Source organism: Primulina eburnea, chromosome 15, assembly GCF_022965805.1.
Source record: "Primulina eburnea isolate SZY01 chromosome 15, ASM2296580v1, whole genome shotgun sequence".
Taxonomy (NCBI): Eukaryota; Viridiplantae; Streptophyta; class Magnoliopsida; order Lamiales; family Gesneriaceae; genus Primulina; species Primulina eburnea.
Genome location: NC_133115.1, coordinates 25,873,090 through 25,945,178, shown reverse-complemented (window position 1 = coordinate 25,945,178; position 72,089 = coordinate 25,873,090). Strand labels below are relative to the sequence as shown.

At 38.7% G+C, this 72,089-nt stretch overlaps 1 protein-coding gene across 8 annotated transcripts; it reads right to left on the bottom strand.

Annotated features, from left to right (window-relative positions):
• Positions 1 to 27,969: 27,969 nt before the first annotated feature.
• LOC140813510 (uncharacterized) lies at positions 27,970 to 55,093 on the bottom strand. Of its 8 annotated transcripts, none has more exons than XM_073172009.1 (33): positions 54,869 to 55,093; positions 48,633 to 48,776; positions 48,454 to 48,555; positions 47,333 to 47,437; positions 45,774 to 45,905; positions 45,591 to 45,686; positions 45,413 to 45,511; positions 45,233 to 45,328; positions 45,053 to 45,148; positions 44,873 to 44,968; positions 44,693 to 44,788; positions 44,522 to 44,617; positions 44,141 to 44,287; positions 43,033 to 43,146; positions 42,849 to 42,944; positions 42,574 to 42,720; positions 39,807 to 39,932; positions 39,626 to 39,721; positions 39,246 to 39,392; positions 38,961 to 39,074; positions 38,788 to 38,883; positions 38,466 to 38,612; positions 32,859 to 32,975; positions 32,676 to 32,771; positions 32,341 to 32,487; positions 31,766 to 31,882; positions 31,580 to 31,675; positions 31,271 to 31,417; positions 30,712 to 30,828; positions 30,538 to 30,633; positions 30,205 to 30,351; positions 29,497 to 29,578; positions 27,970 to 29,397 (listed from the first exon to the last, which is right to left on the bottom strand). In XM_073172009.1, the coding sequence occupies exons 1-33, from the start codon at positions 54,947 to 54,949 to the stop codon at positions 28,307 to 28,309; spliced, it is 4,722 nt and encodes a 1,573-aa protein (XP_073028110.1). In that variant the 5' UTR covers positions 54,950 to 55,093; the 3' UTR covers positions 27,970 to 28,306. The 8 variants fall into 8 exon arrangements, with proteins under 8 accessions (XP_073028110.1, XP_073028111.1, XP_073028113.1 ...); XM_073172010.1 differs by having other exon boundaries at positions 39,807 to 39,917; XM_073172012.1 differs by lacking the exon at positions 42,574 to 42,720 and having other exon boundaries at positions 39,807 to 39,917.
• Between the last annotated feature and the right edge of the window lie 16,996 nt (positions 55,094 to 72,089).

Genomic DNA, 72,089 nt, shown 5'->3' with positions numbered 1-72,089 from the left:
CTGGGATTTGTTCTCACCGGAGTTTCCGGCTGTTGTTATGTCTGTATGTGTGCATAACAACAGGTGGGGCAGGATCTGGGTCACGACAGAGATGAGATCGAAATAGCGTGCTGACTTCGGGCGCAGAAGATCACTAGTGGTTTCATATTAGGCTTGTACTACTTGTAGATTGTAGTTTGTATTAAACACTAGTTTGTATGAATGTACTAGAACAAGACATGTATTTATGTTTGTTGAAATAAAATATAGAACTATCTTGTGCTTGAGTTATATGCATTTGAATTAATGTTAAAAAGCAAAATTTTGACCCGCATTTTTGAATAAAGATCCGATTAATCCCGAAAAGAACTGAGTTAGAGTCCGGGTCCCCACAACAGGTGGTATCAGAGCTGTAGGTTCTGTATACTGAGATAGATTAGAATGAGCGGGGAAGATCGAGTCATCTTCCTAGCTTTTGATATGCTAGCATGATTTATTGCTTTCCTTATTACACGTTGTGTTGTTATCTGAGTTGATTTACAGCATGTATTCGCAAAGACTGAATCAGAACCGATTCTTGATCAGAGGTATATGATCAGAGGAGGGCTGAGACAGATTATATAGATTGTGTATTAATCTGTTTGATATTTAGATATGCCGCCTCGACGAGTACCGCAACCAGCAGCAGGTCGGGCACCAGAACAGGGCAGTACGTCCAGTGATCCGATGGACGTGACTGCTAAACCAATGGAGACTTTGCTTAAACGGTTTCAGTTTTTCCGACCACCGACACTGAAAGGCACAGAAAATGCAGTCGAGTGTGAGAGTTGGCTAGAGGATATCGAGATGCTATTCGAATCCCTTGAGTACACTGATGACCGACGAGTGAAATTAGTTGGGCACCAACTGCAAGATGTGGCCAAGAACTGGTGGATTACTGTGAAGAGAGCATTGGAGCACCGTGGTACACAGATTACTTGGAATGTGTTCAAGACTGAGTTTTATCAGCGATTCTTCCCTGTGTCTTACCGAAAAGATAAGGGTGCCGAGTTCGCCAATTTGAGGCAAGGACAACTGAACATAGAAGAATATGTTGCCAAGTTCTCGTCATTGCTCCGATTTGCTCCTCATGTTGCCAGGAATGAAGAGGCCCTTGCGGATAAGTTTATAAATGGCTTGAATCCAGAAATCTTCACCTTGGTGAATACCGGTAGGCCTAACAACTTTACTGATGCGTTGAACCGTGCCAAGGGAGCGGAAGCTGGATTACTTAGGCAACGAAGCATTCCTTACGTTGCTCCGACTCCTACACCGCCATTACCTTCAGTTCAACCCCCTCTTCGATTTGAGAGCGGTGGTAGCAGTAGCGGGAGGAAAGATCAGCTGAAAGCCAAGGGCAAACAATTCAAGAAATCAGGGAGCAGTTCGTCGAGCTCCAGTGGGTCACGACAGAGAGGTCCTGGCCAGAGTACCGACTATACAGGTGTGTATTGCAGTTCTTGTGGAGGTAGGCATGCCACTGAGTAGTGTCAGGGTGTGACAGGTCGCTGTAACATCTGTAGACTGCAGGGACACTTTGCCAGAGTTTGTCCCCAGAGAGGTGCACAACGATCCAAGAGTGCAGGGCCATCTGCATCAGTGCCTCAATGTAATGCCCGGAAATGTTAAAAATGTGAAGGGTACAATGTTGGAACAGATTCAGTGGCGCCCGAGCGGTAGAAAAGTCCCGCCCGAGCGCCATTGTTCAACAATGTTATGCTTTGGACAGAGCCTTCCGCGCCCGAGCGGTACATTTTGACCGCTCGAGCGCCAAAGTGTCATTCGAAAAGTGTTGGACAGAGACTGTCGCGCCCGAGCGGTACATTCTTACCGCCCGAGCGCCGCCTGAAATGTGTAAAATTTTAAAGAAGACACGTATGAGATTACATGCAATATATATAATGTGTTGTCTTCAATTTCCTTCATTCAGACAACAAGAACCGAGAGCAAGCTTATTCCCTCAAGCTTTCCATGATAGAATTAGTATTGTGAATGATTTAATTATCCGAATTGTATTCCGAGTCCGGATTTGTGATCCTTGCAACAAGAGCTAGCTAAGGATGTAAGTATTGTTCAATTCCAGCATGCTTCGAAATATATGTGTTGGAAAAATTATGATTTTGTTGTAAATATGTGTTCTTGATATATAGAGCATCGTATATTCGTTGTCAGATTGATTTTCGGACACAGTATGCTATTGTTTCGATTTTCAGCATGTATTATTGAAGAGTATATCGATTTCCAGAGTTGGAGAGGAATATGTCATAGATATGATGATGTTGATGAGATTTTGGTATTGATATGTGAGTTGTGAATTGGCTGGTATCGAAGAATTACGTCGTTATGCCATCGATTTATATCGAGATTTCTTATTGATTGGATTATGTGTTGCTTTGAGTTGGGAATTGATGTTGTATGTCTACATTGCCATTTCAGATTTGTATTGGTTATTGTGAACTCGAGACTTCGACTACGACCCCGACGATTCGACAAGAAAGGTATAATTCATGTGGTCACGGGATTGCACAACTCGTTTCAGATTTGATACGAGTTTCCCTAAATCACATACTAGACTGTTATTATTACATTTGATTATGTAATGTCTTGTTTATTGATTTATATTCGAGTCCTGAGATAGGAGATATTGGCAGATCGGCCAAAACTAGACGTTTCGGTGTATCGTCGCATAATAGTAGATTTGCTCTATGTGTAGACCCTCGATACAGAGTTGACCGAAGTCTAGGAATAAGACGTACCGTTACCCCGAGTGGCTGGGTAGGTGACAGACCGTCTTATTCACACCGGGATCCCTAGATTAGAAATGAATCGAGTCAAGAACTAGATGTGAATACAGATTTGTATTCCTTTGCATGTTTTAGATTTTAATTCATGTTATTCGATTTATGCTATGCTTTTGTACATGATTTATTACATTGCATGCATACATGTTTTATACTGGGATTTGTTCTCACCGGAGTTATCCGGCTGTTGTCTTGTCTGTATGTGTGCTTGACAACAGGTGGGGCAGGTACAGGGTCACGACGATGAAGAGAGTTTTTAGCGTGGAGATCTCGGGTGTAGAAGAAACTACTACTTCTTGTACTAGACTTGTACTTGGATTTGAACACTAGTTGTATGTTGGTACCAAACAGATCTTGTATGTACCTTATGTTTGTTAGAATAATACCGATCATGTTATGTTTAATTTACATTTGATTTAATGTAAAAGCGGAAAAAAAAAAATTGACCCGTAATTTATTATAAAGATCCGATTAATCCCAGATAGATTCGAATTAGAACCCGGGTCCCCACAACAGGTGGTATCAGAGCTGTAGGTTCTGTAGACTGAGATAGAATAGAATGAGCGGGGTAGATCGAGTCATCTTCCTTGCTTTTGATGTGATAGCATGATTTATTGCTTTCCCTATTATATGTTGTATTGTATCTGAATTGATTTACAGCATATACTTGTCAAGCCTGAATCAGAACCTATTCTCGATCAGAGTCTATGATCAGAGGAGGGCTGAGACAGATGATATTGATTGTTTACTAATCAGTTTGATAATCAGATTTATGCCGCCTAGACGTATACCACAGCCAGAGCAGGGTAGCACATCAGGTGCACAGATGGATGTTACCGCTACGCCGATGGAGACCTTATTGAAGAGATTTCAGTCTTTCCATCCGCCTACCCTGAAGGGTACAGAGAGTGCAGTAGAGTGCGAGAGCTGGCTTGATGATATCGAGATGTTATTTGAGTCTTTGGCATATACTGATGAGCGACGTGTGAAACTGATAGGGCATCAGATGCAAGAGGTTGCAAAGAGCTGGTGGTTGACTACGAAGAGAGCCTTGGAGCACCGAGGCATTGACATTACGTGGAAAGTTTTCAAAGACGAGTTCTATCAGCGCTTCTTTCCCGTTTCCTACCGAAAGGATAAAGGAGCTGAATTTGCAAATCTGAGGCAGGGACAGTGGAACATCGAGGAGTATGTGGCTAAATTTTCTGCGTTGCTTCGATTTGCACCGCATGTGGCAGGGAACGACGAGGCAGTGGCCGATCAGTTCATCAACGGGCTGAACCCAGATGTCTTTACTTTGGTAAACACTGGACGGCCTAATACTTTTTCAGAGGCACTGAACAGAGCTAAGGGAGCAGAGGCTGGCTTGATGAGGCAGCGAGGGGCTTCCTACGGTGTTCAGGGGCAGAGACCGCCACAGCCTACCGCCGTTCAGTTTCCACCACCTCCTCCTCGTTTTGACAGTGGAGCTAGTGGTAGTGGCAAGAAGGAATTTTTGAAGGCTAAGGGCAAGCAATTTAAGAAATCCGGGAGCAGTTCATCGAGTTCGAGTGGATCTCGACAGAGAGGTCAGGGGTCAGATTATAGTGGCGTGTATTGCAGCTCGTGTGGAGGACGACATGCCACGGAGCAGTGTCAAGGAGTTATGGGACGTTGCAACATCTGTAGGCAACAGGGACACTTCGCCAGAGTTTGTCCCCAGAAAAGTGCACAACGATTCCAGAGTACAGGGTCATCAGCACCAGTGCCACAGATGGAGAGACAGGCATCCTCTGTACACTCCTTCTAGTCACCGTCTACACAGACCCAGCAGAGACCAGGAGGTAGTCAGACCGTAAGTCAGCCTCCCAGACAGCAGGCACGTGTTTTTGCCCTGACAGAGGAGCAGGCGCAGGAGGCGCCAGATGACGTTATTGCAGGTAATTGTTTCCTTTGTGGTTATCCTGCATATGTGTTGATAGACACAGGGGCATCTCATACATTCATATCTGAACATTTTGCATTGAGACATTCATTGCCTGTTGAGTCGATGTCTACGGTCGTGTCTATAGCTTCTCCGTTGGGAAGTGGTTTGATATCTGTGACTACTGTTAGACACTGTATGCTTCAGTTTGAGGGGCATGAGATTGATCTTGATTGTGTCGTACTTGGTTTAGCTGATTTTGATTGTATAGTTGGTATAGATATGTTAACCAAGTACATGGCCACTGTAGATTGTTTCCACAAGATTGTCAGATTCAGACCCGACATGACAGATGAGTGGAAATTCTACCGCAAGGGTTATAGATCTCGGATTCCCTTAGTATCTGCTCTGACTATGAGTAGATTGCTTCAGAGAGGAGCAGAGGGCTTTCTCGTATATTCAGTAGATCTACTGAAGTCGAGCCCAACATTGGTAGATCTGCCAGTGGTTTGCGAGTTTGCAGATGTTTTTCCTGATGAGATACCGGGGTTGCCTCCAGTTCGAGAGGTTGATTTCAGCATAGATCTTGTGCCAGGTAGTGTTCCTATTTCGAGAGCTCCGTATAGGATGGCACCGATAGAGCTGAAAGAGTTGAAAGCACAGTTGGAAGATCTTCTGTCCAAGGGATATATCAGACCCAGTGTATCTCCTTGGGGTGCTCCAGTGCTTTTCGTTAGAAAGAAAGATGGTTCGATGCGACTGTGTATTGATTACAGACAATTGAACAAGGCAACAGTGAAGAACAAGTATCCTTTGCCGCGCATCGATGATTTATTTGATCAGTTACAGGGATATTCTGTATACTCGAAGATTGATTTGAGATCAGGGTATCATCAGCTCAGAGTTAGAGATGTTGATGTTCCGAAGACTGCATTTCGGACCAGGTATGGGCACTACGAGTTTATCGTTATGCCTTTTGGTTTAACGAATGCACCAGCGGTTTTTATGAGTTTGATGAACCGTATTTTTCAGAGATATTTAGATGATTTTGTGATTGTGTTCATTGATGATATTTTGGTGTATTCGAAGATTCTGATTGAGCATGCAGAGCATCTGAGAATTGTATTGAAGACTTTGAGAAAAGAGCAATTGTATGCTAAACTGTCCAAGTGCGAATTTTGGTTGCGACAAGTTGTCTTCTTGGGTCACATTATATCTGGAGATGGTATTGCGGTAGATCCAAGTAAAGTTGAGGCTGTGATCAGTTGGCCGAGACCGACTTCTGTGCCTGAGATACGCAGTTTCATGGGTCTAGCCGGGTATTATCGTCGTTTTATCCGAGATTTCTCCAGTATAGCGAAGCCTATCACCCAGTTGACACAGAAGAACATGCCATTTGTATGGTCCGAAGATTGTGAAGCCAGTTTTGTAGAGCTGAAGAAGAGGCTGACTAGTGCGCCTGTCTTGACGATTCCTTCAGGTACAGGTGAGTTCGTTGTATATTGTGACGCATCTCATAGAGGGCTAGGATGTGTTCTTATGCAGCGAGGGCACGTGATAGCATACGCCTCTAGACAGCTGAAGCCGCACGAGACTCGTTATCCGATTCATGACCTTGAGTTGGCAGCGATCATTTTTGCACTCAAGATTTGGCGCCATTATCTGTATGGCGAGAAATTTGAGATCTATTCCGATCATAAAAGCCTGAAGTATCTCTTTTCTCAGTCAGAGTTGAACATGAGGCAGCGACGATGGCTTGATCTGCTGAAAGATTTTGATTGCGAGATCAAGTACTATCCAGGAAAGTCGAATGTAGCGGCAGACGCTTTGAGTCGAAAGGTATGTGCTCTTTCCTTGTTGACTGTAGGTGTATCGAATTTAGTAGAAGATTGTTGCTTGTCTGGATTGACATTTGATACAGAGAGTAGACCGTTGCGACTTGCTGCAGTTCAGATTGAGCCAGACTTGATTATATGGATCAAAGAGGCGCAAAGAACTGATCCGAGTGTTCAGAGATCGATTGATATGGTCAGAGCTGGTCATATATCAGAGTATCAGGTTAGAGATTCGGTTCTGTATGTGAATAACCGCTTAGTAGTGCCAGAGATTTCAGATTTGAGACGACAGATCATGTCAGAGGCACACTGTAGTCGGTTTAGCATTCATCCTGGTGGCAGGAAGATGTACAATGACTTGAATACGCAATTCTGGTGGAAGCAGATGAAGACAGATATTGCAGAATTTGTGTCTAAATGTTTGAATTGCCAGCAGATGAAGGCAGAAAGAAAGAAGCCCGGAGGTTTACTTCAGAGTTTGTCTGTTCCTGAGTGGAAATGGGATCACATTTCCATGGATTTCGTGACGAAGTTACCTCGATCTTCGCGGGGCTGTGACGCGATTTGGGTTGTGATAGACAGATTGACCAAATCAGCGTGCTTTATTCCGTACAGAATGACCTATCGACACGATCAGATGGCAGAATTGTATGTCAGAGAGGTCGTCAGATTGCACGGTGTGCCGAAGTCGATCGTATCAGATCGTGATCCACGATTCACTTCTCACTTTTGGCACAGTCTGCAGCAGGCCTTGGGTACGACTTTACACCTAAGCACTGCTTATCATCCTCAGACGGACGGACAGTCAGAGCGGACTATCCAGACTTTAGAGGACATGCTGAGAGCTGTAGTACTAGACTTTGGTACTAGCTGGCAAGATTCATTGCCGTTGTGTGAGTTTTCATACAACAACAACTATCAGACTAGCATTGAGATGGCACCGTTCGAAGCCTTATACGGAAAGAAGTGCAGATCTCCGTTGTACTGGGATGATATCTCTGAGGTACCAGAGTTGGGGCCTGATATGATTCGTGAGATGACTGAGAAAGTGAAGATCATTCAGAAGAGAATGAAGACGGCACAGGATAGGCAAGCGAAGTACGCCAATATCAGACGCAGACCGTTGGTATTTGAGTAGGGAGACAGAGTATTTTTGAAGATTTCACCTTTCAGAGGCGTTGTCAGATTTGGCAAGCGAGGAAAGTTGTCTCCTAGATACGTCGGTCCGTATGAAATTTTTGAGAAGATTGGCGATCGAGCTTACAGACTTGCTCTTCCTCCTTCAATGTCCGGTATACATGACGTTTTTCATGTATCAATGTTGCGCAAATATATGCCAGATTATTCTCATGTCATTCAACCTGACGAAGCCGAGCTAGATCAGACTCTGAGCTATATTGAAAGACCGATACAGATTCTCGATCGGAAAGAGAAACAACTTAGAACCAAGACCATTTCGCTTGTGAAGGTTCAATGGAGTCGGCATGGCATCGAGGAAGCAACTTGGGAGACAGAGTCTGATATGAGACAGAGATATCCTGAGTTATTCACATGATGTAAGTATTTATTCAGCTTTTGTTTACACTGCTGCTTATATACGCCCTGAGTTGATGCTTGCAAGTTCGATGACGAACTTATATCTAAGAGGGGGAGAAATGTAATGCCCGGAAATGTTAAAAATGTGAAGGGTACAATGTTGGAACAGATTCAGTGGCGCCCGAGCGGTAGAAAAGTCCCGCCCGAGCGCCATTGTTCAACAATGTTATGCTTTGGACAGAACCTTCCGCGCCCGAGCGGTACATTTTGACCGCTCGAGCGCCAAAGTGTCATTCGAAAAGTGTTGGACAGAGACTGTCGCGCCCGAGCGGTACATTCTTACCGCCCGAGCGCCGCCTGAAATGTGTAAAATTTTAAAGAAGACACGTATGAGATTACATGCAATATATATAATGTGTTGTCTTCACTTTCCTTCATTCAGACAACAAGAACCGAGAGCAAGCTTATTCCCTCAAGCTTTCCATGATAGAATTAGTATTGTGAATGATTTAATTATCCGAATTGTATTCCGAGTCCGGATTTGTGATCCTTGCAACAAGAGCTAGCTAAGGATGTAAGTATTGTTCAATTCCAGCATGCTTCGAAATATATGTGTTGGAAAAATTATGATTTTGTTGTAAATATGTGTTCTTGATATATAGAGCATCGTATATTCGTTGTCAGATTGATTTTCGGACACAGTATGCTATTGTTTCGATTTTCAGCATGTATTATTGAAGAGTATATCGATTTCCAGAGTTGGAGAGGATTATGTCATAGATATGATGATGTTGATGAGATTTTGGTATTGATATGTGAGTTGTGAATTGGCTGGTATCGAAGAATTACGTCGTTATGCCATCGATTTATATCGAGATTTCTTATTGATTGGATTATGTGTTGCTTTGAGTTGGGAATTGATGTTGTATGTCTACATTGCCATTTCAGATTTGTATTGGTTATTGTGAACTCGAGACTTCGACTACGACACCGACGATTCGACAAGAAAGGTATAATTCATGTGGTCACGGGATTGCACAACTCGATTCAGATTTGATACGAGTTTCCCTAAATCACATACTAGACTGTTATTATTACATTTGATTATGTAATGTCTTGTTTATTGATTTATATTCGAGTCCTGAGATAGGAGATATTGGCAGATCGGCCAAAACTAGACGTTTCGGTGTATCGTCGCATAATAGTAGATTTGCTCTATGTGTAGACCCTCGATACAGAGTTGACCGAAGTCTAGGAATAAGACGTACCGTTACCCCGAGTGGCTGGGTAGGTGACAGACCGTCTTATTCACACCGGGATCCCTAGATTAGAAATGAATCGAGTCAAGAACTAGATGTGAATACAGATTTGTATTCCTTTGCATGTTTTAGATTTTAATTCATGTTATTCGATTTATGCTATGCTTTTGTACATGATTTATTACATTGCATGCATACATGTTTTATACTGGGATTTGTTCTCACCGGAGTTATCCGGCTGTTGTCTTGTCTGTATGTGTGCTTGACAACAGGTGGGGCAGGTACAGGGTCACGACGATGAAGAGAGAGTTTTTAGCGTGGAGATCTCGGGTGTAGAAGAAACTACTACTTCTTGTACTAGACTTGTACTTGGATTTGAACACTAGTTGTATGTTGGTACCAAACAGATCTTGTATGTACCTTATGTTTGTTAGAATAATACCGATCATGTTATGTTTAATTTACGTTTGATTTAATGTAAAAACGGAAAAAAAAAAAATTGACCCGTAAATTATTATAAAGATCCGATTAATCCCAGATAGATTCGAATTAGAACCCGGGTCCCCACACTCAGATTGAGAGACATACATCTGTACATTCATTCCAGCCACCATCTGCACAGTCCCAGCAGAGACCAGGAGGTAGTTAGACAGTGAGCCAACCTCCGAGACAGCAGGCTCGAGTGTTCGCGCTGACAGAGGAACAGGCACATGATGCGCCAGACGATATGATTGCAGGTAACTGTTTTCTTTGCGGTTATCCTGCATATGTGTTGATAGACACATGTGCATCCCATACATTCATTTCTGAGCATTTTGCATTGACACATGCATTGGCTGTAGAGTCATTGTCTACTGTAGTGTCTATTTCTTCTCCGTTGGGAAGTGGTCTGATATCTGTGACTTCAGTTAGACATTGCATACTACAGTTTGAGGGGCATGAGATTGATTTAGACTGTGTTGTACTTGGCCTATCTGATTTTGATTGTATAGTGGGTATTGATATGTTAACCAAGTACAGAGCCACCGTAGACTGTTTTCACAAGATTGTCAGATTCAGACCGGAAATGACAGAAGAATGGAAATTCTAAGGTAAGGGTTCCAGATCTCGGATTCCCTTGGTATCTGCTCTGACTATGAATAGATTGTTGCAGAAAGGAGCAGAGGGGTTCCTTGTCTATTCTGTGGATCTACAGAAATCAAGCCCGACATTGGCAGATTTGCCAGTAGTACGGGAGTTTGCAGATGTATTTCCTGACGAGATTCCAGGGTTACCTCTAGTTCGAGAGGTAGATTTTAGTGTTGATCTCATTCCAGGTACCGTTCCTATTTCGAGAGCCCCGTATAGGATGGCGCCGATAGAGTTAAAAGAATTGAAAGCACAGTTAGAAGATCTTCTGGCCAAGGGATATATCAGACCTAGTGTATCTCCTTGGGGCGCACCAGTATTATTTGTGCGAAAGAAAGATGGCTCGATGCGATTATGTATAGATTACCGACAATTAAACAAAGCAACGGTAAAGAATAAATATCAATTGCCGCGTATCGATGATTTATTTGATCAATTACAGGGATCATCTGTCTATTCCAAGATTGATTTGCGATCGGGATATCACCAGCTCAGAGTTCGAGATGTTGATATACCGAAGACAGCATTCCGATCCAGGTATGGACATTACGAATTTATTGTCATGTCTTTTGGTTTAACGAATGCTCCAGCGGTGTTTATGGGATTGATGAACCGCGTTTTTCAGAAATATTTGGATGAGTTTGTTATTGTGTTTATCGATGATATCTTGGTGTATTCCAAGAATAGGAATGAGCATGCAGATCATTTAAGAATTGTATTGCAGACACTGAGAAATGAAAAACTGTATGCTAATCTGTCAAAGTGCGAGTTCTGGTTGAAACAGGTTGTCTTCTTGGGTCATATCATATCTGGAGACGGTATTTCTGTGGATCCGAGAAAAGTTGAAGCTGTTATCAGTTGGCCGAGACCGACTTCTGTGCCAGAGATACGCAGTTTCATGGGTCTAGCAGGGTATTATAGACGATTCATCAAAGATTTCTCCAGTATTGCGAAGCCGATTACCCAGTTGACACAGAAGAATACACCATTTGTGTGGTCTGAGAATTGCGAGTCTAGCTTTCTAGAATTGAAGAAGAGGCTGACCAGTGCTCCAGTATTGACGATACCTTCAGGTACTGGTGAGTTCGTTGTATATGGTGACGCATCTCACAGAGGGTTATGATGTGTTCTTATGCAGCGAGGTCATGTGATCGCATACGCCTCGAGACAGTTAAAGCCACACGAGACTCGATACCCAATTCATGATCTTGAATTGGCGGCTATCGTTTTTGCATTGAAGATTTGGCGTCATTATCTATATGGCGAGAAATTTGAGATCTATTCTGATCACAAGAGCCTGAAGTACCTGTTTTCTCAGTCAGAATTGAATATGAGGCAGCGTAGATGGTTAGATCTATTGAAAGATTTTGATTGCGAGATCAAATACTATCCAGGGAAGTCAAATGCAGCAGCGGATGCCTTGAGTCGAAAGGTATGTGCCCTATCCTTATCGACGATAAATGTTTCGAATTTAGTTGAAGATTGATGTATGTCTGGATTGACATTTGATACAGATAGTAGACAGCTACGACTTGCTTCGATTCAAGTTGAACCAGATTTGATTTCAAGAATCAAAGAAGCCCAAAGAATTTATCAGAATATTCAGAAGTCGATTCAGATGGTCCGATCAGGGCATTTATCAGAATATCAGGTACATGATCATGTTTTGTACGTGAATAACCGTCTTGTAGTGCCAAATGTTTCAGACTTGAGACATCAGATTTTGTCAGAAGCGCACTGTAATCGGTTCAGCATCCATCCTGGTGGCAGGAAGATGTACAACGATCTGAAGGCACAATTCTGGTGGAAACAGATGAAGTCAGACATTGCAGAATTTGTGTCTAAGTGCTTAAATTGCCAACAGGTGAAAGCTGAAAGAAGGAAGCCCGGAGGTTTACTTCAGAGTTTATCTATTCCTGAATGGAAATGGGATCACATTTCTATGGATTTCGTGACGAAGTTACCTCGATCATCCCGGGGTTGTAATGCGATTTGGGTCATTATCGACAGATTGACCAAATCGGCTTGTTTTATTCCGTATAGAATGACGTACCGACATGATCAGATGTCAGAGATATATGTCAGAGAGGTAGTTAGATTACATGGTGTGCCGAAGTCTATTGTATCAGATCGCGATCCCCGATTGACTTCACACCTGGCATAGTTTGCAGCAGGCTTTAGGTACGACATTGCACCTGAGTACTGCCTATCATCCTCAGACAGACGGACAGTCAGAGCGGACTATCCAGACCTTAGAGGATATGTTGAGAGCTGTAGTGCTAGACTTTGGTACTAGTTGGCAAGATTCATTACCTTTGTGTGAATTCTCGTACAACAACAGCTATCAGACGAGCATCGAGATGGCACCATTTGAAGCATTATATGGCAAGAAGTGCAGATCTCCGTTGTACTGGGATGATATATCTGAGGTACCAGAACTTGGGCCTGATATGATCCGAGAAATGACTGAGAAAGTAATAATAATTCAGAAGAGAATGAAGACAGCACAAGATAGACATGCGAAATATGCGAACATCAGACGTAGACCATTAGTATTTGAACAGGGAGACATAGTATTTTTGAAGATTTCTCCTTTCAGAGGCGTTGTCAGATTTGGCAAACGCGGGAAGTTGTCTCCGAGATACATTGGTCCTTACGATATTTTAGAGAAGATTGGCGATCGAGCGTATAGACTTGCTCTTCCTCCTTCTCTATCTGGAATACATGACGTTTTTCATGTATCGATGCTGCGTAGATATATGCCAGATATTTCTCATGTCATTCAGCCTGACGAGGCCGAGCTTGACGATACACTGAGTTATTTTGAGCAACCATTACAGATTCTTGATCGAAAAGAAAAGCAGCTCAGGACAAAGACTATTCCGCTGGTGAAACTTCAGTGGAGTCGTCATGGCATTGAGGAAGCGACTTGGGAGACAGAAGAAGATATGAGACAGATATATCCCGAGTTATTTACATGATGTGAGCATTTCTTCAGTTTTGATTATATTGCCTCTTATACTTGCATTGATAGAATTACCTGCGATTTCGAGGACGAAATCATTTCTTAGAGGGGGAGAAATGTAAGGCCTGAGATTTATTAGTCTTCATTCATGTGATATTCAAAGATATGAGAATGCATGACATGTAATGAGAAGTACTAGGTTTATTAGTCTTCATTGACGTGATATTCGAAGATATGAGTATGCATGACATTTAATGAGAAGCACTAAATGAGATGATGAAATGTTGCTTGAAGAAGAGACCGCAGCCGCGCCCCTTTTTATACCGCACCCGCGGTTGAGTGGCAGTAGGGTGTGCTTTTTGAAAAATTGACACCGCACCCGTGCTAAGAAGATACCGCACCCGCGGTGAATGGCCAGTAGGGTAGGAAATTTTATGCGAAGCCAGACCGCACCCGCGGTCCCGAAGGCACCGCACCCGCGGTCGACGTTTATGAAAAATTTAAAAGAACTGCCGAATCTTGAGCGCACCCGCGGTGAATAGGCAGCGCACCCGCGGTCGTCTATGCGAGAAATCCACCTTAAGTTCTTGTGTTGACACATGGCAGGGTATATATATATACATTTCGAACATGAGTCATTCCTTCCCATTTCAGCTGAAGAATACCGAGAGTTATTCCAAAGTAAGTGAAAGGATTCTTTCATTTTAGACTTGAGTTTGTGCAAGATATACTCATCCAAACTTTAATCCAAGCTTAGATTCTTGTTTCTCTTATCAAGGGCTACAAGAGGATGTAAGTATGGTTCAATTCTAGCATGGTTCGAAATATATATGTTGGGAGAACTCAGATTTGATTTCTATTATGTGTTCCAATGATTACGAGGATCGTAGAATTATAAACGAATCGAAGAACGGATATGTTATGCTATTGATATGATTTTCAACATGTATCGAATTGGGAATATGCAAATATCAGAATTGATGTATGTCTATAATGAAGAGTTTGAGTTATTGTTATTGAGTATTGATATTTGAGTTGATCGATAGCGAGAAATCATGTCGTTACGCCGTTGAATTGTACTGAGATTGATTGTTAGGCCCAATGTGTATTGATTGGAATTATGGATTGATATTGAACATTTAACATTACCATTTCAGATTGATATTGGCAAGATTCGTATTCGAGACTTTGACTGCAACAAAGATTATACGGCAAGAAAGGCATAATTCATGTGACTTTGGGGAGATATAACTCAAATGAGATTCAATTTGAGTTTCCCAACAAAATCACATACTAGAATTGTTGTTTATTTTTTGATATGATTATGATTTGTTTATAGATTTATATTCAAATCTTCTGATATGATGATGCATTTATAGTTTTATACTCATGCATCTAAGATAGGAGAGTCATTGGCAGATTTACCAAACTTCTAGATGTTCGGTGTATCGACGCATAGGAGCAGACTTCCTCCGATTGTAGACATTCGATACAGACATGACCTGAAGTCTAGGAATAAGACGTACCGTCACCCCGATTGGAAGGGTAGGTGACAGACAGTGACGTCTTATTCACACCGAGATCCTTAGAATTAGAGTTGAGTCGAGTCAAGACATGATTTGATTTAAATTGCATGCTTATAAAGATTGGTTTCATAGACTATGGAGCCTATTGTTATTGCTTTCATGCATGATTTATGATTATGTATTAGCATGCATACATGTTTTATACTGGGATTTGTTCTCACCGGAGTTTCTGGCTGTTGTTATGTCTGTATGTGTGCATAACAACAGGTGGGGCAGGATCTGGGTCACGACAGAGATGAGATCGAGATAGCGTGGTGACTTCGGGCGCAGAAGATCACTAGTGGTTTCATATTAGACTTGTACTACTTGTAGATTGTAGTTTGTATTAAACACTAGTTTGTATGAATGTACTATAACAAGACATGTATTTATGTTTGTTGAAATAAAATATAGAACTATTTTGTGCTTGAGTTATATGCATTTGAATTAATGTTAAAAAGCAAAATTTTGACCCGCATTTTTGAATAAAGATCCGATTAATCCCGAAAAGAGCTGAGTTAGAGCCCGGGTCCCCACAACCCTTGCACTCTCCCACCATATCCTTGTATGTTTTGTTAACAAAAAGATGGCACAAGTTACTTCGTTAGTATCTTCCATATGAAGGTAAGAGAAGATGGACTCCAATGACTTAATCCATTCTTCTGCTACTACCAGATCGGTGGTTCCAATGAATTCAGGAGGATTCAGACATCGAAAGCGATCATATATATCTATATATATATATATATATATATATATATATATATATATATATATATATATATATATATCTATATCTGTTTGAACAGGCCCTTTTCTGGGTATCATGGCTTGTGCGTGTGCCTTCTCATGAGTGGTCCGCTACATTTTAAGTAATTGTTGTATCTGCTCCCCATGAACTTTCGCTTGTTGTTGGAGCAACTGAGCAAAATCGTCTACAGGTCGTGACGCACTACCTTCATCGGTAGCTGGGGCCTTGCCCTTAGATAACTCTCCTTCATGTACCTTACATTTAGGTGGCATCGTCGTTTTTCTTAACTTACATGTAGGATGCGTAAAAGCACATAACTTAGCATAAAATATAGAATACAAAGATACTTACTTGTCGAGTTCCCCATGTATGGATGAAGTGCATTGTCTTCCCTGTCGAAGAACCGTTGGCTCTGATACCAACTAAAATGTCACACCCTTACTTCTTTACTTGAAATGATTACCATGATCAAAATATGATTTGAATGACATATCTATATTATGAGGCAATTCAAATAAGGAATATCAATTTGATGGTTTATAAAAAGTTTGGCATGATGTCCCTACATTTAGTCTAAGCCAAAAACTCAAGAAATACCATATATACACACTTATAAACATACTCTTATATACAAACATACATTGTATCGTTATACATATAATGGAACTTGTTTCAAACCCTGACATAAAAGTTACTATAGTACATATGCGGAAGCTATACAATAAAACATCCAGGTTCTTATCGAGGTAAGGCACGTCACAAGCATCCATTGGCGAACCGTCATCCTATGTATCTTCATTACCTGATCTTGTAATACATGAGCTACGTGAGTTTATAAAACACAATAAGTTGGCACTTATACGTATCAATATGCATAGAAAGAAAATACATATCAAGTCGTGATCAACAATGAATCTTTAAACAATGTCATATCATACCGTATATTCATGTTCATGTTTGTACTTGAGCCTCATTATTTGACATGTACTACTGTGCTTGCTTTATTATATAGGTACTACTGTGTTGGACGTCAGGGAACACCTTTGGCAACCCCACACCCCATGAACAAATATTGGCCAATAGGTTTGGTGGACGCGCATATGCGCGCGACTTCAGTAAAAAAAAAAAGAGATGCACGTGATTCATTCACTCAGAAACCCTCACAGCCGCTCCCCATCGTCCGAAACACCACGCCGCCACCGCCTCCCCCCACCTGTAAGCCGACCTCCGCCGCCGCCTTTCAACAGCAAACGTTCCACCAGAATCCTAATTCTGGTCATCCTCTCGTTCAAGTAAGGGGTTTTTCTTCAGATTTTGTTAAAATTTTCGTATTTGATAGAAATTAGGTTCAAGCAACTTGGAGGAACTCTTGATATTGTGAGTTTGGCGTTTCGAATTGGTATAAATCTTCTGTAACTGGATGTACGTTGAATTGCTTATTGGATTATTGGTGTGGTGCAATTATAGTGTTCAAATTTGGGGGTTCAATTAGCTTTGATTTTGTCGGTTGGTTGAGTTTAAAGTGTGGTGTAAGCATTGTTAATTGAGATGGCACCGAAGAAGAAATCAAAGAAGGGTGCTTCTTCTGCGAGCTTTGATTCGCACTGATTTTGGAATGAAGAAGCTCAGCAAGTGTATGAGAGCTCGAGGACTCGGTCTATCATCCCGTAGAGGGGATTTAATTTATCGATAGCACGGGGTATGATTGTGAATGAACTGGAGCGGAGACAATGGGTTGAATTTGCTCACCCTCCTTTAGATGATGTGATTTCTGTTGTGCGAGAGTTCTATGCCAATATGCGGATACGGCACGACGAGCCGAAAGTACTGGTGCGAGGTAAATTGGTATCGTTTGATTCTCAAACGATAAATATGATCTATCAGATGCCAAGCCTCGAAGAAGACGAGTACAGTGAGTTCCTAGAAGATGGGGTTAATTATTCAGAGGTCATTCGGACCGTGTGTCAGGCAGGTGCTACATGGAAAATGAGCTCGAGTGGCCCAATTTCCCTAAAGAAATCTGATATGGGCCCCAATGCAAGTGCGTGGACATCGTTCATATTGGCCCGGGTCCTCCCATCCTCACACTACCATGACGTAACCAAAGACAAAGTTGCACTTGTCTTTGCTATTTTGAGGGGCAAATCTGTCGACTTGGGGAAAATAATTTATGGATCGATCATGAGAGCCAGCACAGGATTAGCCACGGTTGCCCTGCCATGCCCTCACATTGTTACCGAGCTATGCAGACAGGCCGGCGTGTCTTGGTCGCCTGATGAACAAGTGCTTAAGCCGAAGGCTCCCATTGTGGCTTTCTTTGGAGGCGCATCTTATGTTCCCCATGAGTTCCCGGACGAAGAGGAACTCCCACAGGCACAGCTTCCACCACCACCTGCAGCAGCAAGAGAGCGCAGGGGAGACAGATTGAGGCGACTAGAGAATGAGATGCAGGATCAGAGGCAGTTACTAGTTGAGTAGCGCCAGGTGCTGGATTCGCTTCAGTACCGCACCGACCACTTCATGGGGTACATGATGGACTTCACGTCCGTGCTTGCTCAGCGGTTCCCACCTATAGGTCCAGAGGATCTCATGTTTCCCCAACCACCTGCTTGGCCACCACAGTATCCAAGACCTCCTCCACGGGCCCCACCCCAGCACATGGATGAGGATGTCGATGATGATGACGGCGAGCACTGACGCTCGTCATGTGAGGTATGCTTGTCCCATTTCTTTCTTGTTTATACATTGAGGACAATGCATATTTTAAGTTTGGGGGGGGGGGGGTGATTTGATTATTTGATCTGAGTTAATTTGTTGCTTTAGTGTTTACTTACTTATTTAAAAAAAAATATTTAATTTATTCTTTATTTTTTTTAGTCATTAAATTTTTATTTTTTTTTAGAATTGTGGAATTAAGGTAAAACCAAACAATGATGAGATTTGACCCGAAATTCATGTTGTTCCTTTATTACGAATCCGAATGCATGCTATCTTTACTTAACCGTTTACACATTAATTCACGATTGCTATGATTGTTGACACACCTGATGTCAAGAGAGTGTTCATGTGGTTTGTGATTTGAATTGTATGAATGGACTCCAAAACCTGCATGTTGATTAGTTGTTGTTGAGTTACATGTTCACTAACACAAAAATGATTCAGGCAGTCTTTGATTTATGTTGGGCCTGTTTTCCTTGAATAAATTATCAATTGTTAGCACATTGAGCCTAAATGAGAATGAGATGTGGAATTTTTTCTGTTTGAATACCCGAAAGCATGATCAGTCCGTGTCCGTTGTTTGGTAAATTGAAAGTAGTCTAGAACTTGGTTTGGCACTCTTCGAGGCGATATACGGGTATTGTGTGACTTAGGGATGATTTAGGCGATTTTTGGAACGTTTGAGCCTTTCAAGCCTACCCATAACATCATATATACCCTAGCGTCCCATGTTTGAGCTTAATGAAAATCGAATGGAGTGTGCCAAGGCACACAAAATCCCCCATTCGTATCAATTCTAAACTCCTACGTCAACTACCAACTTTTGAGCATATACACTAGTACCTACCGAAAACTGAGAGAATACGAACATGTGTATCACTACAAAAGCTCTTCTCCCTTGTGTGCGTATAAGAATATCATCGAAAAAAAAAGAGGAAGATGAAAAGAAAGAAATAAATGTCTATGAAAAAAAAAGAAAAAAAGAAAAAGTTAAATAAAGATTAAAAGTGTATGACATGTGATGTGGAAAAGATGACAAAATGGTGAATATGTTGTGGCAAGGCAAGTGGAAGTGAAACAAAAGAAAGAAGGAGACACATATTGAAAAATAAATTGGTTTGTTTTCTCTCACTTTTGACTCCCTACCTTCATTTGAAGCCATTAGCCATAGCCTAACGTTATAAGCTTAAAATACCTATTGACCGAGTCACACGTACCCAATATACTAGTGGAGAAGAATTGCCAAAGTTAAGCCTATGGACACTTGAAAAATGCCGTCGATAGACATAGAATTCGATCGTGTACATGTGCGCATCTCATGATATTGAACTTTTTTTGGTTAATTATTGCCTTCAGATTGTCATTTTGTTTAGCCAAACATTACCCTATAAGTCATGTTGATTTGTGAAGGTAAATGTGTGTCTCAATGATTTTGCTAATTACATGTGTGTCGAGAAGTCCAAAATTTTATGAGATGAAAAGTTATGAACTTATCTTGGCTTCTGGAGTGGGTAAACGAGAATAGCAGAACACACACGCACGTGAACTGTGGGTAATGTGGCATGTGCTTGATTCAATATGATGGGGACTGTAATCTCTGAGGCTAGTGGTTATCCTTTTATTCCACAATTCTTGTTCGTTCAGTTATTTTCTTTAGGATGTGTTGAGTTTAGTTTAGTTAATGTTTTATTTTATTTTGCTCGGAGCTAGCAAAACTTTAAGTTTGGGGGGGGTTTGATAAGTGCATTTTGTGCACTTAAATTATCCTTATAAATCTTATAGATTGTTAGTTTTTTTGGGCAGAATTATGCGTTTTTGTTATTTTTGGTGTGATCGCAGGAATTTAGGTACGACTACGACATGGGCGTGAAAATGAATTAAAATAGCGCTTATGAGAAGAAGTGTGAGAAAAGCAAGAGCCGAGGGCAATGCATCGGCGCACATGCGCGACTTAATTTCATGCACATGTGCGACACAAGCAGTGACCATCGCGCACATGCGCGACTCAAGGCGCGCACATGCACGGTACAGGCAGAAGGCTCCGCGCATATGCGCGGAGCAATGGCGCGCATATGCACACGCAAGAAGAAGGCAACGCAGTGAGACCCGCGCATATGCGCGAGTTTGTGTCAGGCATATGCGCGCGGCGCGAGTTTTCGGAATTAAATAGGTTTCGCGTGGATTTTTTTAAGGGTTCCGAATATTCTTGGCACAGCCGTCATATCATTCGAGAAAAATAGAAAAAGTGAGAGCGCACAGAGCACGGGACGCGAAGAACAGAGATAAAAGACGTCGGATCCGGACACGGAGACGCACTTTCATCTCTCGCCAACACGTTCTTAATTCGGTTTCTTACTTTTACGTTTTTAATGATTACAAACAGGTTTTGTATTGATTTAAATTCGAATATGAACTAATTCTATTTTCTAGAGATTGATGTAGTCTTGGTTGAACCTATGTTATTGACGTTTTGAACTTTCATGAATTAATTCTTCGTGTTTATTTGCGATTTCTTGTCATTAATGCTGTTGAATTACTGGCCATAATTCGATTGATCAAATAATTAAGATCTTACACTCGACAGAGGGGATTGAAATTAGGACAGGGGAAATCGCATCGTCAGATGTTTATAACGTGCAAAAGACGTATAACTCTGGTGAATCCATGAAAAGAACCTTGTTTACATTTATTACGTGTTACGTGATTTTGAATAGACATATTAAAATCAGTAATAGGTAGTATATTTCTATTTATCACTCGACAGAGGGAATAAAAAATATTGCAAGTTCTTGGGTAGTAAACATGGTGCAATTTAATAATATGTCAGTCAATTTTAATTTAGCATAGGGGATACCAGACGAAATGATATCTCTAGATTTATTTACTTAGTGAATTTTCTACTGCGTGCTAGAATTACCGGATTTGTTATTTTATTTGAATCGATTATAAACCCACTATTTGATTTGTCTAAATAAAGTTGAGCTATGTCAATTATGGTAATTAAAATACAATTTTAAATAATTACTCTTCGTGGGATCGATATATGTACTCAACCCAGTACTAAAACTTGACACCGTATACTTGCGGTAGTGAAAATACGCAACATCCATCTCAGCTGCTTGCCTTCTCGGGAAGGCCTCTTGCATTTCCAAGTTATCTGTTAAGAAAGCAATGGAAGAAAAAGATAGAAGCGTTAGAATAAGTGTTAATTCGAATCTTTAGCCGAGCAGACAAGAGAAGGCATTATCTCCAAACTGTCATACGAAGAAATAATAAAGAACAAGGGGCTTGATAAAGAGATTATGCATCTTAAAGAAGATATAGGCTGAGTCCATTATCCCGAAAGAATTGAGGTGAAATTAGTTTATGGGGACCCCAAAGAAGAGGACCACATCGACATAAAAAGAAAGAATAGGAAATCTGAGACCACTATGAACTTGGTCTCGGAAGAAAGGAACGAAACCCTCCAGAGACTGGTTAGCCCGATCAGAGGGACCAGAAATTCGGATTTGGTAAGAGGAATGAATGGAGCCTAGGACCCTAAGATCTTCCTCAACCCCGGGGCACAAAGTACTTTGCATGGTAGAAAATCAGGGAGCACTCGGGACTTTAGGCTGAGGAGAGTAAGGAACTCGGGCTTTGCCCTTACCTAGGGATGTAAACGAACCAAACCGTTTGTGAGCTATTCGAAGCTCGATTCGATAAAAGCTCGTTTGAGCTCGTTTAATGAGGCTCGTTAAGATAAACAAACCAAACTCAAGCTTTATGGTATTCGGCTCGTTAGCTCGTGAACATGTTCGTTGGTAAGTTCATGAGTAATCTTTTAGATGAAAAAATAATAGTTTTGATATTTGATTTATTGATTTTGCATATTATTTATAAAATATATAGAAAATCTATTAAATTTATTTATTATAATAAATTTACAAATTTTAATAAGAATAATATATTTTTCTTTGATTATATAATTTACTTTTTAATTAATTTAATGAAAATTTAAATGTATAATTCATATTTATTAAGTTTGTTTAGGTTCGACAAAGGCTTGAATAAGCTCGTGAGCCATGCATATATTCGTTAAATAAAGCTCGAGCTCGGCTCGATTATAAACGAACCAAGCTCAAACATTCAAGAGTTCGGCTTGGCTCGACTCGATTACATCCCTACCCTGACTCTTTTGGGAAGTTCGGGAGGTACCAGCGCGGTGGGGGGTTTGGCTTTTTGTTTTTTGGACTTTTTGGGGAGGTGGTAGGAAGTAGTTTGTTCAACAGAGGGGGAAGGGGTGTGGGAGCGTGCTGCTGCAGACTCATAGCTAGATGAGCCGTCCGCAATCGACCCAGAGGTGGAGGAAGTTGAATTAGACATTGTACGAGAAAAATAAGGGAAGTACCTACGAAAATAGGAGAAGAAGGTGATCGTTGAATCGCAGTGTGGTCGCCAAAGGGGAGCAGAATGCGCCGGAGATGTGGAGAAGAAGTGTGCAAGAATGTGAAATTATATTAGTGAAAAATGAAGGAGGATATCGCTTATTTATACTAAGGGAAGATGATCCTAAGCCGTAGATCTCAAAACAAATGGACAAGCACGATGCTTCTTGAAAATTGTGCATGGCATATGAAAAGACGGGTACAGAATTCAAAGCGATGTCCGACCTTTCGACTACCAGAGATTACATCATGCTAGCGTCAACCCTACATCACAAAAATTTCCCGCCCAAATATATTTTTGTTACTCGGGACACCAAGTAGAACTCTAGTCCAACTGTTTGAGGGATTCTCACATCCCGGTCTCAAAGATGAACTCCGGTTCTTCTGAACTTGGATAATATAAGTCAGAACAATGATCTGCCTCCAGGTTATTTTACCCTGTCATTCCGATAGAGGTGTCATGTCTGAACTCACCGGTATGGGGCACCATGATTTGATCATCATTAGGAGGTCTTTCGGCGCACGTAAGAGTGACGTGACTCAATCGAAGTAAGTATGGGTTGTCAGACCTAACAGTGTAAGTAAGTAGGGCATAGGCAACCATCCATCAAGAGTAACAGCTGGACAATGAATACAAAATCCCCATTGACTTTTCTCCTATAAATACCATGTATTCTTGAAATTAATGCATTCATATATATAATCCCTTGTTGAGAAATACACATTCTCTCAATAACACGCTTGATTGACTTGAGCGTAGATGATCCTAAGCCATAGATCTCAAAACAAATGGACAAGCACGATGCTTCTTGAAAATTGTGCATGGCATATGAAAAGACGGGTACAGAATTCAAAGCGATGTTCGACCTTTCGACTACCAGAGATTACCTCATGCTAGCGTCAACCCTACATCACAAAAATTTCCCGCCCAAATATATTTTTGTTACTCGGGACAGCGAGTAGAACTATAGCCCAACTATTTGAGGTATTCTCACATCCCGGTCTCAAAGATGAACTCCGGTTCTTCTGAACCTGGATAATATAAGTCAGAACAATGATCTGCCTCCAGGTTATTTTACCCTGTCATTCCGATAGAGGTGTCATGTCTGAACTCACCGGTATGGGGCACCATGATTTGATCATCATTAGGAGGTCTTTCGGCGCACGTAAGAGTGACGTGACTCGATCGAAGTAGGTATGGGTTGTCAGACCTAACAGTGTCTGTAAGTAGGGCATAGACAACCATCCATCAAGAGTAACAGCTGGACAATGAATACAAAATCCCCATTGACTTTTCTCCTATAAATACCATGTATTCTTGAAATTAATGCATTCATATATATAATCCCTTGCTGAGAAATACACATTCTCTCAATAACACGCTTGATTGACTTGAGCGTAGATGATCCTAAGCCGTAGATCTCAAAACAAATGGACAAGCACGATGCTTCTTGAAAATTGTGCATGGCATATGAAAAGACGGGTACAGAATTCAAAGCGATGTCCGACCATTCGACTACCAGAGATTACCTCATGCAAGCGTCAACCCTACATCACAAAAATTTCCGCCCAAATATATTTTTGTTACTCGGGACAGCGAGTAGAACTATAGCCCAACTATTTGAGGGATTCTCACATCCCGGTCTCAAAGATGAACTCCGGTTCTTCTGAACCTGGATAATATAAGTCAGAACAATGATCTGCCTCCAGGTTATTTTACCCTGTCATTCCGATAGAGGTGTCATGTCTGAACTCACAGGTATGGGGCACCATGATTTGATCATCATTAAGAGGTCTTTCGGCGCACGTAAGAGTGACGTGACTCGATCGAAGTAGGTATGGGTTGTCAGACCTAACAGTGTCCGTAAGTAGGGCATAGGCAACCATCCATCAAGAGTAACAGCTGGACAATGAATACAAAATCCCCATTGACTTTTCTCCTATAAATACCATGTCTTCTTGAAATTAATGCATTCATATATATAATCCCTTGCTGAGAAATACACATTCTCTCAATAACACGCTTGATTGACTTGAGCGTAGATGATCCTAAGCCATAGATCTCAAAACAAATGGACAAGCACGATGCTTCTTGAAAATTGTGCATGGCATATGAAAAGACGGGTACAGAATTCTAAGCGATGTCCGACCTTTCGACTACCAGAGATTACCTCATGCTAGCGTCAACCCTGCATCACAAAAATTTCCCGCCCAAATATATTTTTGTTACTCGGGACAGCGAGTAGAACTATAGCCCAACTATTTGAGGGATTCTCACATCCCGGTCTCAAAGATGAACTCCGGTTCTTCTGAACCTGGATAATATAAGTCATAACAATGATCTGCCTCCAGGTTATTTTACCCTGTCATTCCGATACAAGTGTCATGTCTGAACTCACCGGTATGGGGCACCATGATTTGATCATCATTAGGAGGTCTTTCGGCGCACGTAAGAGTGACGTGACTCGATCGAAGTAGGTATGGGTTGTCAGACCTAACAGTGTCAGTAAGTAGGGCATAGGCAACCATCCATCAAGAGTAACAGCTGGACAATGAATACAAAATCCCCATTGACTTTTCTCCTATAAATACCATGTATTCTTGAAATTAATGCATTCATATATATAATCCCTTGCTGAGAAATACACATTCTCTCAATAACACGCTTGATTGACTTGAGCGTAGATGATCCTAAGCCGTAGATCTCAAAACAAATGGACAAGCACGATGCTTCTTGAAAATTGTGCATGGCATATGAAAAGACGGGTACAGAATTCAAAGCGATGTCCGACCTTTCGACTACCAGAGATTACCTCATGCTAGCGTCAACCCTACATCACAAAAATTTCCCGCCCAAATATATTTTTGTTACTCGGGACAGCGAGTAGAACTATAGCCCAACTATTTGAGGGATTCTCACATCCCGGTCTCAAAGATGAACTCCGGTTCTTCTGAACCTGGATAATATAAGTCAGAACAATGATCTGCCTCCAGGTTATTTTACCCTGTCATTCCGATAGAGGTGTCATGTCTGAACTCACCGGTATGGGGCACCATGATTTGATCATCATTAGGAGGTCTTTCGGCGCACGTAAGAGTGACGTGACTCGATCGAAGTAGGTATGGGTTGTCAGACCTAACAGTGTCCGTAAGTAGGGCATAGGCAACCATCCATCAAGAGTAACAGCTGGACAATGAATACAAAATCCCCATTGACTTTTCTCCTATAAATACCATGTATTCTTGAAATTAATGCATTCATATATATAATCCCTTGCTGAGAAATACACATTCTCTCAATAACACGCTTGATTGACTTAAGCGTAGATGATCCTAAGCCGTAGATCTCAAAACAAATGGACAAGCACGATGCTTCTTGAAAATTGTGCATGGCATATGAAAAGACGGGTACAGAATTCAAAGTGATGTCCGACCTTTCGACTACCAGAGATTACCTCATGCTAGCGTCAACCCTACATCACAAAAATTTCCCGCCCAAATATATTTTTGTTACTCGGGACAGCGAGTAGAACTATAGCCCAACTATTTGAGGTATTCTCACATCCCGGTCTCAAAGATGAACTCCGGTTCTTCTGAACCTGGATAATATAAGTCAGAACAATGATTTGCCTCCAGGTTATTTTACCCTGTCATTCCGATAGAGGTGTCATGTCTGAACTCACCGGTATGGGGCACCATGATTTGATCATCATTAGGAGGTCTTTCGGCGCACGTAAGAGTGACGTGACTCGATCGAAGTAGGTATGGGTTGTCAGACCTAACAGTGTCCGTAAGTAGGGCATAGGCAACCATCCATCAAGAGTAACAGCTGGACAATGAATACAAAATCCCCATTGACTTTTCTCCTATAAATACCATGTATTCTTGAAATTAATGCATTCATATATATAATCCCTTGCTGAGAAATACACATTCTCTCAATAACACGCTTGATTGACTTGAGCGTAGATGATCCTAAGCCGTAGATCTCAAAAAAAATGGACAAGCACGATGTTTCTTGAAAATTGTGCATGGCATATGAAAAGACGGGTACAGAATTCTAAGCGATGTCCGACCTTTCGACTACCAGAGATTACCTCATGCTAGCGTCAACCCTGCATCACAAAAATTTCCCGCCCAAATATATTTTTGTTACTCGGGACAGCGAGTAGAACTATAGCCCAACTATTTGAGGGATTCTCACATCCCGGTCTCAAAGATGAACTCCGGTTCTTCTGAACCTGGATAATATAAGTCATAACAATGATCTGCCTCCAGGTTATTTTACCCTGTCATTCCGATACAAGTGTCATGTCTGAACTCACCGGTATGGGGCACCATGATTTGATCATCATTAGGAGGTCTTTCGGCGCACGTAAGAGTGACGTGACTCGATCGAAGTAGGTATGGGTTGTCAGACCTAACAGTGTCAGTAAGTAGGGCATAGGCAACCATCCATCAAGAGTAACAGCTGGACAATGAATACAAAATCCCCATTGACTTTTCTCCTATAAATACCATGTATTCTTGAAATTAATGCATTCATATATATAATCCCTTGCTGAGAAATACACATTCTCTCAATAACACGCTTGATTGACTTGAGCGTCAGAGTGACTACGCCGGAAAACCTTCCGACACCCCACTAAATATTTCTATTATTTTAAGTGTGCAGATATTTCAAAAACTAAAAAAACCCTTTCCTTAGAAGACACAATCTGACAAGGTAAAATTGTCCACTCGTCTCAAGCTCAATTCACCCATGACGCTAAAAACAAAATGAAAATATTTACCAAAGACAAAAAACTATACGCAAGAAATGAATACTCCGGATACATTAATTAGTAAAAATCACTTGTAACTTTTTACAGAAATAGTTTCTGTATAATCGAAAAGGAGATCATCAGTTCCAAATCTTGTGGACAAAATCCCCTTAATACTTAATTTGGTATATATTGATACATTCTCTCTTTGCCTTTATCGGCTAGCACCGATATTTCATAAGATACATCTTAGCCTCCTATTCATACACGAGAACACATGCTGAGGCATAAACTTGTGAGTTGGTGATCTCCATAAGCTCAAACTTTTAGAACAAACAAGTGCCTACATTCGAGACCTCATTGTTTTGGAATGTTCTCTATGAAGCGTAAACATACCAAAGAGAGCACACATTTGCAATTTTTCGTTAAAATAACGACATGACAATAGGCCCTGGTCTTGAACTGTATCTAAAAAAGCCACGGAAAACTTAAAGCATCAACATTTTGTCCCCGAGTAGCGGAAAACAGACATGTTTTGGTTCAAATTCCTCGTTCAAGCAGCCATTATATTTAAACATAAAGGTTAGTTTGAAAAGTCTTCAGCAATTCCTACATAATGTTTTTTGGCTTTTAAGATCTAGGAGCTTTTGTCCGAGAAACCTGTTTCAGTGGATACTTGCGGGGAAGATAATGATGGATTTGCTGGGGACTTGTCTGCATTCTTGTTTTGTGCCACTGATTCAAAACCAGGCGGAATTTCACTTTCGAACAAGGCATCCACGGCTGAGAGATAGAAGGATGGACTCGCAGGCACCTTTTCAACAGTATTGTTTTGATTAGTGGATTCAAAACCTGGGGGGATTTCACTCTCAAACATGGTGGGTTCTCCAGATGGTAATGGGCGTATACCTCCATCTTCCTGATTGTAAGGAATTTCTGGAAAAGGTAAAGTATCATCCAGTGGTATCTCCCCTGTAAGTGTCTTATACGCAAATTCTAGGCATGGATCCGTCCAGGAGTCCCCAAATTCATAGCAAGGCTGCGTATCTTGGGATGCTGCATCGTCATTTGGTTGTTTACCATTGGTCTTCGCTTCAGTTTGCTCTTTCAAATCAGCATTGTCCTCTGCAAGAGGGTTTTCAGCTTTGTTCGACAGCTCTTCATTCAAAGTGGTGTTGCCCTCTGCAAGAGGTTTTTCAACATTGTTCAACGGATCATCTCCTCGAAGAGTTTCCTCGACGGCATTTGCATGATCTGCAACTTCTTTTTTGGGATCAAAATCAGACGGCAAAGGAACACTAGTTGCAGCGGATCTCTTAGTCGCAGCCCAGCGTGTTCGTTCACTTAATTCAACATTGGAGAGCATCTCAGGTTGAGACTTCGCGAGCCTCTTTGAAGCCCGTAATGGCAAGTTCAAATCTCTTCTTTTCTTGGATTTTAGTATTTCTGACCGAGTTCCTCGAGTTCGATTTTCAATCTCACTTTCTGGAAGTTTCTCCTCAGTGAAAGCATCATTAATAGAGGAGCAAATAGCTAAAACGTCAGCCATTGCATTTTCTCCTTGTTTAGAGCAATCCTTTGTGTGTTCAGGGCCCATTTTCATGTCCGAAAGTTTATTTGAATTTTCACATGAAAACGGTCCTTTAAAACTGTCAGATCCAGCAGTTGCAACTATCAAGGTATTGGCCTTTGATGTCGCTGGAGTTTTGGTAACGGAACCACCTGCACCTAAAAACAGACGAACCACCCTGTAAGTACTACAGATGTTTGTCATTGCTAAGGACAGCCACTGAACTAGTTTCATCCTAAAATAGGGGGAAAAAGTACCATTTGTGTTTGATTCTCCACCAACAAAAAGCTTTGCTTCGGTCCCAAGTTGCTTGGACAACTTTTTATTAACTGGAGAGGACTACAAAAAAAAGAGGTTTTCTAAGAGAACGAAATAGCTAACCATAAAAATCAAAAAAAAGTGAAGGGGATAGTTATTTTGGACTGGGAACAAAGATGTCCGTATGTAGACACAAAAAAAACGCCAGCCTAAGGTAGCCAATCCATGGTTATCGATCCAGTAAATTTCAGTTACAAACCATTTGTCAACTTATGATTAAATAAATAGATTTACCAAGGCCGGACAGACCATTCGCCAGTTGAACTTGTTACTTGGACCAGCCAGTCTAGTCTAATTTCATAACACACACTGGAGCTATCCATATGCAAATTAGCGTATCTGTGCTTGATAATCGTCCATTTCGCTTATGCCAGGTAAATTTTGACATTAGTAGCCCAGGTACAATATTTTGGATATATCTAAATGACTATAACTCGTTATGGGTGATATGCTAACTCTTTCTTAATACATTTCTGGACAACCACTTTTGACCTGCATTAGCGTATAAATTACCCTGAGAGCGACACTTAGCTCACTTAACCCCTTTTGTTGCAAATCAAATCATAAAATGGAGAATATATATTAGACGAATATTAAGGAAACAAATTATTCATTAATAAGTGTGATAGACCAAGTTTTTAACTCACGGAGGTTTTCTTCTTAACCGAATTGGGACCATCTCTTTCCCTCCTCTTTGGTCTAATGGCACAGCTACTGATATCATTAGTTTCCAGATACCGCAAAACATCCTTTTTAGAACGAAATATGTAGCCACTGACTGGATCCGTGTATAACTGTGGATGCATAACATCAATTATGAGCATCGATCACTAGAACCTGGTTCAAACACTACATAACAATATCTTTAAAGTGAGCAAAAAAATGCTGACAAGACATGGCACGCGTGACTGCATACACCTCCTTTTCATAAATATTTCAGGTTCTGCTCTTAGAAAACTAAGTATAAAATCATTAATCACCGGATCCTTTCTAATTTTGTCCCCAGATTGACTTGTTTTGATTTCTTTGATCCAACCTGGAGGTAGCCCATCAGTGGATGCAATCTCTGTAGCAACCTGGATATCTTCGAAAAGTAAGAAGCAAAATTGTATACGATGGCTCAAACATATTGCAGAGTTCATCATAGCACAAACCGCAGATGAAGGGTGCTGGCTGATCTTTTTTATTTCAGTAATGCAAGCCGCATCTATCATGGATTTGCATTTCATAGATGCTTCTGGCTTCAAAGCGGAATCACCAGAATTGTCAAGCTGAGAAGATAAAGTTTTACAAATTTTAAAAATCAAAACCGTAAGTTTGAAAGAAATTCGAAAAAACAAGGAATAAAAACACTGCAGATCTGTAATACTTTGACTCTAATAAATGATAAATACAGCCACGTGTTAGGTGCTTGGAGGATAGCATTTTTGCGGTGAAATAGACAGTTTACAGAATTTAAAAAACCTGACCTTATTCACAGATTTTTTCATATTTATAAAGGACAATTTTTTACCATGGACAAAAATATAAACCATGGACATTTTGACATTTCACTATCCAAGAGTTTCCACTAGAGAGTGCACAAATTACCCAGAGAGCAACAATTTGCTTATTCACCCATAAAATTGAGAATAGTAATGAAATGGCGAAGTAAAGTAAAAGATTGTGAAGTAACAAAAGGAAGCAATGACAAGTTTCTCAAATCTCACTCACAGGGATTTTATCCTTGATCGATTGAAAATCATCTGTTTCCCTCCTCTTTGGTCTGATTGCACAACTACGAATATCATTTGTATCCAGAAAACGCAAAACATCTTTTTTTGAACGAAATATGTAGCCACTAACTGGATCTGTGTAATACTGTAGAAATAACATCAACTGAGAAGCTGGTCTAAATACTACATTGTAAAATATACACAAGCAATGAATGCAGAAAACACTAGCATGATGATACACATTTGATTTTCACAAAATATTTGTGGTTTTGTTTGTCACAACAAAAGGAAAGGGAATTTTAGTCACCAGATCCTTTCTAATTTTATCCCCAGATTCACTTGTTTTGATTTCTTTTATCCACCCCGGAGGTAGATCATCATCTGTTGTGAACTCAGTGGCAGCCTGTTCATCTCTCAAATGTCAAAAGCTAAATGGTATAAGATGGTTAAAAATAAGACCCCGAGTTAGTATTAAGATTATCAAATCACAAACCGTAGTGGAAGAGTGCTGGAATTTCTTCTTTGTTTCAGTAATGCAAGAAGTGTCAATCACAGCCTTGCTTAGTACAGATACGTCTGGCATAAAATGGGGTCGAGCCACATTTTTAAGCTGAAAAGTAAAATTCAACAACGGAGAGAGAGTGGATTTATTATAGACAATTAAAAACATAAGTACAAAGTGACTGTAGATTTATAACAATTTGACTCTAATAAATGTGAGGCATTCACACCTCCACCCTTGGAGGAAAAGGTTTTTATGCTAATTAGATTGAATTAAAAGCTGTTAAAAAAACTGAATTAATTTTCTGAAACATTTAGAAATTTACATGGGACACTATTTTACCATCTACATTAGACGAAATTGTGGGCCATACACACATTTGACTACGTTTGTATCATTAAAATTTTGTCCGCTCAAGATGCCTAAATTACCCAAAGAGCAATACTTTGCTCACTCGACCACCGCTTGATATAATATAAAATAATAAAAATGGAAAACATGTCAGAACAATAAGAAGCAACAAAAAGAAACACTAGTGAGTGCAGTAGACTAAGTTTATTGCTCACGGGGTTTATATTTTTTATCAATTTGAGGTCCTCTGTTTCCCTCTTCTTTGGTCTGATGGCACAGCTACGGATGTCATTTGTCTTCAGAAAACGAAAAACATCTTTTTTAGAACGAAATACGTAGCCACTGGCTGGATCTGTGTAATACTGCAGAAATAAAGCACAATATCAAGGATGAGACCTCTGTCGATAGGAAACTAGTACAAAGAATATAATCATGTATAGAATCAGGGGAAACAAGTGCTGAAACCAGATGCATGGCGGCATCCACCTACTTGCCGTAAAACAGTGAGGGTTTGCTCTTAACAAAGATAAGATGAGAGAATTTTAATCACCGGATCCTTTCTAATCTTATCCCCAAATTGAATAGTTTTGATCTCCTTTATCCATCCTGGAGGTAGCCCGTCAGCTGATGCAGTCTCAGTGACAACCTAGACATTATTCAAGCGTCAGAAGATGAATGGTATATGATGGTTTGACCACATACTGAATTAGTGTCAGCTCATAACAGCACAAACCGCATAGGAAGAGTGCATGATTTCCTTTTTTGGTTCGGTAATGTCAGAGGCATCTATATTGGGTTTGTTCTGCACAGATACCTCTGGCTTCATTTGGGGTTCATCGGCACTGTTAAGCTGAGAAAAAATTTACAAATTCGCCAAAGAAAAAACAATGAGTTTTCAAGAACTTTCAGAATATCTGCAACAAAGGAACTATGGGTCTGTCATGTTTTTTAGTCAATCAATGAAGGTAGAGTCGTATGCAGGACGTTAAACCATTGAAAAATCTGAATTTAATGACCCAACACCTGAAATGACACTACGTGTTATTTTACCACGATGCAAGGAGAAATGATGGAGCATGTTGCCTTTTGGTTATGTCGACATTTGTACTTTTTACTTCTGCAAACAGAGTGAATATCTTACTGGGTAAAATATCCAGCAAAAAGAGCAGATCTCCTTAATTTATGAGCCTAGGCAAAGGCATCAAACCCAAGGCATCATGCAGCTTGCATGTACGCCCTTTACATGGTAGTACAACATCAATGTTTCACACTCACTCCAAATGTACCCAACTCTAAAATATTTCTCATCATTTAACGAGCCTTGGTACATGAGAACATACAATATATAAACATAACATAATATCACTCCACCCCCTCCCTACAAAAGACAGCCCTAATAATTTATGACGCTTAAGATTCCCCAGCAAAGAGTGTAAATTAAATTACTTCCAACTTTGCAAAATCAATACCCAAACTCACTCTTAGGTCATCTTCAACCCAAAATTCGTGCAAGTTCTGCACTGATATAGTGTCATTTTTGCACCAATAACATATGTCTTCAACCCATTTTCAAATCTTACGCTAAAAAAAATTCAGAATATCTTTTTTATTTTACTTGCATTATTTCTTACCATTTATTAAATATCTATTTATAAATTTAACAATATAAGTATGATTAATGTTTATATGATATAATTAATATTATATTATTATTAATAAATGTAATTACTTAAAAATAAGTTAAAAGAATTAGACATCTATTTAATAAACGATTTACTAATTATTTATAATTCTAAAATTGAGATGGGGTCCTACACCGTTCAGGTTCGAGAATGCTTGGTTGTTGCACCACAAATTCAAAGAGGCAGTCGCAACATGGTGGAATACAGGTAGCACTCAGGGGTGAGAGGGTTATAGGTTCGTGAGTAAACTCAAAGAAATAAAAATAAAAGTCAAAAAATGGAACATTGAGGTCTTTGGTGATGTGGATGTCAGAATTTTGGAGTTACAAGATAAAATTTCGCAATTGGACGCGAGAGAGGGGGGGGGGGGGGGGGGGGGGGAATTGGTCTGCCAACTTACAAGAGCACCGAAGAGAGGCAAGATGTGAGCTGGAAACTTTATACATCCGATTTCAGATGGAGAGTCAAAAAGCGAAAGTGAAATGGCTCAAAGAAGAGGACCAAAACACTAAGTTTTTCCACTCATTGTTGACTGGCCGAAGGAATAGAGCAATGATCGATAAGCTAGAGTTGGAGGATGGGTCGGTGGTTTCAGAAGAAGATGAGATTGAGAACAAAATTGTTGGTTTTTACAAACATCTATATAGGGCATCGGAAGGAGACGGAACGGGTATTGAAGGGTTGGAGTGGAGGCCAATAGATTCAATCGAGGCAGAACAATTGGAGGTGAATTTTTCGGAGGAAGAGATCAAAGGAGCGGTGTTTGACTGCGATGGATTCAAAGCCCAGGGGCCGGATGGTTTTACATTGGCTTTCTATAATAGGGATACAGTTAAAACGGATCTTATGAAAGTGTTCGCTGAATTTTTGAGGGAGGAATTGTCAATGGAACTACGAATGAAACTTATATTTGCCTTTTACCAAAGAAACAAGAAGCAATGAAGATTAAAGACTTTAGACCTATCAGTATGACAACAAGTTTGTACAAAATTTTGGCCAAAGTACTGACAAACAGATTGAAGGTAGTCATGAGTAACACAATAGCGGAAAATCAATGTGCATTCATAAAAAGAAGACAGATAACGGACTATTGTCTAATCACCAACGAAGTTGTGGAGGAGTAGAGAAGGAAAAAGAAAAAAGGCTGGATTTTGAAAGTTGATTTGGAAAAAGCATATGATAATGTAGACTGGAGGTTTGTTGATTTTGTGCTTAAAAAGAAAGGGTTCGGAGAAAAGTGGAGGAAGCGGATAAAAGGATGCATCTCTAATGTCTCGTTCTTGATATTTATCAACGGAAGACCACGGAGGGGAAGTTTAAAGGGGAAAGAGGACTCAGACAAGGAGACCCTTTATCTCCTTTCCTGTTTAATCTAGTGATTGATGGCTTGGGGCGGTTGGTAGACAAGGCCAAGGCGGATAATGTTGTGAGAGGAGTTGTGGTTGGGAGGGATAAAATCGAAATTTCACACATCCAGTTTGCAGATGATACACTCTTCCTTGTACAATCTGAAAGCCATCTGATGGAAACGGTGGAAATATTAAAATTGTTTTGCAGGAAATCGGGACTGAAAATTAATTTCGAAAAAAGCGCAGTATTGGGTTTGATCTACTCGGATGAGGATGTTGACGAGATGGCAAGAGCAGTTGGGTGCAAGAAAGAGCAATGACCGATTAAGTATATGGGGGCACCTTTGGCAGGAAATCCGACGAAAATGGAATTCTGGGAACCGGTGGTTTCAAAAATGTCGAAAAAATTGGTGAGTTGGAAAAAGTCATTTCTATCGAGAGGAGGTCGGTTGACATTGATTAAATCGGTGTTAAGTGCCATGCCAACTTACTTCATGTCCTTTTTTAAGGCACCTACTAGAGTGGCAAAGCTCACGGAAAAATTGATGAGGAACTTTCTGTGAGATGGACCCGATGGGGAGACGCACTCCCATGTTGTTAGTTGGGAACAAGCGTGCAAGCCGAAAGAGAGAGAAGGTCTTGGTTTAGGTAACATACGGTTGAGAAATTTGGCTCTTTTAGGTAAATGGTGGTGAAGATGCGCAATGGAACAAGAATCTATGCGAAAAAAAGTTTGGCAAGCATTTACGAGATTCAAGAAAATGGAAGCGACGTAAGGTTGGCGAAGAACTCGACTTTGAGAAGCCCATGGAAGTTTATCTCTCGTTCTTACACGACTTGTCATCAATTGATTGGCACGGTGCTTAAGGGTGGGAATTTCCTCCGATTCTGAGAGGATAGGTGGTTGGGGGTCTTGTCCTTCAAAGAGTGTTTTCCTAATCTCTTCCGTCTCTCATTGTCGACTAACAAGCCAATCAATCACTTATATTCTGTCAGCGATTCTCAAGGTGTATCTAACTTTCATTGGGATGTGAGGTTTAGAAGAGGGTTAAACAACATAGAGTTGCGAGAGTTCAGTGATCTTTTAGGTTTCTTAGATTCGGTTAGGTTGTGCGTGGAGTTAGTGGACGTTCGGGTTTGGCTTGGAGATCCTTCTGGTGTTTTTTCAGTCTCATCTCTTTACGACTCTTTCTTTTCAATCAACTCGCTAAATGTTTTCCCATACTATTCTAACATCTGGCGAGTACCTATACCACTAAAGGTAAAGGTGTTTTCTTGGATTGTGGCTTTGGGAAAATTGCAGACTTTTGATGTTGTGCAGAAACGAAGGCCGGGCATTGTATTATCTCCCCAGTGGTGTACTCTATGCAAGGAAAATGAGGAAAACCAAGATCATATATTGTTGCATTGTTCATTTACGACTAGAATCTGGATCAAAGTTATTCATCAATTGGGATTCGAGTGGATTTTTCCAAGCAGATCGAAAGACATGTTTCTCATGGCGCCGGGATTCCTAAAGGGGAAGGGACTTCAAAATTTTTGGTACATAGTTGTCCATTGCATCTTCTGGTCTATCTGGATAGAGCGCAACAGTAGAATTTTCATGGATAGAGATGACTCGTGGGAAGATTTATGGGACAAGATCAAATTCCGAGTGGCGAGCTGGACGCTTAACATACCACAGTTTCAGCATATGACGGTCTCGGACCTAGTTAGAAATTGGAGTTTTATTTGTTGTTAGGAAATTTGTGATTAGATGCTATATGTGATCTACTGTGGAATTTTGATTTTGATGTTGTGTGGTACGCTCATCCACTAAATTTGTAACCTTGTTTTATATTATAATAAATCTTAGTTTCCGATAAAAAAAAGACATGTTTCTTTTGGAGCCGGGTTTACTCACCAGGAGGAGAACTAGAAGTTTTTGGTATTTAGTAGTCCATTGTCTATTTTGATCAATTTGGTCGGAGTGGAACAAAAGAATTTTCACAGACATAGCCGAGTCTACAGATGAGGTCTGGGAGTAGATTAAATTCGGAGTCGCGAGTTGGACGACAAAGTTGCCAGAGTTTAACTACCTTTTTGTCTCAGATGTAATCATAGTTGTCAAAGGCGAGCGCCTCTCGCCTCAAGGCGAGAGACGCCACCAGGCACGGGCGTTGCGCCTGGGGAAATCCCAGGCACAACTATTTACAAAGGCGAGACCAGGCGCGCGCCTGGGCTCGCCTTGGAAGGCCTCTCGGGCGCGCCTTAGGCGCGCCGGAGATTGTGTTTTTTTTAAAAAAAAATTCAGTAACTCTGTTTTTTTTAATATTAACTTAAAATGTAAAAAGCCAACCCAACCTTAAACCCTAGCAGCCCAGTTGACAAATTAAATATCAGAAGACGACAAGAGCATAAGTGTGCAGACTTAACAGAATTACAGAAGTGTGGATGATTGAAGAATTTAATCGTGTTACTTATTATTATGAACTTATTAATTATTTGTTGTTTTCTGTGACATTGTGACTTAATTATTTTATATTTTAATATATTATTCTAAGATAAATATATTTTTTTTAAAAATAAAAAATGTGCGCCTTGCGTCGGTAAGGCGCGCGCCTCGCCTTGCGCCTTGCGCCTCATGCTCCTGAGCCCTTGTGCGCCTCGGTGCGCCTTGCGCCCTTGACAACTATGGATGTAATGAGAGTTTGAGAATTTCTATACTATAGACGACAGTTTAGTAGCTTTCTTTCTTTGCGGGGTTTGTTTGCGAATTTCTCATCCACTTTTTTGTACTTTGTTCTCTTATTCTAATAAAATTTTCGTTTACAATAAAAAAACATTAAAAATAACAAAAATTAAAAAAATAGAAAAAAATGGATTCACCCTACACCAAATTTGGCAGGGGAATTTGGTGAAGGGAAAGGAGGACACGTCCCCCATTGGAGCAAATAACCTCTAATCAAAAAAGGGTTGGAGATGCTCTCAGTCTCTAAATCAAAATGCACTCCAAATAATAAACTGTCACGACATCCTAAATCAAGTTCTGTTAAATGAACTTTCTCTTTTTCAGAATTTAAATTTATCATTGTGATCAATCCCCTTGCATTCCTATCTTAAATTACAACTGCACAGACAACATTCAATACTCCATACTCAAGGCCAACGAGTGCCTAAATTACCAAGAGATCAACATTTTGCTCGCTCAGTAATTTCTTTTGCAAATTAAACATTGTGAACAGAGCAAGTACAAAGCAAAAAATGAAGCAACAATAGACAAACAAAAATTATTTGCGATGAGAATGGTTAGCCAAGTTGCTGACTCACGCTAATTTTATTCTCAAACTTCTTCAGATCATCCAGCCCCCTCCTCTTTGGTGTGATGGCACAACTACCAATATTATTTGTTTCCAAGTATCGCATGACATCTTTTTTGGAACGAAATACATAGCCACTGACTGGGTCTGTGTAATACTGCAAAATTACGTATATCATCAAGTATGAGGCAAGGCTCACCATGACAGTAGTCAAAAAACTAAAAATAGAGTAAAATGTTAATAGAAAGAAATAGGATATGACGTGCATCTTTTATCAAAGAAAATTCGATGGTTTTCTTCTAAGGGTAAAAAGGAGTTGAAAAATAAATTACCGGATCCTTTCTAATCTTATTCCCAGATTTACTTGTCCGGATTTCTTTTATCCAACCTGGAGGTAAACCTTCCGTGGAAGAGCTCTCAGCCGCAACCTAGATATGTTTGAAAGTCAGAATTTAAAATTTTCAAGACTGCTAGCAAAGATGGAGAATTGAATAAATCACAAAACCGCAGCGATAGATGGCTTGTCCTTGTTTTGTTCAGAAATGAAACCGTCATTGGTTACAGATTTGAATTGCAGAGGTGCTTGCGGTTTTGAAAAAGTTTCACCCACACTATCAACCTGAAAAGTTGAATGTTCAAAAGAAAAAAAGCATAAAAAGAAAACATGAGTTAGACACATAAGCTTGCTATCTGAATAAACCTTCACAAATAAAGGGACTATTGATTTCTAATTCTCACGAGTACATAAAATACCAACAGATGAAGATCGAAAATTAAACAGCTAGCTTACAGAGACTCCGCTCTTAATCAACTTGAAATCATCCAGTTTTCGCTTCTTTGGGGTGATGGCACAGCTACCAATATCATTTGTCTCCAGATATCGCATAACATCTTTTTTAGAAAGAAATACGTAGCCATTAACCGGATCTATGTAATACTGCAAAATTGAGAATAAAATTAAGGATGAGACAAGGTACATCAGGAACTGGTCCAACAACAAATAGACCTACTTGGTAAAATATACATAGATTGGATCCGTGCAGAAACCACACACAAAAACGTGCAAATGCCAAATAGTAGTGCAAAATCATAGTGCATACACCTACATGTCGTAAATGGTTCGAATTATTGGTCGTGAGAGTGTATTAGAAAGGTAGAGAAACTAATTACCGAATCCTTTCTAATCTTATTCCCGGATTTACTGGTCTTCACTTCTTTTATCCAGCCTGGAGGTAGCCCATCTGCTGATGTGCTTTCACTGCGAGCCTAGACATCCGACGTCAGAAGCTAAATCAAAAAACTAAGCTTGACACAAATATAGAATTATTATTGATCTTATCACAGTACAAACCATAGTAGAAGTGTTCTCGTTCTTCTTTTCAGCAATGCAATCTTCAACTGTCGTGAATTTGCATTGTGAAGGCGCGTCTGGCTTCAAATTGGTAAAACCAACATTATCAACCTGAAAGATAACCGATTAAAAGAGAAGAAATAAATAAATATATATATATATATATATATATATATATATATATATATATATATATATATAGGATATGCAAGAATTTGAGAGATATATATAGGATATGCAAGAATTTGAGAGATATCTAAATTATCACGTAACAATAAAGGCACAAACTAAGAAGGTATAACTAATTCAATATTTATTCAGACTGACTCAGAATTTTATGTCAACCATTCAAATCTACACTGGTTATCAGTTTACCATCAAAATAAGAAGGGAAAATTGGTCATATCAATCATTAGACTGAAACTTCATGTGAAAAACTTTAAGACTTGATGACTATAACATTTGAAGACACCATGGTGCACCAAATGTTCAACAAAAATGGTGAGCACTCAATAGCTCCTCAGGCAAGCCCGGGGCACTTCTTTCGATCTAACCAAGGTCCAAAACGAGGGTGGTTGAGACTGTCGTCGGGTTGAGCATTCTGCCTCCTTCCATAGTAAGTCATGGCAAAGCTTTCAAATATGTGATATTACATGGTTGGCATTCACTTCCTACTCCTGAAACCGATCAAACAACTACTCAATTACTATAGCCCCAGCCAGCAACCACATATAGGGATGGAGGAGTCTAAAGGTAGTCCACATCTTCCATTGAGAACATCAACTCCTACTGAATATCAGGCTTGAAGAGAAAGGGTTTTGCTACTACCGTAATGATAAGTAAACGTAACACCAAGCAATTTAATCTCATCATAGCATAGGAAGACGTTACTGCAACGGGAAAGGAAAGGGAAGAACTCGATGAAAAAGAAGTAGAGATTGAATGAGAGATACCACCACATTCCTTGATGGGCAATAGGAGACAAACCACCATTAAGGTACGTGGTTTTGCGAAGAAAAGGGCTCTTACAGTTTTGATAGACAGTGGAAGAACCAATAGCTTCCTTGAAAATAACACAGCAAGACATTTGAATTGTTCGTTAATGGAGACTGAACCCTGGCTGGTTACTGTAGCAGACAGAAGCAAGACTACAAGCATGTCGAAGTGCTCGTTTTTTACCCGGAAAATGAATGGTTATAAATTTGAGGCTAAGCTTCGAGTAATTCCCCTAGGTGGGTGCAATGTTATTCTTGGAGTGGACTGGATGTGGAATTACAGCCAGGTGACATTCGGTTACAAAGAAGGAAGAGTCTTATTACACCATAACGGTGAAAAGATCATTATCTCCAGCATAATGAAATTTCTTGAATTCTACTGAGTTGTTACAAAGATCTCTCTCCCTGACCCTAAAATCTGAGTCGTCCATTCTAATTAAAGTCCAAGCCATTCATTCTATTTTATAAAAAATAGCAAATTAGTTTTTTTTCTAAGGTTTAACTCTGTTAATAACATTGCCCCTGCCTTAGTTCAGCCTAGTCCTCAAGGATTAAAGTCTGGAAACTGTTGTGCTATGCTATCCCAATTTTCCAGATTTGCTTCCTCCGGCAGCGTATTACACCAGTGACTAAGAGCTTGAGCAACAGGTTGTTCTAGTGTTTAATCAATTGACGAACTAGAACCGCTTGGGCATACATGTGAAAGTTGCCATCAGCATCAACTGGAGGAAGAGCAATGGCTGGTTGATATTTGGGGTTGATCTTCCTCTTGAGCAATGATACATGAAAAACTGGATGCATTCTTGAGCAATTTTTTTTTTTGATAGGAAACATCAATTGAGCAATATGGTAATTGAAGTTTGTAAAAAACAGGTCCAGTTTTCTCTAATATCATATAAGGACGGAAATACTTCGCCGAACGCTTCATTTGTTTCCTGAGGTTCTGATGTCCCTACCAAGAGCAACTTCTAAATAGTATTCGAGAATTTTTAACATTTGAAGTCTGTCAGAGAGAAGTTGTGCTGCTGAATTGGATGAACTTTGTAGATAAGGACTGAGCAAGGGTTGTTGGGGCTGGTAACCATAAAGGGCCTCGATTGGGGTACATTTTATTGAAGAATGGAAGGTAGAATTGAACCACAACTTTGCTAGAGATAACCGCTGTAACCATTTAGACAGTTTTAAATGCGACATGCCGTCGATTTATCCATTCAGATTGCCCATCACTTTGGGGGTGATGGGATGTACTCATATGCAGTTTGGTACCCATTAACTTGAAGATTTCCTTCCAAGAAGAGCTGTGGAAAACCATGTTCCCATCGCTTACAATTGCTTCAGGAAGACCGAAAAGTTTGTAAATCTGGTCCAAGAAAATTTGAGGCAATCATTCCGCATTGTAACGATGACTCAAGGGATCTAAAATGACTGTATTTGGTCGGTCGATCGACCACCACCCATATCACATATTTCCCACCAGGTTTCCGAAGTCCCTCCATAAGGTCCATAGAAATGTGGCCCGACGGTTTGTCAAGAATGGCAGGGGTTGAAGAAATCCTGGGTATTTGATGTTTTCATCCTTGCATCTCAAACAAATGTCACAGTTCGGTATGAAATGTTCAAAATCCTTCTTCATTCCCATCCAATAAAAATCAAGTAACAAGTCTAAATAAAAAACAAATACTTCTCTTGAATTTGTTAACATAGAAACGAAGCAACGAAAGGCAAGAAAAATCAAACATAGACAATGGAGTTCAACTGAACCACACACTCACGGGAATTTTCTCCTTTATCAGCATGAGATCACCCAACTCCCTCTTCTTTGGTTTGATAGCACAACTATCAATATCACTAGTTTCCACATACCGCAAAGCATCACTTTTGGAACGAAACATGTAACCAGTGATTGGATCCGTGTAGTACTGAAGATATTATGAATGTATAAGAAAATGGCTAAACTACAAAACTAAGTAAAAATTGCGATACGAAAAATTAACATGCACCAAGTTTTGTTTTTATGAATACACGAGAATGGAAAAGGATTGCTCACCGCATCCTTTCTAATCTTATTCCCAGATTTCCTTGTCATAATTTCTTTTATCCAGCCATGAGGTAACCCCTCAACTGATGTGCTCTCAGAAGCAACCTAGACAAATACCAAATTTATGAAGCTAAACCATATGATATGATTTTAATAAATCTACAGTCAGCGATAAGCTCATCACAACACAAACCAATGCGAAAGAGTGCTTGCTGTTCCTCTTTTGAGGAATGCAATCTGTATCTGTCATGGATTTGCTTAGCGGGGATGTGTCTGGCTTCAAAAAGGGTACGCCAACATTGTCAGGCTGAAAATTTAAGCATTCAAAGAAGAGAACAATGAAAAGAAATCAATGAGATAGAAAGAAATCTGCGACACATCTGCATAGAATCCTACATGAAAGGGAGTACTAGCTGCAATGCTTGAGTAGCGTAAATGGTGACAGTGTCACAAACTAGAGTTAGAGTTGTTTTCTAGCGTAAATTAAAGAGTGCATTTAGTTTACTAATAATGAAGATAACTTTGAGTTTATAGGTTGGACCTGTCTATTTCATAATGATTCCAACAATCTAGGAGATGTACCAACACAATAAGACTGTGCCAGATAACCTAAATATTGGGGTTCAGTGATTCCAACGATTGAGGGGAAATGCCAAATGACACATTTTTAATTTTTATAAAATGTGTCAGATGCGCAACAAAGACCATTCTGATTCAAACATACAAAAGTTAGTTTGCTAACAAAACATAAATCCAACATCTTCTGCTGAAGACTTTTCCCAAATTCAAAAAGCTTTTACTCCTCAAAATCACCCAAAACAAAACAAAACAAAAGAAAACAAAACTTTGCGCAACAAGAGTAAATGCAAGATTAACCCTCAAATAAAAAAAGAGCACGCAGAGAACTGATATTAAAGGTTCCCATGGGAAAAATCTATCCAAAAGTCATGTCAAATTTGCATCATCTGGTTCTCCGATCAGTACACACTAAAATCATCAAGGCCACCAGGAAATTGAAGCATAAAGATCTTCAATGGGTTTCATTTTTTCTTTACAGTTAAATAAATTAATCATGGCTAATTGATGCTTCCACGTTCTACTTCACAAGTTCAGCAGATTCAATGGTGCACAAGCAATCTACCATAGCAACATTTTTAACACTGGATAATTGAACAGAAGACATTCAGCATATAAATGAATAAAAGCAAAAGATAGCAACTAATGAATCTGGAAAAAAATGAACACAAGGCAACAAAAAAAATCATTAAAGATAAAAGTAGCTAAGCAATTTTCTCACTCACGGTGACTTCATTCTTATTCAACTTGAGATTGTCAAATTCCTTCCTCTTTGGCATGCAGGCACAACTACCAATATTGTTAGTCTCAAGATACCGCAAAGCATCTTTTTTCGAGAGAAACATGTAACCATTGACAGGTTCAACGTAATACTGCAGAAATTTAAAATGAAACAAATGATGAGAAACATATTTCAGGATATATATAAGACTACAAAAACAAATTTAGATGATAATATATCCACAGAGTGATAAACAAGACATAATAAACTACACATGTAAGAAAGTGCACTAAAGCACAGCCATGTCAAAATATGCAGCTTCACATAAACCATGTCAAGTGTTTCACTCGGAATGTTATAGATTTAACATAAACAGGTAAATCACCGGATCCTTTCTAATCTTATTCCCTGATTTACTGGTCTTGATTTCTTTTACCCAGCCAGGAGGTAGCCCATCTGCTGGTGTGCTCTCAACGTTAACCTAGACATTGATGAAAAATTAAAAGTTAGATTATGTAAGGTAGATTGACCAGATTGAGCTCATCTAGGCACAAACCACAGTGAAGGATTTCTTTCTCTTCGAATTTTTCCCAGGAGTGGAACCAACTACCGAAGGAGGTATGACATCAACTGATGTTGTCTCGGTGTCAACCTAGATAAAATTCAAAAGTCAAGAGCTAAATATTACAAGATGGCTTTCACATGGATCTAGAATTTTGCTCATAGCAGCACAAACCACAGTGAATGAATCCTTCCTCTTCGAAATTTTTCGGGGAGTGGAACCAGCTACTAATGGAGTTACCGCATCAGCTGATGTGGTCTCAGAGTCAACCTAGATAAAATTCGAAAGTCAAGAGCTAAATATTACAAGATGGTTTTCACATGAATCTAGACTTTCGCTCATAGCAGCACAAACCACAATGAATGAATCCTTCCTCTTCGAAATTTTTCCGGGAGTGGAACCAGCTACTAAAGGAGTTACCGCATCAGCTGATGTGGTCTCATAGTCAACCTAGATAAAATTCAAAAGTCAAGAGCTAAATATTACAAGATGGTTTTCACATGAATCTAGAATTTCGCTCATAGCAGCACAAACCACAGTGAATGAATTCTTCCTCTTCGAAATTTTTCCGGGAGTGGAACCAGCTACTAAAGGAGTTACCGCATCAGCTGATGTGGTCTCAGGGTCAACCTGGATAAAATTCAAAAGTCAAGAGCTAAATATTATAAGATGGTTTGCATGGATCTAGACTAAGTCGCTAATAGAAGCACGAACCACATCGAAGGATTTCTTCCTCTTTGAAATTTTTCTGGGAGTGGAACCAGCTACCAAAGGAGGTACAGCAGCATCAGCTGATGTGGTCTCAGAGTTAACCTAGATAAAATTCAAAAGTTAAGAACTAAATATTACAAGATGGTTTTCATGGATCTAAGTCACTCAAAGTAGCACAAACCATAGTGAAGGATGTCTTCCTCTTCGATTTTTTTCGAGGAAAGCTACCTGCTTCTGATGGAGGCAGGCCATCTGCTGATGTGCTATTAGAGGCAACCTATATATTTTTGAAGTCAGAAGATAAAATTTTGTAATATGATTTGAACAGATATTGAAATAGTATTGAAATAATCGCAGTACAAACCACAGTGAAGGATTTCTCCCTCTTTAATTCTTTTGCAGGTAAGCAATCTACTTCTGACGAGGATTTGCATCGTAGAGACATGTCAGGTTTTAAAGAAGGTTCACCCACATTATCAAGCTGAGCTGATAAGAACTGCATGACATGAAATATCTGAGCGTCTTCAAAGCAAAATAGTCAGCAGATTGGTTAATTAAAACTTCATGAGCTGAACATTCATGTGGCATCTCCCTCTACCATGTAAAAATCAACAAATATATAATTATTCACAGCAATTAAAAAATATATAATTATTCAAAGCACACGGCCAAATCATGATTCCAAACATTAGGACTAATAAGACAGAAATCAGCCTACTTGTTCCATAAGAGGTCATTTAATACGTTATTATCATAAAATTACAAAAAAGTTTTCACCAAATGCAGGGACCTATGTGAAGTGGGGTGTAACAGAAAAGACTATGGCTAATAACGGGGGCTGTAACTGAAGAATCATGGCAAGTGGCAACTAACGGCTATTAATGGGGCTGTTATACCTAAGATTTTCACTCCTTTAAAAACCCAACGAGATGAATATTTGAGATCCACAGAAAAACACACAAATTTCGCTCTACAAAATTTCGGCTGACACAAGACTGGTTTCTGCTAGGACATGAAAAAGTCTATTTTCGGAATACTTTGGCTTCCTAGATCTATTCCAGCGGTAAACCAATGTTCTGACCTCTCCTCCAGAAGGATTAAATCTAGCAAACTACGTAACTATGTAAAAACTAATATTTTTCAGTGTTAAATGAGTTCATTTCGTTCCAGTTTTATTCTATGAGAGTGTGGCCAAGACATATGTTTGGCTCTGTTTCTGTTATATGCTTCTGTTTATAAGAAATTATAATGTGTGTGTGTGGTTTATTGCTCGTTCGGCCCCAAATTGTTGAGAATTTATCATGACACTAACCCTCGCCTACTCTTCCCAAATAAGAATGATAATGAAGCTAAACAAAAAGAAAAAACTCTGTTTCGTGGATGGTGAAATTTTGGTCAAGACGTTTGAACTGCTGCAAAATTTGTTTCTTTAAAATTTCTCGCTGCTGACTAATTTAGTTTTATACTGATAGATGTTAGTTCTGTTTCATTGTTGTTTTCCTTTTTGGTTGTAAAGACAATTGATTTCCAATCATGGAATTAACTTCGAGGCTTAACCTTTTCTAAAGTTCAATTTCAGACTTTTGGGAGCATTCCAATACCATGTTTCCAGTCATGGCGTGTGACAACCTACATATTAATCAACAATGTAGGAAGCACTAGAATTTTTTTCTCTCAAACAGTCAAACACGAGAATTAACCTTACACCATTTCCATAGTTCACCTCAAATAATCACCTAGTATCCACTACCCAAAAATAAGATCGGACATCATATAAAATTCCATGATGAGCATATGGTGTAGACAAGTCCACACATCTGCGTTCTCAATGAAGAATGAAACACAAGTTTGTTTGAGCATGAAAACGGAATAAGGATTAAAAATTAATTTGTGCCACAAAATCACAAAAGAGCCCATGCGTACTTTGGGTTGTTCAGTTGCGGCATCGTTTTGATCGATAGTTTTGAGATATCGAGCCACCGCAAGCTTGGAATAAAATTTATACCCAGTCGACGAATCAATATAAACCTGCAAGAATGAGAAGAAATCCTTGAGAAATCCAAAGTCAATGTCGTACTAATAATTTTGAAATTTTATACAACATAATAGCTTAAAGTGATGAGACAAATATAAGAGTCCCTACTATGAACAAGAATAACAAAATACGATAGAGCAATATCTACAGATTACATAACATGGTTTTCTATGACCTGAGGACAGGGACGACAGCGAACAAAGTCAAAAAAATGGAATATACAAAATAAGAGAGCACACAATTCATGTTATAGAAAATTTCCTCACTCCTAGTCATTGACAGAGATATTGTAGTACAATTGAACAATGCTGAAACAGAAAATCAAAAAATAACACCTCAACATTAGTAATAATCAATCAAACCATGTGACCTTACATTGTGGTGTCATTTCATGCATTGAAACTGCAAAAAGAAGTCAATATGCAGCTTCCACAACTCAAGAATACTGGTTAATATTGAGGTTATTTGATAGTCTATATTTAAAATCTCTAAGCTTAAATGTTTTTTTTTTGAAAAGAAACGATATTTTATTAAAAAGATATCAAGGATTACAAGAGCGGATAAGCAATCCGCGAAATAAAGAAAGATTACAAGATTACACTGCTATTGTTACGACTCTAAGCTTAAATGTAGTCGTGTAGTTGTGAGCCCCGATAAACTTGACTCCATTAAATCTAGCAAACCACTAGTGATTCCAAAGAGTTAACCAACCAATAGTCCCAAACTAATGTAGCAAGAGACCATAATTCATTTCCAAGGGATTAGAGTATCTTAATTCTTTTTAACAAAGAATGATAGTTGCACATGTTAGGCATTCACTAAAGCCTCTGGGAGTTGTCCTTTTATCTTACTTATCTGCCAAAATTTGAGAAAGTGTGCTCAGTACGTGCAATCGCAGCTTACTAATCAATTCATAGTATTTAAATGACGCGATAAATAAAGTGAAGATGCACCAGCTTAAAACTTTTCCATAAAGCATTGACATTACTCCTTTTACACAGTTATATACCTTGTAAGTTGATCCAGCACTTGAACCATTCTTCCGTATTTTTTCCTCCATTCTCCATCCGTCGGGTAACCATTTAGGAGACTTGTTACTTTTAACTGATATCTGTGATCAGGAGAATAAATTCATGTAAATGAGCAACACAGACAAATATTAATATGATAAGAAGCCAGTAGACTCACAGCATCAAATTTACTGTCAGAGGATTCCCCATTATCATCACAATTTGTCTTTAGAGGAGCATCACGGAAAAAATCTTCAGTAGCACAGTGTATGACATCCTTCTTGGAATGATACTTCACACCAGTTGTGACATTGTAGTAGTACTACATCATCAGACACAAAAACTATAGTTCTTGTTGGTTTGTTGATATTCTATCCTTTTTCCACCAGCAATTAAATACGATGTGAGATCATTCACGAGCTTCGAAAAGCAATTGAGTAAAAAATGGATCCACGAAGAGCTTTCAAGAGGCAATGAAGTATATGTGGTTAGATGGAAGCAGGTAAGCAAACCAAAGGAAATGGGAGGGTTGGGAATGGGAAATATTTGTCTAAGGAACAAGGGTTTACTTGGTAAGTGGTGGTGGAGAAATTCGGTGGAAAAGGAGTCATTGTGGAAAAAAGTGATTATGAGTATCTACGGCCTACATGATAACGGATGGGATTTAGGTTTGGCGGAGAAGGTGACATTCAAAAGCCCTTGGAAGTGTATATCCCGATCATACCAGGCTTTCCATCAGCTAGTTAGGGGGGTGCTAAGACAAGGTAACTTAATTCGTTTCTGGGAGGATGTTTGGGTGGGTGAGTTAGCGTTTAATGTACGGTTTCCATCTTTATTTCGAATTTCTTGTTTTGTTAACAAACCAATTAGTCATTTCGTAGAATTCGTCATTTCTGGGGGTATTTCAACAATCATTTGGGATGTGAGATTTAGAAGAGCTCTTAGCGAGGGTGAGATTCACGAGTTCACAAACTTGATGTCAGTGTTAGATCGAGTCAAATTGCAGGAAGGGGTTCAGGACTTTAGAGTGTGGTTGGGGGACGTTTCGGGGATCTTTTCGGTCAAATCTTTTTACGGGTCTTTCTTTCAAAACCCTTCCTCTATTTTTTTCAACTCTTACAACAGCATTTGGAAAGTTCATGTCCCACAGAAAGTCAGGATTTTCTCATGGATAGTAAGCTTGGGGAGGTTGCCGACATGTGATTCTGTGCAGAAAAGGTGGAAGAATTGTGCCTTAAGACCGCAATGGTGTTGTCTATGCCGAAATCATGAAGAAAGTCAAGATCACATTCTGTTACATTGTCCTTTCGCAACAGGTATTTGGAATAAAGTGCTAAATGAGCTGGAATTTCAATGGGCTGCGCCAAGACATGCAAAAGATTTACTTCTTGACAACTCTTGGTATCCGTTCGCGAACAAATTTAGAGAGTTTTGGTTTATCATCATTCATACCATATTGTGGACAATTTGGTTGGAAAGGAACAAAAGGATATTTCAAGATGCTTACGAGTCAAATGACCAAGTATGGGAGAGAATAAAATTGGGAGTGGCCACTTCGACGGTCAATCTTACTCAGTATCAACATCTAAGGGCCTCCGATCTCTATAGGGACTGGAAATTTGTATGGTCTTGAGTTTTTGTTTTGTGTTTGGTGTGATTAAACAGGTTCAAAACTTTGTGGTAGTGTAGGAATGTTGCGGATTACTCATCCGTACATATGATGTAATTAATCCCTAAATTAATAAAATTTGTTTCTTATCAAAAAAAAAAAAAAAGATTGTTAGAGAAATAAAAGTTCAAGATCAAGAGTTTTGATTCCAATTCCTAGTTTTGGGATCTTTATTTTCGCAATAAATTGTTAGTGGGTTGATTTTAGTGTGGATTACATATTAGTAGGTTTTTCTTAGTTTATTTTTTTAATTTTCGTGATTTATTTTTGTGGGCTATTTAGAAGGTAGTTTAGAGTTTATTTGAAGCCCATTATGGGTAGGTTAGGTTTGCATTGTCATATATATACTTTGTACTTGTTATTTTATGGAAAAAAAAAGACCATTTTGATTGAAATTTGTCCTTGAATTTTAGGGCTCCAAGAGTCATATGGGATTTTCATCCCAATTTCGGTCTTTGTGACAAACATGAAAGGCAAAGCCTTGTGGCGTTCAAATCTAAATACCTTTGGCTCTTACCTCAATTTTAGGCAATGGGTCAAGGTACATTTATGGATAATTTTGATTCTTGCTCCTTGTGGCATTCGAATCTGGATACCTTTGGCTCTTACCTTGATTATAGGCAATGGGTCAAGGTATGTTTATGGATAATTTTAGTTCTTGCTTCAATGTAGTGATGGGTCGAAGTGTGATTTCATGTGCCAAAGCTCTTTTCTAAATTATAGACAATGGGTTAAGGCGAAATTATGTACCAAAGTTCTTGCTTAGATAAGCAACGGGTCGAAGTTCTTGCAATATCATGTTCTTGTCGTTATTTAATTTTCGTGTCTTGTTTTAAATAAATCGTGTCTTGCTATATTTTTAAGTCCTAGGCAAAATAAGAGTTTAAAATACTATTTTGGTGTTTCATTGTTTTGAGTTTATCAAACGATGTCGCATGAGGGTCGTATCAAAATGTTTCCGTTGACATTATACCACTTTAAAGATGCCAGGTAGGAAACAGATCAAATGAACAACAATATTGGCCGTGAACATGGAAGAGAAAAAACTAAAGAAGGTAAAATAGATTGAACAACAAAACCTCTATAATGCAATAAAATCATATTTTAATTTCCCTATTTTTACTCAATAGTTGTTAGTTGCTCTCACAATGGTCTGTTAAGTCTGATGTAAATATAAAAGACAGCATAATCTCTTGGAGATTTTTCATCCGTCCACCAAAAAACCTAATTGCATGTGTTCTCTAAGTCTGCTACATGGTTTCGTCTTTTTGTTGTCAATAAAGGAAAGAAGAGTTTTTCACTCAGTTTTTGTTGTCGCATGAGGGTCGTATCAAAATGTTTCCGTTGACATTATACCACTTTAAAGATGGCAGGTAGGAAACAGATCGATCTGATCAACAATATTGGCCATGGTACGAAAATCTAAATCCAAATGTGAACATGGAAGAGAAAAAACTAAAGAAGGTAAAATAGATTGAACAACAAAACCTCTATAATGCAATAAAATCATATTTTAATTTCCCTATTTTTACTTAATAGTTGTTAGTTGCTCTCACAATGGTCTGTTAAGTCTGCTGTAAATATAAAAGACAGCATAATCTCTTGGAGATTTCTCATCCGTCCACCAAAGAACCTAATTGCATGTGTTCTCTAAGTCTGCTACATGGTTTCGTCTTTTTGTTGTCAATAAATGAAAGAAGAGTTTTTCACTCAGTTCATACGAGGAAAAAATATAATCCGTTCAATTTTCCATTTTGTCAGCTATCTATACACTTACCCAGACATATTTTGTCAGCTCTCTATACACTTACCTAGACACAAACAAGAAATGCTTAAATTTCTGGAAATCATAAATGATTAACTAAAACAGTTCATTTCTATTGTTAATTTAGTAGTTTCTTATAATCACCTTCCGGAAAACAAAATACTAACTTTGATATTCAAATAGTGTATACATAGTTGACTGCAGAATGACCGCCAGATACAGTTCCAAAAGCAACTTGATCAAATGTGTCCAATGTACCAATAATGTCTCAGTTGCATATTTTGGATTTTTTTTGTTTCAACTATTATTTTAATATTTTCCATAATTATAGCTTGTCAAACATCAATAACTATCATAGGACCCAAGTGAAGGTTAGAAAAAAATAGAAGCATCATATATCTTATTCCATCATAGATCAATAAGCAATGCAATCCACACAATGAGGACGAAAACAAATAACGATAATTTGTAGGCATGTGACATGAATATATGATGCAATCCCTTTGGGAATTAAATGGTATAAGCATGATCATTGGAATTCCAAAAGTTAACTTAAAATCTTATCTAAAAATTTCATGTCATGCCTAACTGTTTTTTTAAGCTTTTTTCACACTTAATGAACTCGACCTTAGGCGACTGATTTTTTTCGCTTTTTCCTGAATCAAAGCATTTTCTTCACACTTCACGCTTAATCGCACTTTTTAAAACACTAGTTTTAAGTATCTAGGAACAGAGTCGTCAAAACGAGCTAGCGGGGCAGGCCGACCCACAGCCCGTCATTTGGCTGGGCAGGTTGGAAAATTTCCACCCCACTCTGTCTATTTGGCAGTCTAGGTGGTGTGGAGCGGCCGGAAGGCTTTAGTTATATCAGGCGGGCTGGAAAATTGACAACCAACCCGCCAACCTATTTGGCAGGTCAGGATGACCCGGCATGCCCAGCTCATTATGACAGCTCTATCTAACATTTTTGCAAAAGATAGATTGATAAAATAAATTACATAGATACAAGCAGGATCGTTGAAATGGAGGTGTGTTAGGTGTTCTTTGTGGTTGAAGGTAGCTTTAAGGGCCCAAAAGGAAGTTTTATAAAATGACAGTCACACCTACTATGTTATATGAAGCTAAGTATTGGGCTATGAACCGGGAAGGTTGGGAATTTACCACCCCACTCCGTCTATTTGGCAGTCTAGGTGGGGTGCAGCGGCCGGAAGGCTTTAGATATTAGCGGGCTGGAAAATTGACAACCAACCCGCCAACCTATTTGACAGGTCAGGATGACCTGGCATGCCCAGCTCATTATGACAGCTCTATCTAACATTTTTTGCAAAAAGATAGATTGATAAAATGAATTACATAGATACAAGCAGGATCGTTTAAATGGAGATGTGTTAGGTGTTCTTTGTGGTTGAAGGTAGCTTTAAGGGCCTAAAAGGAAGTTTTATAAAATGACAGTCGGACCTACTATGTTATATTAAGTTGAGTATTGGGCTATGAACCGGGAAGGTTGGGAAATTACCACCCCACTCTGTCTTTTGGCAGGTCTGGGTGGGGTGGGCGGCCTGCGGGGCTTTAGTTATATTAGGTTGCAAAGAAAATTGATAACTCAACCCGCCTATTTGGCAGCCGGCGGATGACCCGGCATGCCTAGCTCATTATGACAGCGCTATATAATGTTTTTGCAAAAGGATAGAAGTGTTGATAAATTGAATTACATAAAATACAAGTAGAATAGTGGAGGTGTGTGCTAGGTGTTCTTTGTGGTTGAAGATACCTCTACGGGCTTAAAAGGAAGTTTTATATAATGACAGTCGGACCTGCTACGTTATATGAAGCTGAGTATTGGGCTATGAACCGAGCATTAGATGAAAATCACCGGGACGAGGATGTTTAGGTGAATGTACAGATATACGAGGATCAATAAAATAAGAAATTAGAATAGAAAGTTGGATTTGCATCTATCGAAGAGAAACATAAAAAAGACACGTTTGTGATGGTAAGGGCATGTAATTAGACAAATAATAAATGCCCCAGTTAGGCGACGTGCAACCATGACAAATACATACATTAACCAAGGAAGATGGAGACCATAGAAGACTAGGTTAGCAAAGATAAAACAAGATAAATCCATTCAATATAGATGAGGATTTAGTATGGAATAATGTGCAATGGCATAGGAAGGTCCATATAGCTGGACCCCACTTAACGGAGATAAAGGCTTGATTGTTGTCGTATACTAATCAATTCGTGTTAAACACGCAAAAAAATATCATGATCTTATTTTATGAAATGCTAAAATTATAGAAATTATTTTACAAATCTAACGTTCTTGTCCCAAAATTCCAAAATCATATACCTGATGCCCAACAACTAGAAAACAACATTATGCAATGTTATTTTGTATCCTGGCAACTAATTATATAAGAACCAATTAATTAAGCTCAAACAACCAACACATGTCTCCAATGTGCCCCATCATCAATTCAAAGGCAGAATAACTAGAAGTTTCAGAAAAATAAAAGATATCACAACACATGATAGCATGTAAGCAAATTAAAAACTATTACCATCAAATACTTGCCGATTCTAAACCCAACCCCTTTACTATAGCCATATGAGGCTAAAAAAACATACAATAGCAAGATAGATATGCATAGATAATCAAGATTCAGCAAACCCGTTTTTTATGCCAAAATGCAAACTATTAATCTAGTCATTCCACACCAGAGGACCTCCATTTTATCTTAAAAGCAAAAAGGTGTCCATTGACCATTATTACTTTTTTAGGTTATATAATCACCCCATGGTGCTACCAGGTTGATTTATCAAATGAATTACCATACCCATATACAAGAGAGGGGGGAAGCTTACCCAGAAACAATTGATGGACTAAAAGATCAAATCATTCCATGGATCGGATTCTTCTGAGAGTTGTACAGATGGTTACCTAAACCACGTAAATGAAGTAGAAAAAACCAATTACCTTGACATTCCTCCCGTTTTTCACCTCAGTCTTCTCGGCGAAGCCTGGAGGAAGCCACTCCGAAGAATTCCCGGCATCCATTTCGCCGGAATCTCGAGATTAAACTGCTAGCACGCCAGTGTGAATAGTTTACACAGCTAGGGTAGGTCTACGGAAATGGACAGAAGGGGCAACACGTGTTGCCATGTGTGTTCATGTAATAATGCACTCAAAGGGAATTTCAATTTTAACTAATATTTTTTGGGCTGGGCTTGGAATTCTTGTCCGATGGATCATAATTCAATTTTTAAAAAAAATTATCATAAATCTATTTCATTATACACAGCATTCGACTATCATCGGTTTGCGGGTTTCTTTTAAATGGCTCTAATTTTATCTCATTCATATTTGAAATTATCGAATTCGGAATTTGTCCGACTGGATTTGTGCTAGAATTTAACCGTTTTCTTTATAGAAGTCGATAATTAGGATAGAAGCAAACGATGTGGGTGTACCGGTTTTCGTATCAAAGATGCAGTAGATTCTTAAAAAAAATTTGTTTTGACAATCAAAACTCTTTTGTGTTGTCGCATGATTTAAATCATTCATAAAGTGTTCAAATTTAATTTAACTTTGCATTTTAAGAATCCTGAACAACAAATCAATTTGGGATTAACGAAGTTAGTCTTTCTTGTAAATCTATACGAAATATTTATAAATTTTAATTTCTGATATAATCAGGACTTTTCTTGAATCGGGATATCGCAATTCTATTATTCAAAATATCACATATTTGTATTTTTCCACTCTTGAAAATATCATTCATCGTAAAATTATTATAAACTTTTGAAATACAATATATATACACATATATATACATACACACACACACACACACACATATATATATGTTTTAAATTAAATAATTTTTATTTAATTACTCGATTAATTATTAATTAATTAATCGATTCTAGATTATTCTAGAAATTTAGATGATAATTTTGCACTTAGTAGTCACTACTACTAATTTACTATTTAATTAATATATTCTAAATTTATTAAATAAATAATCATTAACTCATTATAATCTCAATCGACGTTCAGATAATGTCAATGTGTAGAGGGTACAAACCTCGTTTATATCACGATTAGCCTCATTCTATTCATCAATATTCTTTTCATCAACCCATCGATGAAGAATTCAGAACTTAAGTGTGATTGCGCTTATCGGATTATCGTAATAGCGTCACTGATATTGTCTGCAAGAACCTTAAGTTATAGTTAACGTACATTAGGACCCCTCCAACTCATATATCCCGATTGAATATACATACATTGGTATATCGAGGGTTGTAAATGAATTCGATAACAATGTGATTTATATTTGAGTAATAATAATGACATGGTGTGTGCAACTAAGGAAACATATTTCCAAAATGCATATGTCTAACTCTAACCAAATATGTCTTGCACAATTAACTCATCAGATCACATATGATATTCTCATCTGTGGGTGAGCGGTGAATCCCGACTATAATGTATTGACTCCTACGTATTTCAAAACTACACCCAACCACGCTACCTGATGACCTTTAGTGTAGTTGGTAAACGGATCAAAGTGCATGCTAGTACGTAAAGCCTCCACGTTGTCTCAGGTCAAAGGATTAATGTTGTACAACCATAACTGCAGGAATTTTCAAATCTATAAATGATAAATACTTGAAAAATCCGAGAGAGAGTTGTTCAGTGCATCATCAAATGATCAACCATCTGTATGAATGGACATCTTCATTTCTTTACCAATTAAACATGACGTTTACATCACAGATGCTAGTATCAAGCTCGAGCGACTTTTATGGGGCTGAATCTACTAGGAACTAGTTTAGAATATATGATATGTTTCTTAATAAGTTTCATGATCTTATGTTGAGAGGCAGATCTCATGGTACCTATTGTGGATTTAAGAACTTTATCTATGCAGCCTGCATGAGTATACAGATAAAATAAATGCTTTAATTGGGCAAAAACGTAAAATATTATTAACATAAATATAGTTTTTGCATACGAGTCAATAAAGTTCAAGTTACAAGTTGGCACGTTAGATGCTTACTCTAACAAACGAATCCATGTCAAATTCAAAGCTTAAGTCAAAATCTACAAAAACTATGAAAATGATTAGTGTTAAACTCGATTCATTTATGTGTCCTTAGTTAAAATGTATCATATGATGTGTGACTTTATTTTTTGTCCTAATACTTATATCATGTTAGATAGAAATCGATCGGAATCAAATCGAGTTGAACCCATATATAATTGGGGTAGGCACAGTATGATCAGTGCCTTTTATTATGAAACAACAATCCTGTTTTGATAAATAAATTATCGACTTTTGAATAATTATAATGTAATGACTCAATGATATAAATATATATAATACACACTAGTGACCCAAGCATGCACATACTTATGAGGAATACATTGATATCCTTTTTTTCTGTTTGATGACTTTAATATAATCAATATTAGGAAGGCCAAGGATCCTTCCTCCAAATGTTAAGGATGAAGTATCAAGATCTATGTGATCTGGATTTCAAATCACACGGTGACAATTAGGTGGGTTTGGCCAAACCCGAAGACCCCCCCGTCAAGGAAAATTAAGACCCAGACTCGTCTTTTTTTTGAACATATCCGTCTCAAAACCCAACAAGTCCATCACGAGTCGGACCCTTGAACTCGCTAATAATAATAATAATAATAATAATAATAATATAATATATATACATATATATATATATATATATATCTATATATATATATATATATATATATATATATATTGTAACGTCCCGAAAATCTAAAGGTTCACGTGAACTACATGCATGCAAATTATTAAATTTCTTTTGTATTTATTAAATTCCTTTAAAACATTAAATGCATGTTTATTTCATTAGTTTGTATTTTAATTCATGATTTATTTAAAGTTTCATGCATTAGGATTTCTAGGTGCATTTCGTGCTCGAACGAGAATGGAGACCGGTGAATTATCAGGAAAATTATTTTATTACATGATTAATTTTTATTAATTAATTTAAGGTTTTTTTCGATGTATTTTTCAAAAATTGGCTTTATTGGGTATTTTTACCCGCATGATTTTATTTTTATCAGGTATGCAAATTTTATCGAAACGGAGAACTTTTTGAGGGTTCGAGTCTTATTTTCAAAAACTTGCCAACACGGAATATTTTCCGGGGGAGCGTTTGGACTTAATGGACCTACTTTTAAGTCTATTGGTTAAAAATTCCTTTTAAAACTGTTAAATGATAATTTAGGGTACATTATCTATTAATTAACTATTTAACTAATACCTAAACTCCACCTAAACCTAAACCTAAAGGGATCAGCCAACACTCCCCTTCCCCCACCAGCTTTCTCTCTCGTTTTCAGCATTCCTCAGCTGCTAGGCTTCGGCCAATGTGATTTCTTTCAAGAGAAAATTTCCCGGCGCTCTCCCGACGTTCGATCTCCGATCTTCTCGCGCAAATACATCAAAGGCAAGCATTGTACCATTTTTTTTACGCATCACACATGTTTATATGCTGATGAATGTGTTTTTGCATGAAAACTTTTGATCCAGCCATATGCATAGTAGATTTTCGAGTTTCATGAGTTTTCTTGCACCCAATGATTTGTACTCACGTTTTTCATGAACATGTGCAAGGGGCCGCCAGGCTTTTGGTCACAAAGGCACATAGTATGTTGGGTTTTATGTTGTCAAGGTTCTGGTGGTACGTAGGGGCCGCCATCGGGGAGGAACCGTGTGCTTGTCTTGACTCTTTGCTTTGAAGATGGGGGTGTCAGGAGGTTAGAGGCAGACGGTGGTGCAAGGGCTGCTCCCAAGCCTCGGACCAGACCCTGGTGGGTCTGAGTCGTGGCCTTGAATGGCCCGAACACTGCTGGGCATGGTGTTGTAGCCGATCGAGTGAGCTTGGTGAAGGTGTATCTCGGGTGGGCTTGTTCTAGCGTTTCTTGAGTGGCTGCACTTCATGGCTTGCATGGGGTTGTAGTCGTGAGTTCTTTGGGTCCGAGGGGAGCCTAGGATGGTGTAGGTGTGATTTGTTAAGGGCTGATTACGTTGGTTGAAGGTTAGGAGCGAAACCAAGGGGGGGAGTCGTTGAGTTAGGATCTCGAGTTGCAAGTGCTGAATTCCAGCAGCTTGTAGGGTATTTTACGAAAGGTTTAAGGAACGTGTTTAGATGGTTTAAGGTCACTAAATGTGTGTATTAGGTGTGGGAAAATTTGGGAGAAATTTGGTTAAGTCTCGGCTCGATGCAGGTTAAAACCGAGACTCGGGTCCAAGTTTAAAAACGAATCGATTAAGTTTCGAGCCGGGCTCGAGTTTACGTCTAAGAAATATATTAAATATATTTTGGGCTGTCTTAAGGAGTTTGGTAAGCTTCGGGTCAAATTTTAGAGGTCCAGAGGTAACATGACCATTTTGAGTTTCCAGGGACAAAATGGTCATTTTGCATCCGGTGTGAGATTTTGAACCTGGCAGTGCCCTGAGAAAAAATTTACCATATTTTAAATGTTTATGCATCATTATCACGATTTTTATGATTTTATGAAAATATACGTTGCATGCTTGGATTTAAAGAAAATTGCATACGTACATGATTTTTATAATTGATGAAAATGATGATGTTTTGAATTATTGGAATTAGTTGTGCCTATCGAAGTATATGTAAATGCATAAGACGTATATGTAAATGATGATGATGAGGCCTAGGCACAATGGATGGGTAATCCTGTCACTGATGTCCGACAGCCATCGCGTACCGCGGTTCTATGTATGATGGATCTATCGTAAATGATAATGTACAATAGTTACCTCTAATGAATTGAATTCACTAAAGGATGAATGATGAATGATGATTAACGAGGAGCTGTTTTGACACGTAATGATTTTACACGACACGTTTCTGTTACGCTTTTAAAGTTAATGGAAAGTATGTTTAGTATGTTATTTTCACGGATGTGTACCGTGTGTATGTACTTGTTATTTATGGTACATGTGTATTGAGTCTTTAGACTCCTTAGGCGTGTGTGATGTAGGTTAGTTTGATGTCGAGGGGACTGGAGGTGCTGAACTCTGAGTCGACAGACCTGGTGGGCGACACGACCCGATGACCTCATGTTTTTCCGCACATTTATGATTTTACAATTTGAGAGGATATGAACATTTTATATGCTGTTTTATTTTACTGCTTGATGTTAAGATTTTTACTCGTCTTTGCTCTGTTACATTTTTATTGGTAATTATTATGAATATTTTTAGATGATATTTTTAAGTGGGACTGCATGCATGCAGATGATTCAAATGTTTATTTCGGCAAATAGCAAGCCTTTATTATATATATATATATGTATATATATATATATATATATCCGTATTTTAAAACTGTAGACGTTTCAGTTGGTATCAAAGCAAGGGTCTTGTGTAGGATTGTGTCACGCCAGCTTCTGCAGCTCAGTCTTCAAGCCTCATGACTGTAAGTTTAAAATTTTTAAATGTTTTGAAAGTTATTTGATATCACCTACATGTTTAGATGATATACGTTTTACAATACATGTTTATCTGTTGTTACGTTTTGAGATTAGATACTTTAAAAATTTTATGCATTTTACGACATGAAATGAGAAATTATATGATTTTCATGCATGATGGCTTTGTGGTGAAATTAGACATGATTAAGAATTTGGCAATTGGGCGTTAGGAAAAGTTGAAAATGATTAAACTATACTGGTTTTTGGTTAGTAAGTACTGATATTCTATTCTTTGGTTCGTAAGTTAGTCATAAGATTATGAATGTTTTTGGGACAAGTAGATTTTCTAAAAAATTACTGATGGTCCGTGGTTACTAGTTGAGTTAATTTTTGAGGATTTCATATAAGAAATAATGATTCAAAGACTACAACGATATTTAGATGTATAAAAAAAGTAGAATTTATTTAGAGTGCATGGACTACCTAGCTGGATTTAAGGATTGAATTGTATGAATTGAGAATTCTAAGGATCTAATTGTAATAACCAGTAATTTGAGGACTTAAGTGAAAAATAAAAAAAATATAAGGGACTATTCTCGAGTTTTCCGAATTTTTGGAATCAAAATCCGAGTTCCGAGAATTTTAAGGTTTAAAGGGGCTGAAATCGAAAATGTTATGGGGACAAAATGCAAATTTCGAAGAGTTAGAGGGCCACAAATGTAATTTTCAAGAACCATAAGGGCCAAATTGTAAATTTCTGAAATTTTTGAGGATTAAGTTCGAAACTTTTAAGGAAAACTTGGGTTAAATCAGTAATTTTTTGAGGTTATGGGAATTGATTTCGGGTTTAATAAGATTAAAATTATTGAACTTTATGTTAAGAGGAAACTATAGAATGGAATTGAGAAAGCTAAGAATTTATGAGTAATTGTGGAATTTTTGTAACTTAGTACCATTTGGATAATTTTTGAGGAAATTAAGAATTAATTTTTCAATTTTTTAGGAATTTGGGGACTAGTTTAATAGTAAGTGAGAATCGAATGGTTTAAATGATAGAAATTTCCGATGATTTAGGCTTGAAGGGATATATAAAACATTGAAATATCTTGGTTATAGTGTTATAAATAATTTTATCGAGGGCATTGTAGGATGAATCAATATTGGACTTGAAAATCTAAATGTTAGTGGAATAATGTTGTGACAAATTAAGAATTTTGAGTGATAACAATTTAATGTAAAGTTGATCAATTAGTTATGTTATATGATTAGACATTAAGTTAACGTATTTTCGGGAACTTAAGGTTCGATATAGCATAAGTTTTAATCATGATCTTAAGAATTAAAAAATTATACACTTGTCAGAGTTAAATGTTTTTTAGAAATTTGAGTATGATTAGTGGTTAGGTTACTCGAAAGAGGCATGTAAGAAGAGAGATAGACAACTTGTCTTGAGAAACTTTTGGAAAGTCATTAAGAAACTTGGGAATAAGTGAATATGTGTATTGAAATTATGTTATCTAATATATTTGGGTTGTGTAAGCTTGAATTCCAAGTTTATGAAATAGGTGTTCATACGGAAATTTGGATGAAATAAAAACAAAAGGGTGTTAGTTGTGTTCACATAGGTTACCGATGAACGAACATTGAGATTTTTGTCGATTGAAAAATCTAAAACCTTGATAGGGGAATTTTAGAACTCTATGGGTTATAAGTGAAGTTGATTTATTAGAGTCAGACCATCATTATCAGAAGAGAACTTATTATGTTTTATACGCTAGTATTAATTAAGCATTAAGGAAACATAAGAATGCGACGTTTCTCGAGTGGCTGCACTTCATGGCTTGCATGGGCTGTAGCCGTGATTTCTTTGGGTCCAGGGGGAGCCTAAGGTGTTCTAGGTGTGATTGGTTAATGGCTGATTACGTTGGTTGAATGTTAGGAGCGAAACCAGGGGGTTCGTTGAGCTAGGGTCTCGAGTTGCAAGTGTTGAATTCCAACAGCTTGTAGGGTATTTTCCGAAAGGTTTAAGGAACCTGTTTAGGTGGTTTAAGGGCCGTAAATGTGTGTATTATGTGTGAGAAAAATTAGGAGAAATTTGGTTAAGTCTCAGCTCGATTCGGGTTAAAACCGGGACTCCGGTCCAATTTTTAAAACGAATCGATTATGTTTCGAAACAGGCTCGAGTTTATGTCTAAGAAATATTTTAGATATGTTTTGGGCTGTTTGAAGGAGTTTGGTAAGCTTTTGGTCAAATTTTAGAGGTCCAGGAGTCAAATGGTCATTTTGGGTTTCCAGGGGCAAAATAGTCATTTTGCACTCGGGGTGAGATTTTGGACCTGGCAGCGCCATGAGCAAAAATTTACCATATTTTAAATGTTTATGCATCATGATCACGATTTTTAAGATTTTATGAAAATATACGTTACATGCTTGGATTTAAAGAAAATTGCATACGTGCATGATTTTTTTATAAGTGATGAAAATGATGATATTTTGAACTATGGGAATTAGTTATGGCTATCAAAGTATATGTAAATTCATAAGACGTATATGTAAATGATGATGATGAGGCCTAGGCACAGTGGATGGGTAATCCTGTCACTGATGTCCGACAGCCGTCGGGTACCGCGGTTCTATGTATGATGGATCCATCGTAAATGATGATGTACAATAGTTACCTATAATGAATTGAATTCACTAAATGATGAATGATGATTAACGATGAGCTGTTTTGACATGTCTTGATTTTACACGACACGTTTGTGTTACGCTTTTAAAGTTCATGAAAGGTATGTTTAGTATATTACTTTTCACTGATGTGTTCCATGTGTATGTACTTGTTATTTATGGTACATATGTGTTGAGTCTTTAGACTCGTTAGGCGTGTGTCATGTAGTTTAGTTCGATGTCGATGGGATTGAAGGTGCTGAACTCTGAGTCGGCAGACCTGGTGGGCGACACCACCCGAGGACCTCATGTTTTTCCGCACATTTATGATTTTACGATTTGAGAGGATATGAGCATTTTATACGCTGTTTTATTATACTGTTTGATGTTAAGATTTTTACTCGTCTTTGCTCCACTACATTTTTATTGGTAATTATTATGATTATTTTTAGATGATATTTTTCAGTGGGACTGCATGACGGAGATGATTCAAATGTTATTCTGCAAAATAGCGAGTTTTAAAATATATATATATATATATATAATATATATATATATATATATATATATATATATATATATATATATATTTCCGTATTTTAAAGCGGTAGACGTTTCATATATTATATGAAATATATGTATACGTAATATGTCTATATTTATATATATTGTGTCTCTGTGTGTATACAGTAAGCAATGTATATGTATATATTTTATATATGTATAAAATATTATATAAATAAAATATATATAATAAATATAATATGTTGTATGGGGTATTCAAATATGAGAGGAGAAGCAAGAAGAAAACAATGAAAATGGCTTTGTAGAGGCAAGTGTTGAAAACTTTATCCTTAAGAAGAATTTGCCCTCACAATGTGCTAGAGTTTGTGGCAATCTTCTCCCAAGATACAACTACAACACTTGAATAATGAGCACTCAAATATTCAAGTTCTTTCACAAAGAAATGGATGATCTCTCTCTTGTTGAAGAAGGAAGAAGAAGATCAATATGCATATGATGTTATGTAAAAGTGTTTTTGATTTTGAATAATCATGCATTTAATAATTTTCAAATGAAAAGACATGATATTTAATTCATAGGGGTGTCCCTTGGCCATTGTTACTGATCACAAGCATCAAACAATGCCAAAGGAATTGAAAAACCATCAGAAAATTCGAAAAAATCCGAAGGGACGCGTCTGTGCGCGCAGGGGCGCACGCCCGCTCGCACGCTGCCGAGCAGCACTCGGCAGGAGCGCGCACATGCGCGCCGCTCCGCGCGCATGTGCGCGCATGCCAGTGGCATGCGCGCAGACCCGCGCGCAGGTGCGCGCCGGCTACTGTTCACGCGCAATTTTTTTTTTTTTTTTCATTTTCGTCTCTTACACGTTCCGACTACTCGTTTTATGTTCTTTCAACATATGATGAACTCTTTCGAGTTTTATTCAGAACAATCGAACTTAATATTCGTTCATTAAGCTTCGCTTTTCTTTTCGAATTTTTCCAATCAAACACATTGATTTATTTGCTTAAGTTTCATTCATTAAGCATCAAATTTTCCAACAATTATACGAAAAATTATCGCATAAGGAGAGGTAGCTTTTGGCATTGAACCTTCCCTAGTGGAATACAATCGGATTTACTAGGCCACAAAGTGAACGTGATGTCTTGAACTTCTTGGCGGTTCATGTAAACCCAGACAACTGTACCCACACGATAACCTTTCTTCCATTTCCATTTTGTGTTATCGGTTGTGTCCGTTTTGGCCATGGAACACATCTTGGCTTCATGCGTGTTTCATCGAGGCGGCCCGTCCTCACACGTACATAGGTGATCTCCTATAAAAGGGTATCCCACTTACCCCGCTTTTGAAAGCTACGGAATCATTAAAAGTACAATACTTAACCTCACTACCGTTGTAGGAAACTTCACTCATCGTCTTAGGAATGAGGAGTGATTCCACAAGTTCTCATAATTTAGTTGTCCCATTGAACCAAGATCTTGGGATCTCCAATCTACAGGGTTGGGTTGCCACTATGAAAACTTTATTTGGTAGGTTTTAAGCTACATTCCTCTTGACAGACAGTACATTTGATCTCTATTTAATGCTTTTGTAAGCGGATCCGCTAAGTTATCCTTTGATTTAATATAATAAACAGATATAACTCCATTAGAGATCAACTGTCGCACAGTATTATGTCTTCGACGAATGTGTCGAGACTTGCCATTGTACATATTGTTTTGTGCCCTTGCAATTGCCGACTGACTGTCGCAATGTATCAAGATTGCTGGCACTGGACTTGTCCAACATGGAATGTCCTCTAGAAAGGTGTGAAGCCACTCTGCTTCTTCTGCAGCTTTATCTAGCGCTATGAACTCCGATTCCATAGTAGACCTCGCAATACAAGTTTGTTTCGATGACCTCCAAGAGACTGCTCCTCCACCAATGCTAAATACATAGCCACTGGTGGATTTGGAGTCATTGGTATCAGAAATCCAATTTGCATCACAGTATCCTTCAATTACTGTTGGATACCTTGTGAAATGTAGTCCGTATTCTGAGGTGTGCTTTAAATATCTAAGCACCCTTTTCTACGCCTTCCAGTGTGCATCACTAGGAGTACTTGTAAACCGACTTAACTTGTTAACCGCACAAGCGATGTCAGGTCTATTACAATTAGTGATGTACATAAGGCTTCCAATAATTTTGGAGTATTCCAGTTGGGAAACTGGTTCTCCACTGTTCTTCGCCAAATGGACATTCACGTTTAAAGGCGTTTTCACTGGGGTAGAGTCATAAACGTTAAAGTTCTTTTACACTGTTTCTACATAATGAGATTGAGATAGGACTATTGCTTCTGGAGTTCTAAAGATTTTAATCCCTATAATTACATCAGCAATACCCATATCTTTCATATCAAAATGTTTTGTCAACATTTTCTTTGTACCCTTAATCAACTCTTGGCTATTCCCCATTATTAGCATGTCATCCACATATAGACATACCATCACATAAGATTCTCTAGTGCCGTTAATGTAAACACATTTGTCACACTCATTAATCTTAAATCCATTTGACAATACTACCTTGTCAAATTTTTCGTGTCACTGCTTGGACGCTTGTTTAAGTCCATATAGAGACTTAATTAAACGACATACCTTTCTTTCTTGTCCTTTAACAACAAAGCCTTCAGGTTGCTCCATATATATTTCTTCTTCAAGTTCACCATTTAATAATGCAGTTTTGATATTCATTTGATGTATCTCAAGATTATGCAAAGCTGCAATAGCAATGAGCACACGAATGGATGTTATTTTTTAAACTGGTGAATACGTGTCGAAGAAATCATGACCTTCTCTTTGTTTATAGCCTTTGGCCACAAGCCTGGCTTTGTATTTTTCATTACTTCCATCAACTCTCTTTTTTTTTTCAAAATCCATTTGCATCCCAATGGCTTGGTACTTGGTGGAAGATCCACTAGTTCCCAAGTATGATTTTACAAAATGGAATTCATTTAAGAGTTGATGGCTTCTTTCCAATAAGGAGCGTCAGGGCTAGCCAGAGCATCTTGTATGTTCTTCGGTTCATTCTCCAACATAAAAGTGTGGAAGTCTGAACCAAAGGACTTTGAGATTCTAGCCCTTTTGCTTCTTCTTGGCTCTTGCTCTTTTGAAGAGTCTTCCAATGGTATAGCATTTTCATTTAGAGTTGGATCATGTATAGGTACTCGACCTTCATGCTCCATTTCAAGTTTTCGTTTGCTAGAACCATTTTCTTTCCTCTCTTTACAAGGAAATATATTTTCAAAAAATACTGCATTTCTTGACTCAATTGTCATGCCCGTATTCATTTCTGCATTTTCAGATTTGTGCACTATAAACCTATAGGCACTACTATTATGTGCATACCCGATGAATATGCAGTCGACCGTCTTTGGTCCAATCCGCTCTTGTTTAGGCTTTGGTATTTCAACTTAGCTAGACACCCCCACACTTTAAGGTACTTGTAGGAAGGTTTGTGACCTTTCCACAATTCATAAGGTGACTTGTCATTTTTCTTGTGGGATATCTTGTTCAGGATGTGATTAGCCGATAATATTGCTTCCCCCCACAAGTTTTGGGGTAGTCCTGAACTTATTAACATAGCATTCATCATATCTTTCAGAGTTCGATTCTTTATTTCGGCAATGCCATTCGATTGTGGTGAATAAGGAGCAGTCGTTTCATTAATTATACCCACAGATGTGCATAATTCATCAAACGGTGTTCCGTATTCGCCCCCTCTATCGCTTCGAACCCTCTTTATTTGTTTGCCTTAGTTGATTCTCAACTTCGGTCTTATAACATTTGAATGCTTCAAGAGCTTTATCTTTTGACCTCAAAAGATATACGTAACAGTACCTTGTATTATCATCAATGAATGTCACGTAGTATCTTTTCCCTCCTCTAGTTTGCACAAACTTTAAATCACCAAGATCGATGTGTATTAGTTCTAGAGGAGTTGTACATCTTTCAATCGAGTGGTAAGGCGCTTTGGTCATTTTTGCTTCAACACATATCTCGCATTTTTGTGTTGGATCGACGTTGTTTTTAGGCAATAATTCAAGTTTCATTAAACGTTGTAAGGTATTAAAATTTACGTGTCCTAAACGAACATGCCATACATGAGAACACTCAAGCAAGTAAATAGAACTCTTGTCTTTATTACTTTCAACAACATTTTAGCTTATAGCCATTACATTCAACTTGAAAAGGTTCTCATCGAGATATCTTTTTCCGATAAAATGACCATTCTTTGTCAATACAACCTTGTTAGACTCAAATACTAGTCTAAACCCGTGTTTGACCAACAGAGACCCCGACACGATGTTCTTTCTTATGTCCGGTACATGAAGTACATCAACAAGGGTTACTTGCAAACCCGATGTCATCTTCAGTACGACATTTCCGGTGCCCACCACCTCAGATGTAGCGGAGTTCCCCATGTATAGTTTTCTCCCGGTCGATGGAGTGTATGTGGAGAACATCCCTTTGTTGGAGCATATGTGTCGAGTTGCTCCCGTATCAACCCACCATTCATTGGAGTTTTCCACCAAATTGGCTTCCAAAATAACTGCAGACAAATTAAGTTCAGAAAAATCAAATGGTACCGACCTTTCTTGAACTACGTTGGCTTGATGATTTCCCTTCTTTGGCTTCCTACAATCCTTATGTAACGCCCCAGATTTGACGACTGTCCTCACTGTAATCAAGACGGGTCTTTCCAGCGTGCTTATGTCCTCACTCACACGCACCCTGAGAAACTTCCCAGGAGGTCACCCATCCCAAAATTTCCCCAAGTCAAGCACGCTTAACTTTAGAGTTCTTATGTGATAAGCTACCGAAACGAAGATGCACCTTCGTGATATGAGTAGTACCAATCAAATCTTTTAAGCCCTCTTCAACTGTTCAGTTCATTACATTGCCCAGTCTCGGAATCCCTCTCATTCCCGTGTGGGTCGGTTCACTCATGTTCCCTTCACCTAGAAGCCTGCCAGGAGCCGCTCATTGTCCGTGCAACTGATGGCACCGGCGTTCACCCCCCGCCCTCTTCGGCCCCGGGCCTCACATGCCCACCAGCTTCCGCTTGGTTCGTCCCCGAACCACACCGTACTAAGAGAGGTCGGCTCTGATACCACTTGTAACGCCCCAGATTTGACGACTGTCCTCACTATATCAAGACGGGTCTTTCCAGCGTGCTTATGTCCTCAGTCACACGCACCCTGAGAAACTTCCCAGGAGGTCACCCATCCCAAAATTTCCCCAAGTCAAGCACGCTTAACTTTAGAGTTCTTATGTGATAAGCTACCGAAAAGAAAATGCACCTTCGTGATATGAGTAGTACCAATCAAATCTTTTAAGCCCTCTTCAACTGTTCAGTTCATTACATTGCCCAGTCTCGAAATCTCTCTCATTCCCGTGTGGGTCGGTTCATTCATGTTCCCTTCACCTAGAAGCCTGCCAGGAGCCGCTCATTGTCCGTGCAACTGATGGCACCGGCGTTCACCCCCCGCCCTCTTCGGCCCCAGGCCTCACACCTTAGCCATGTGATTTGGTTTTCCGCAGTTATAACAAGTGCCTTTGAACTTCTTCTTGTTTGGTGGTTGTAGGCCTTGTTGTAGTTGCTTCTCAAACTTCCTTTTCTTCCCCTTGAAACTCGCTTCAACAATGTTCACCCTTGGTGCCATCTTACTTGCCTTGGCTTCGGTGCTCTTGTTGTCCTCTTCTATTCTCAATCTCACAATGAGATCCTCCAATCCCATCTCCTTTCTTTTGTTCTTCAAGTAATTTTTGAAATCCTTCCACAACGGAGGGAGTTTCTCGATCAACGCAGCAACTTGGAAGGACTCGCTTAGACTCATTCCTTCCGCATGAATCTCGTGCAAGATAAGTTGTAGTTCTTGCACTTGACTCATAACAGATTTTGAGTCCACCATCTTGAAGTCCAAACATTTCCCAACAATAAACTTAAAGTTCCTTGGCGGTCTTGACTTGACAATACACATTGTACAATGCATTGTCAAGCCCATTGAGGATGTAGTTCTTGTACAAGAAATCACTTTGGTTCCAAGCATCCAAAGCGGCCCTCATGTTGGTGTCTGTCTCGTTTTCAGCAACGGTGGGAGGATCCTCCTTCAAGAACCTTGACAAACTCAAGGTTGTGAGATAGAAAAGCATCTTTTGTTGCCATCTTTTGAAGTCCGCACCAGAAAATTTCTCCGATTTCTCTCCTTGTGCAATGGTTGCATGTGGAGTTGTAGATGTTGATGCCATTGAAGTTCTTCTTACAAATGATCAAAAATCAAAACTCTTCTTAAGATTGTTGTATGGGGTATTCAAATATGAGAGGAGAAGCAAGAAGAAAACAATGAAAATGGCTTTGTAGAGGCAAGTGTTGAACACTTTGTCCTTAAGAAGAATTTGTCCTCACAATGTGCTAGAGTTTGTGGCAATCTTCTCCCAAGATACAACTACAACACTTGAATAATGAGCACTCAAATATTCAAGTTCTTTCACAAAAAAATGGATGATCTCTCTCTTGTTGAAGAAGGAAGAAGAAGAAGAAGATCAATATGCATACGATGTTATATAAAAGTGTTTTTGATTTTGAATAATCATGCATTTAATAATTTTCAAATGAAAAGACATGATATTTAATTCATAGGGGGTGTCCCTTGGCCATTGTTACTGATCACAAGCATCAAACAATGCCAAAGGAATTAAAAAACCATCAGAAAATTCGAAAAAATCCGAAGGGACGCGTCTGTGTGCGCAGGGGCGCACGCCGCGACCTTGCCGAGAGCGCTCGGCAGCGCCTGCCGAGAGCGCTCGGCAAGGAGCGCGCACATGCGCGCCGCTCCGCGCAAGTGCGCGCCTTCCACTGGCATGCGCGCGCATGCCACTGCCATGCGCGCGCACCTGCGCGCAGACCCGCGCGCACAGTGCTCGCCGGCTACTATTCACGCGCAATTTTTTTTTTTTCATTTTCGTCCCTTACACGTTCCGACTACTCGTTTTATGTTCTTTCAACATATGATGAACTCTTTCGAGTTTTATTCAGAACAATCGAACTTAATATTCGTTCATTAAGCTTCGTTTTTCTTTTCGAATTTTTCCAATCAAACACATTGATTTATTTGCTTAATTTTCATTCATTAAGCATCAAATTTTCCAACATAATATATATATATATATATATATATATATATATATATATATATATATATATATATATATATATATATATATATAGATATAAGGTGGGTCCAGGGCCAAATCCACGACTTGTCATTGTACTCGTTCACTCGGATCCGCCCTACTCGACCTTGCAACCCGTTTGATCGAGTTTAAACTCAGCCCGTATGTATTTATTTATTTTTTAATAATGATCTATATAAATCTATAACAATAAAAAGATACTAGTGCCCTTCATCACATTTTTTGTGCTTATATATGATAATTTTATTATTTTTAAATTAATGAATATACAGTTGAAATATTTATTTAGATATGATAATTTTTAATTTTTAAATTAATTATTTTTTCATATTTTTTGTTAGGAGTTATAGGCTATATAAAAAATGAAAAATAAAAATAAAGATAGGATCGAAGATTTAAAAAAGGAAGACTATTTTAGGAAAATAAACAAATTCATCAACAAAATTATATGATGATGATATACTTGTAATTTTAAATAAATTTTCTTCGAACAAATTTGAAGTTAGTTAGTACATGAGTTAACTTTATTAATTTAGTAAGATACAAACTAGCTAAGATACAAACTATCTTGTAAATTGGGCGGTTAAAAATAGGCTCAATCAACCTTATATGGAAAAGATAGGCCCCTTCACCTTACATGGGAGACCCTACATTTAAAAAAATTAAAATTATTGAGCCTATTTATCTATATATATAAATAGAACCTTTCGGTATGGTCTGCAATATCTCAAAAAAATTCGTGAGATGAGACTGATTCGGACCTTTCTGCAACAAAGTTCGATCTTGACTACGCTTTTGAGTCCATACCTGCTCAGAAGACTTGATAGAAGGAGCACTAGGAGGGACATGAACATGAGGCAGACCCGGGGGCTGCGAGGCAGAAGGCGGAGAAGTATGAGATGTTTTACCCTGAGGTCTCGGCAGTCTCTGTTTGGGAGGCTTGCCATTACTAGAGCAATACTCAAGTGAATATCCCAACAACTTACAGTTGGTACATAAATGAGGAATTTTTTTATAGATAACCTCAATTGTCTGACTATGATCACCCCATTCTACCCATATTTGCTCCTGATGAGCCATGAAAACATCAATCTCTAGCAAAAGTGCCCCTGGAACCATCAGTAGTAATATCATCAACCTTCACATGATTACCTAAAATCTTAGCAATTGGGTATAGGCCTTTTTTGTAATAGAGGTGAAGGGGCAGATCAGGAAACCTAACCAAAACGGGAGTAATAGAAGATTCTTCCTCATATCTAAATTCCAGAGTC

What these genes read in the sequence shown, in the direction of transcription:
- LOC140813510 (XM_073172009.1), bottom strand. Translation starts at nt 54,949, where the DNA reads ATGGATGCCGGGAATTCTTCGGAGTGGCTTCCTCCAGGCTTCGCCGAG. An exon ending in GGAAGAATTCATTCACTGTG is followed by an intron (nt 45,149 to 45,232) that starts GTTTGTGCTGCT and finishes AATTTTATCTAG; the next exon opens with GTTGACTATGAGACCACATC. An exon ending in TGAATAAGAATGAAGTCACC is followed by an intron (nt 43,147 to 44,140) that starts GTGAGTGAGAAA and finishes TTAAATTTTCAG; the next exon opens with CCTGACAATGTTGGCGTACC.